This window comes from Hippopotamus amphibius, chromosome 3 (genome assembly GCF_030028045.1).
Source record: "Hippopotamus amphibius kiboko isolate mHipAmp2 chromosome 3, mHipAmp2.hap2, whole genome shotgun sequence".
Lineage (NCBI taxonomy): Eukaryota > Metazoa > Chordata > Mammalia > Artiodactyla > Hippopotamidae > Hippopotamus > Hippopotamus amphibius.
The window spans coordinates 99,169,758-99,230,705 of NC_080188.1; the positions used below are offsets into that span (position 1 = coordinate 99,169,758).

Consider the following 60,948-nt stretch of genomic DNA (forward strand, 5'->3'; position numbering starts at 1 on the left):
GAGGATGGGACTGGGCTCCGTGCTGGCCCCAAGCCAGGGGTAGTCACCAGCCGGAGAGGAAAGCAAACACCCCTTTGTCTGCAGCCCTGGCTTCTGCTCAAGGGGCTCGGGGTACAAAAGCCAGGTGGGCTGAGGAGCGTGTAGTCTAGACAGCCCCCACCCATGGGGGAGGGCAGAGACACAGAGGCTGTGGGAGCCTGGAACCCGCTGAGGGGCCAGAGGAGGGACAGCCGAGGCTGTGGTTGGCCCTGCTACCCTCCTCCTGCCCCTGCCTGGCCCCTCCTTCCCTCATGGTCACCTCCTCCAGGAAGCCAGCAGGACATAGCCTCCCTCCTGTCTCCCCCCACCCTCACAAGCCTCAGCTCTCCTCCAGTGGGTAGATGGGGAAGCTGCCTGAGGGGCTTGAGCTAAGGGCCTGTGGGGTGACGTGGCCACCCCAGCCGCCTGGCTGCTGTTTGCTGTGGTCCAGTGTTGCCTGGCTTCTGCCACAGGCAATTCAGACCCTCTGGTCGTGGGAACCAGTGGGCATCACAGCTTCTCGCCTCTCCTTGCTTGCCCTCACTTCCTCTCCGCAACCCAGTCCGTCAGCAACTTGTCACCAGCCTCCTGTCCTCACCGCGTTGGCATCTTCTTGGCCCTGCATAAGGGACACCTTCCATGCTTTCCTCCCCTGGGTGTGCACGCACCTGTTGGAAATTCTCTGCGGCCCTCCAGGTCCAGTCCACCTTGTCCACAGAGCATCGTTTCCCTTGCATCTCAACCGTGCTGGCTGCGTATCTCCAGACATTCTGGAGACCCTTGTCCTAATAACCCACATTCTTATTCCATCAGGTCCCACCTCAGCCCCATTAAGATTTAACCCTTCGAGGGCCATTTCCTCCCTGGTACCCCAGCTTTCTCATTCATGCACAGATCTCCACTTATTCAGGATTACTTTACCGCTCTTGGGAATAAAGATAAGGAAAAAGGAATATCTTTAGCAATGTTCTTGGACCAGGGCTTTGCCCTCTGCCACAGTGTGTGGCAATGGTCCACCAGCCTGGGTCCTGCAGTGAGGATGTCACACATGAGGCCCCAGCTAGCCCACAGCAGATGTGCCACATAGGCCCCGAGTAAAGCTTGGCTAGTTTAATCCTCAGACTTTTTTTTTTTTTAAATAGCATATGCTTTCCTTTTTTTATATACATATATATAAATGTATTTATTTATTTATTTATTTATTGGCTGCATTGGGTCTTCATTGCTGCACATGGGCTTTCTCTAGTCGCAGAGAGACGGGGCTAACTTCGTTTCAGTGCACTGGCTTCTCATTGTGGTGGCTTCTCTTGTTGCAGAGCATGGGCTCTAGGTGCACGGGCTTCAGTAGTTGTGACTCACAGGCTTTAGAGAGCAGACTCAGTTGTTGTGGTGCACGGGCTTCATTGCTCTGCAGCATGTGGGATCTTCCCAGACCAGGGATTGAACCCGTGTCCCCTACATTGGCAGCTGGATCTTAACCACTGTGCCACCAGGGAAGCCCCAAGCCTCAGACTTTTAACTAACCAACTGATATACTGACCAGCTGGTGAGCCCAGGGACCAGTAGAGCCTGTGGTCCCCCAACAGGAAAGTACCAGAGGCCTGGAGAAGCCACTTCACAGCAAACAAACAACAAACCGATGAAACAAACTGAAATGGGGCCCTTGGAAAGAGTCATTAGCTAATATGAAAGAAACATTTCTGCTGAGAGGCAGGGGGGACACATAGTTTTGCAAAAAAAAATATCCTGGCAGGGAAATAAAGTATCTTTTAGAAAGTATCTATTAATTCAAGAAACTATTGACTCTGAAACAAGAAGTGAAAGGCAGAGGATAAGAGACGGCTAGAAGACTCCTCCTCAAGATCAAGAGATCCACCAATGATTTAACTCCCTGCTGACCTAGAACAGAACCCTCCCCTGAGGACGAGAATAGAACCTAGAGTCTCAGCCGTGTATCTCAGACAAGATCCTGTGTGCAATAAAAACCACTGGGCATGACAACGTGACCTTCACCAGGAGGAAGAAGGTAGCCAAAAAATTGCACTTGCAGAGACCCACGTGATGGGACTAGCACAGAACCATTTTAAAGTAACCGTTAAAGATATCTATCTATCTTCTTTGGAAAATGTTTATTCAGGGATTTCCCTGGTGGTCCAGTGGTTAAGAATGCATCTTCCAACGCAGGGGATGCAGGTTCGATCCCTGCTCAGGGAGCTAAGATCCCACATGCCTTGCAGACAAAAAAACCAAACATAAAACAGAAGCTATATTGTAACAAATTCAATAAAGACTTTTAAATTGCTCCACATCAAAAAAATCTTTAAAAAAAATAAACTAACCATTATAAATATGCTAAACAACTTAAGGGAGAAAAGGATATAATGGAAAAAAATGTGGGGAAACTTTACATTGCGGAACAAAGAGAAAACAGTTGTTTTAAAAAGCTTCAGGGACTTGTGAGATAATATAAAACATCAAGTTGTCTGAGAAGGAGAAGAAGGGGAAAAAACTGAAGAAAAAAAATGGCTCAATGTTTTCAACTTTGACTGAAAAAGTCAACCCTTCATTCCAAGAAACAGAGCCCAAGAAGAAGAAATAGAAGGAAAATCACACCTATGCACATGATAGTCAAACTGCTAAAAGGAAAAGATAAAAGAAAATCTGTAAAGCAGCCAGGAAAAAAAGATGTATAACATACAGAAGAGACTAATAATAATAATAATAAATAGTAGATATAAATCCATTCATATAAAAATTACATTGAATGTAAGTAGGCTAAACCCTCCAATAAAGGGCATATATTTTCAGACTGGATACAAAAAAGCACAATCAACGTGTATGCTGCTTAAAAGAGACACACTGTAAATATAAAGACCAAGATAGGTTAGAAGTGGAAGGGTATAAAAATACATGCCATGCAATCAGTCGTCTTAATGAAGCTAGTGTGGCCATAATAACATCAGAGAAAGTAAACTTCAGGAGGGATTATTAGCAGTGCTAGAAAGGGATATTTTATAATGACAAAAGGGTCAATTCACAGGAAAGCACAACAATTCTAAATATGTATGTACCTAATAATGAAGCTTCAAAATACACAAAGTAAAAATTCAGAAAACTGAAGAGAGAAACAGACACATCTACAAAATGTGGAGATTTTAATACCTTTTCCTCAGTGACTGATAAAGTAAACAAAATCTCACTAAGAGTACAGAAGATCTGAAAAACACAATCAACAGACTTGAGCTAACAGGCACTTTAAACACTGACCAGTAACTCCAGAATACGCATTCTTTACAAGTCCACATGGACTGTTCACCATGAGAACGACAGGCTATAACGCAAGTCTCAACAAACTTCTGAGGATTGAAATCATCAAAGGCAGTTCTCTCACTAAAATATAAATTAACTAAAAACCAATAACAGAAAGTTAGCAAGAACACCCTTAAATATTTGAAAATCAAGCAGCAGAGTGAGTTCTACATAACCTGCAGATGGAAGATGGCATAATAAGAATGATAGCTAATTTCTCCTTAGAAATAATGGTGGCCAGAAGACAATAGAAAGGCATCTTCCTAGTGCAACTGTCAACCAACATTGAAGCTTAGATCTACAGGAAGGAATGCAGAGTACTAGGAATAGTAAATAGGAGGGTAAACGTAAATGAAAGAAATTTTAATTTTTTTACTTTCTTTAAAGAACTATTAACTACTTAAAGCAAAAGATTGATTGAGAGTTTATGACACATGTGGTAGTAAAATATATAACACCAACAACACCATTCATGGAGGATAAATGAAATTAGACTGTTCTAAAGTGCTTACATTTCACACTGAGATGTATGATTAATTCAAAATAGACTCCAGTAAGTTAAGGCTGCATACTATAACGTTTAGAGAAGCCACTAAAAATATAAAGATACAGAGATAAAAAGCCAATAGACGGGGACTTCCCTGGTGGCACAGTGGTTAAGACTCCTTGCTCCCAATGCAGACGGCCTGGGTTGGATCCCTGGTCAGGGAACTAGATCCCACATGCATGCCACAACTAAGGAGCTGGCAGGCTGCAAATAAGAAGCCTGCCTACTGCAACCAAGACCTGGCACAACTAACTAATTAACTAAATTAATAAATATTTAAAAAACCAATAGAGGTGTTAAAATTCAATATTGAAGAATACTTAACCAACTATACTAAGTGTTGGCAAGAATGTGGAGCAGCTACAGATGAGATGTCAAATGGAACCATCTCTCTGGAAAACTGCCTGGCAGTGTCTTATAAAATAAAACATACACTTAACATGTGACCCAGCAATTCTACTAGTCATTTAGTCAAAAGAAATTTAAAAATATGTCTACAAAAAGACTTGCACAAAAATGTTAATGGCTGCATTATCAATAATTATAAAAGTTTGGAAATGACTAAAATATTCATCAAGAGATGGGTGTGGGACTTCCCTGGTGGAGCAGTAGATAAGACTATGTGCTCCCAATGCAGGGGGCCCAGGTTCGACCCCCGGTCAGGGAACTAGATCCCACATGCATGCCACAACTAAGAGTCTGCATACCACAAGTAAGGAACCTGTGTGCCACAACTAAGGGGCCTGCCTGCTGCAACTAAGACCTGATGCAACCAAATAAATAAATAAATAAATATTTAAATAAAAGAGGTGGGTGAAATAAACAAATTGTAATTTATCTGCACAACGTGATACCACGCAAGACTGGAAAGAAACAAACTATGGGTACACACCACAGCACAGGTAAATCTCAGAAACATCCAGACACAAGAAGTTAATTCTTATGATTGCATTTGTATGACATTTCAGAATAGACATGAATAAGGTGCAGTGACAAAACCCAGACCAGTGGTTGCCTGGTCATGAATAAGAGTGGGGTTCATTGGAAAGGAGCACAAGTAACCTTTTTGAGGTGATGGAAATGCTGTATCTTGATCATGGTTGTGGTTCCATGAGGGTAAACATTTGCTAAAACTCAATGACTATTAACTTAAGATGAATTAATCTCATGGTGTGTGAATTATATCTCAATAAAGTTTACTTTAAAAGAAAAGAAAAAATGATTAACTGAAAAGAAACCAGGAAAGAGGAACAAAGAACAGGTGGGTAAAACACAAAACAAATGGCAAGATGATAGACTTAAACCCAGCCATGTCAGTCACATAACAGGATTGAAGATACGGCAAAAAAAAATTGTTCCTGAGTTGAAGCAAGACATCAGTTTTGCTCATTTATTTAGCTATTTGAGAACCTCTCCTTTTCATTGAACAAAGGTCACAAAAACAGACAAAATCCTTGCTCTCATTGGAATTAAAGTTTAGTGAGATAATCATGTCTGGTTCTATAATCTCATTAATTGGTATATAATAGTAAAAGGAACATAATTGTGTGGGAACATTCATCCTGGGGAGGTGAGCCTGCCTGGAGCAGAGAACGACCAGAGATGGTGCCCCTAAACTGGCGGTGGAGGTCAGTGGGGAACAGATGGGGGTCCCGAAACAGGTGTCAGACCCAAGCGTTCAGATGCATGTGCAGCCTGGAGTGGGAGGCCATGGGCCCTCTGGACACTGTTAAGTCTAAGGATTAGAAAGAATGCTTCCCAAGTACTTTTCCCAGAAACTAAAAGGACTCAAAGACATACTTCAAGATCATACAATTGGGACTTCCTAGGTAGCGCAATGCTTAGGAGTCAGTCTGCCAGTGCAGGGGACATGGGTTCAATCCCTGCCCCAGGAGGATACCACATGCTGAGGGGCAGCTAAACCTGTGTGCCACAACTACTGAGCCCATGCACCACAACTACTGAAGCCTATGCACTTAGAGCCTGTGCTTCGCAACAAGAGAAGCCACCACAATGAGGAATCCATGCAACATAATGAAGAGTAGCCCCCACTCACTGCAACTAGAGAAAGCCCATATGCAGCAACAAAGACCCAATACAGCCAATAAATAAATAAATAAATAAATAAATAAAAATCATACAATCAAGATACAGTCTCAGTAGGATGCTCAAGAATGGGGAAGTTGGGAATTCCTAGGTGGTGCAGTGGTTAAGAATCCGCTTGCCAATGCAGGGGACAATCCCTGCTCCAGGAAGATCCCACATGCTGTGAAGCAACTAAGTCTGTGGATCACAACTGCACTCTAGAGCCTGCAAGCCACAACTATTGAAGCCCACGCACCTAGAGCCCCTGCTCTGCAATGAGAGAAGCCACGGCAATGAGGAGCCCGTGCACCACAACAAAGAGTATCCCCCTCTCGCCTCAACTAGAGAAAGCCCGTGTGCAGCAATGAAGACCCAACATAGCCAATAAATAAATAAATTAATTAATTAAAAAAAAGAAAAGAATGGGGAAGTCATGACCTAAGAAGCAATAGCTCTGAGTGTGAAGATCATAAATAACTCCTGCAGGACAGACACGAGGTGAAATTGTTATTACAATCCAGAGTGAACATTCCAGAACAAGGCCTGGAAGAGTGGAAGGTGGTGGTTTTTCTGCCATCCACAGTGGTGAGTCAATACTGCTGATAGGAAAAGATAGTCTCTATGGTAATGTAAAATCACAGAGTGAACATCCACAGGGTGAGAAAGGCAAAGTAAACATGAGCCAGATGGTAAAAGAAGTGTAGGCCAAAGAAAGAGGCAGGGATGAATGCAACAGGGCGACTGGAGGGCCTGCTGTCCCCTGTGAGGATAAAGGTGCATCTAATGTCCCCTGAACACAAAGCTGGAGGTCAGGCTAAAAAGGAAGAAAAATACAGGCTGACCACGTGTTTATAAGAAACATACCTAAAAATCATGCCACAGAAGAGTTAGAGGAGAAAGGCAACACGAAACTGACAGAGGCAGGCAGATACAGAGCAGTGGCTACGGTATCAACAAGCCAAAAAGTGGGAAGCCAATAGCACAAAGGGGGTCATCTAGTTCAGCTGAATATCCTAAGTGCTGTTTATAGAACAGACGTAGGAAGACTCTGAGAGGCAGAGAGAAGTGGGCAGGCTGGCAGGGAACTGGGGACCCAAGGCTCAGCCTTGTGGTGAACCCCCTTACGCACCCTGGACATGGCATGAGAAGTGGGTGATGTGGGAACAAAACCCTGACAAGCACATGCCTTCTCGAGTGAAAATGGTCAAGAAAGGGGCACCCTCGAAAAGCGGAAAACTTTCAGATATCCTAATAACTGCCCTACAGCAGCCACACAAACAGGCATTGTGCCCTAGCGCCCAGCAAAGGCCAAGGGGGCAGCCCCCATCCTTGGCAGGCTGCAATGAGGCACTCAAGGTCTTCTGCATGATGGGTGTCAGGGAGGCAGGGCAGGGAGCTGGGATTTCCCCTTTGCTGGTGCTGCAGACCCACCTTCCCTTTGGAGCCAGTGGAGACCACACAATGGGAGGCCAATGAGGCATTCCTCCCTATCCCCATGGTGGGGGTGGGGGGTATAGTCAGAGAAGGTCTGGTAGAGAGTCAGGACTTTTTCCACAGCACAGTAGTAATGAGCTCACCCTCCTCCAGCATGCCAGTGGAGGTTGTGTGGGGAGTAGTGATGAAAAACCTCTGCCCCCCCAGCCAGGGAGGCCTTGTGTGGAGCCAGAACTCCCACCCCACCCAGCAGTAATGAGCAGGCCTCTTGGGTGTCAATGGAGTGCTGGACCTCCATCTGTTCCCTTCCCTTTGTAAGTCTGTGCTAGAGAAAGCCAACCGAACAGGGTTAGATAAGGCCCAGAATCTCACGACAATACCCAAAACATCCAGATTTCAATAAAAAATTCTTCATCATGACAAGAACCAGGAAGATCTTGACCTGAATGAAAAAGAACAGTCAACAGAGGCCAACACCGATGACACAGAGGTTAGGTTATCCAGCAAAGATTTTGAAGCAGCTGCCAAAAATTCTTGAATTATAAACACATTGAAACAAGTAAAAAACATAAAGTCCCAGCAAAGAAATAGAAAATACAAAGGAGAACCAAAGGAAACGTTGGAACTGAAAATTACAATAAATGAAATAAAAACCAAACCAACAAACAAAAGCCTCTCAATGGATGTGCTCACCAGCAAAGTGGAGGGAAAGAATCACTGTGCTTGGTGGTAGATCAATGGAAATTATTTGATAAACAAAAAGAAAATGAATGGGAAAAAAATGAACAGAGACTCAGAGAGTTATTTTGTTACAACTCCGTGGGGTTATAAGAAAAAAATCTAACATCTGTGCCACTGGGGACCTGGAAAAATTAGTCAAAGAAATAATGTTTTAAAACATCCCAAATTTGGCAAAAGACAGACAGATTCAAAAAGCTGAGTGAATCCCAAACAGGTGGAAGACATACCAACACATATCATAGTCAAACTTTCAAAACCTAAAGGCAAAAAACCTAAAAAATGAAAGCAATGACAGAGATGACACTTTACCTTTACAGGAAAACTAATTTGAATGACAGCAGATTACTCATTAGTAACCATGAAGGCCCCCAAAGTGTGACATCTTCCAAGTGTTGAAAGTAAAGAACTGCCAGCCCAGAATGCTTTACCCAGTGGAAATATTCTCCAGAAAGGAAGCGGAAGACAAGTAATTTTCAGATGAAGGAAAAGTTAGAGAATTTGTCACCATAAGATGTACTCTAAAAGCTGCCAAATATGTAAACTGAAAACTGATATAACTGAAAGGAGAAATATACAAATTTACAATTACAGCTGGAGATGTCAACACCCATTTCTGAACAATTGATAGAAAAACTAGACAAAAAATCAACAAGGATGTGGAAGAACTTAATACTATCAAACAACAGGATCTAATTAAAATTTACAGAACACTCCACCCAACAGTAGCAGAATACACACGCTTGTCAAGTGCCCACAGAACACATGCCAAGATAGACCATATCCTTGGACATAAAACAAATGCCAACAGATTTAACGTTACTGAAACTGTGCAGTTTGTTCTCTGACAACAATAGAATCAAATTAGAAACCAGTATCAGAAATTTAACAAGATCTCCAAACACTCAGAAATACGTTTCTAAATAATCCATGGGCCAGTGAGGAGGTCTTGAGGGAAACACAAAGACACACTGAACTGAACTGAAGTGAAAACTCAACCTATCAAAAATTGAAGGACAAAGCTAAAGCAGTGCTGGGGAAATTTTAAGTCAGTAAGTGCATATACTAGGAGAGAGGAAAACTCTCAGATCAACACACTAAGCTCCCCCCTCAAGAACCTAGGAAAAGAAGAGGAAAATGCACTCAAAGCAGAAGGAGGGAAAAAGTAAAGACAACAGCAGAAACCAAAGGAATTGAAATGAGGTAAATGGGACAGAAATGAATGAATTTTAATTCAGTTGAATGAAAGAAATGAAAGGAAGAAAAATATCAATAGAATGGACAAAACTCTGGAAAGGCTGGAAAGAAAAAAGAGAGTAGGCCCAAGTTACCAATATCAGGAATGGAACAGGGGATATCACTACAGACCCCACAGTCATCCAAAGGATGGTGAGGAACTACTAGGAGCAACTCTGCACACAGAAACCTGACAATGTGGTGGAAATAAACCAATTCCTCAAAAAGCACAAACCACCACAACTAACTCCAGGTAGATCATTTGTGTAGCCTTATGACTATTAAGGAAATTAGATTCACATTTTTAAACTCCAAAAAGAGAATCCAGGCTCAGATGGTTTCAGTGAAGACTTCTATCACACGTTTAAAGAAGAATTAACACCAAGTCTGCACAATTCCTTCCAGGAAGGAGAAGAGGAGGGGACATGTCCCAATTCATTTTATGAAGCTGGTATTACCCAGATACCACAATCACAGAGACAGGACAAAAAAAATTAAAAGCCAAATCCAAAAACTACAGATCAACATCTCTTGTAAATATAGACACAAAAATGTTTAACAAAGTAACAGCACACAGAGTTCATCAGTACCTAAAGAGAATTATACATTATCGTCAAGTGAGGTCTATTTCAGGGATGAAGGGCTGGTTCAATATTAAAAAACTAATTAAATCAACTATAGTAAGAGGCCAAAGATGAAAAAAATCACACAAGCATATCAATTACTGCAGAAAAAGCACTTGACAAAGTTCAGCCTCCATTCATGATAAAATCTCTCAGAGAAATAGGAGTAGGGGGAGCGTCTTCAGCTGAATGAAGACCATGTGCAAAAACCCTACTGCTAACTTTGAACTTTGTGGGGAGAGGTGTGTGCTAGGACCTAGGCAAGGATGCCCACTCTCACCACTCTTACTCAACAGGCCTGGAATTTCTCATCAGTGCAGCACTGCAAGAAAAGGAAGTAAAGAGCATCCTGTTTGGAAGAAATGAAACTGTCACTATTTGCAAATGACACAATTGTCTACACAGAAAATTCAAAATAATCTATTAAGAAATCCAAGGACTAATAAGCCAATTTTGCAAGTTTCAAGGATACAAGATAAACATACATCCATGTGTTGTATTTCTATATCCGAGCAATGACCATGTGGTCACTGACCACTGTATTAAGAATACAATACTGTTTGCGATTGCTCAAATAAATTGAAAAACTTAGCTGTAGATCTAACAAGGTGTATATAGGCCTTGTGTGCTGAAAACTACAAAACACTAATGAAAGGGATCAGAGAGGATCTGAGCAGATGGAAATGTTACCAAACTCAGGTTTGGCTGCTTGCTGGCTGAAGAATCCAAAAGAGACAAACGTTGGGTAAAAGGAAAGATCACTTTATTGAGGAAGCCAGCAATCCTGGGGAGAAGGTGGACTCATGTCCCAAAGAACCAAATCCTCAGCTGCTGATTGGGGGCAAGAGCTTTTAAAGGGAGTTTCAGGGATGTGTAGGTGGAGGGAGGGGGCTACATGCAGACACAGGAGAGTCAGCTCTGACAGTCACTTTGAAACTCATCTGCAGTGGTCTGATCAGCATCATCTTGATTGTTTTAAGTACAGTTAATCTTTAACTTCAGGGTAGGTTTGTTCCCATTTCCTTGAGGCCAGTTCTTGGAATTGTGCAAGATGGAGCACTTATGCCATGGCTGCAGCCTGGTCATCGTGCAGTCAGCTTTTCCATGTGGTGCCAGTTTCAGTATCTGCAAGACAGCCCACAGGACGTGGCTCAGCATATTACCTATAGCCCTGGAGGAGGAACTAAAGGTCCTTGACTTTGTTTAATGGCTAAACTATTACTAATTTGTCTTGCTTGACTGTTTTCCTTTGTTTTTGCATTTTCTCACTTCTCTGATTAAGTTTATTTTTGAAACTTGGGAAGGCCTAGAAGGCTAGTTTTTCTATACACAAGAGGCAGATGGAGGATGGGGGTTCTGTCCCGGGAAGGCCCCCACAGGGTCCTGCTCGCTTAAAGACATATCATGTTCATGCCCTGGGGGGACTTGACATAGTAAAAAAGTCAATTCTCCTCAAATTAACATACAAGTGCAATACAATTCCTATCAAAATCCCAGCAAGAATTTTTGTAGATATAGACAAGATTACTCTAAAATTCATATGGCAAGGTGAAAGAACTAGAGCTGCCAAAGCAATTGTGAAAAAGAAGAAATTGGGAGGAATCAGTGTACCTGATTCCAAGACTTCTTATGTAGCTGGATAACCAAAACTATGTGGTAGACACAGATCAGTGGGACAGAAAAGAGACCCCAGACCCACGCAAGTATGCCCACCAGTGCTAAAGCAATCCAGTGGATGAAGTGTTGTCTTTTCTACAAGTTCCTGGAGCCATTGGACATCCATAGATGGAAGGAAAGAAAAAGAAAAGAATGTGGACCTAACTCACACCTTATGCAAAAATTAGGTTAAGATGGATCACACACTTAAAGGTAAAATGTAAAACTCTAAAACGTTTAGGAAAAATAGGGGGAAATCTGCAGGAGTTAGGATTAGGCAAAGAATTCTTAGTCTTGACACTAAAACACGATCCACAGATGGAAAGGAAAGGTAACTTGGATTTCGATTTTTTTTTTTAAATTCACTATGTGATGGAAGCTATTTTTTTAAACTTAATCAATTTAGTTTTTTGGCTGCATCGGGTCTTAGCTGCTGCACGCGGGCTCTTTGTTGCAGCACATGGTCTTCTCTCTAGCCGTGGCCCATGTGCTCAGTAGTTGTGGCTGTGGGCTTAGTTGCCCACAGCATATGGGATCTTAGTTCCCCCACCAGGGATTGAACCTGTGCCCCCTGCATTGTAAGGAGGATTCCTTTTTTTTTTTTTTTTTAAGATGGTAGAAAAAAGATTTATTTGGATGGTATCTAAGGTTCTTCAAATATTTAGGGTTTTTGTTGTTGTTAAAGTTTTTTTTTTATTATTATTTTTTTGGGGGACACCAAGTTCAATCATCTGTTTTTATACACATATCCCCGTATTCCCTCCCTTCGCAAGGAGGATTCTTAACCACTGGACCACCAGGGAAGTCCCTGGACTTCATTGAAATTAAAAACTTCTGCTCTGTGAAAAACCCTGCTGGGAGATAAAAAGAGAAGTTACTGACTGGGAGAACATATTTGCAAACAACATACTCACCAAAGGATTAGTATCTAGAATATATAACAAACTCTCAAAACTCAACATGAAAAACCAAACAGTCCAATTAGAAAATGGGAAAAAGACATGAAGAGTCACTTCTCTGAAGAGAACGTAGAGAAGGCGAATAAGCACCAGAAGATATACAGCCCGGAGGGAAGTGGAAGTTAAAACCACAATGAGATATCGTGACATACTTGCCAGGATGGTGAAGAAAACCACAGCAGCAGATGTTGGGAGGATGTGGAGAAAGTGGCTCACTCATTCGTTGCTGATGGGAATACGAAATAATACAATCACTCTGGATAACAGTGTGTTGAGTTCTTAACACTCAACCTGCAACTATTGTATAACGCCGCAATCGCACACAGGCATTTATTTTTCCCGGAGAAATGAGAACTGGTGTTCACACCAAAGCCCACGTGCACATCTTCACAGCACATCTTCACAGTAACAGCAAGAACCTGAACACAACCCAGTCCTTCAACAGGTGAGTGGATGAGCAAGCTGCAGTCTGCCCACACCCAGGAGTCTCACTCAGCAGTAAAAAGCAGTGAACACCATGCAATCTGAGTGAATCTCCAGAGAATTATGCTGAGTGAAAAAAGCCAGTCCCCAGGGTTACATACGATCCCTGAAACAACAAAATTACAGATCTAGAGGACAGATTTGCTGCTGTCGGGGTTACACAGGTGGCAGGAGTGAGAGCAAAGGCAGCAGGCAGGACGCCGGTGGGGCTGAAAGAGCTGTGTCTCAGCTCTATCGATGTCAGCATCCTGGCTGATGTCCCGCTGTCGTTTCGTAAGATGCTACCCTTGGCGAAGGCTGGGTAAAGGGTACCTGGAATGTTTCTGGAGGAATTCTTAGAGCTTCATGAGAATCTACAGCTATCTCAGAGTAAAAAGCTTCATTGAAAAAAGTCCCATAGAACCAAAATCATGTTAAACCGTTTTTTTAGCAAACGGTGCTGAGGTCGTTGAACATCCACACGCCAAAAGAAAAGGAAAGAAAGTAAAGAAACCCAATCCATACGTCACCCTTCACACATGAATTAACTCCAAATGGACAAGGGTTTAAATGCAGGACCTAAAACTATAAGACTTCCAGAAAAAAACAAGAGAAAATCTTGGTAACATTGGTGCAGGCAAAATTTCTTAGCTATTACATCAAAAGAAAGACCCCTAAGAGAAGGAATTGATAAATTGGGTCTCATCACAATGAAAAACTTCTGCTCTTTGAAAAACCCTCTGAAAAGAGTGAGAAAATCAGCCAGGGGCTGGGAGAAAATGTTGACAAATGACACGCCTGATAAAGGACTCGTATTCAGGATACACAGGGGTTTTTCAAAACTCAACAAAAAGAAAGCAAACACTTCAATTTAGAAACTGGCAAAAGTGTTGGGGGTTCCCCTCAGCAAAGAAGACAGGTGGATGAAAGGCAAATAAGGACATAAAAACATCGTCAACATGAAAAGGCACTAGAGAAATTCAAATTAAAGCTACAAGGAGACGCACTACGCATCTGTCAGGATGGAGAGGGTGCAGCGCGGCCAGGTGGATTCAGGATGGCATGGCCCTGTTGGAAGATGGGCCAGTGGTTTATTGTAAGTTAGATGTACTTCTAGCATGGGATCGAGCCACCCTCGCCTGGGTCGTGGTGGTCACACACAACGGCACGCGTCTCATCACAGCTCCCAGAACTCTGCACTAACACGAGAGAGCTTTACTGTGCACAAATCACACCTCAATAAAAAAATGAAAAATATACAGAAAGTCGATGTCAAAAAGAGCACAGAGGAACTGAGAAGAGGCGGTTGTCGTCTCCCACCCCGTGACAGACGCAAGATGGACAGGTAGACAGACACGGAGGCAAGATTTGGATTTTGTGATTTATAAGATTTATTTATTCACACTGTTCAAACTTTATTCCTAATTCAAGTGATATTCATTCTTTTTTAGAGTCTGGAGGGTGGTTACAGAAATTAACCTTATATTAGACCCCACGGGAAACTGCAGCCCATTCCATGCACAATAAATGATACTTCTCTATGAAATGTTAGCCACCATCCTGCAAAAATACAACTGAGGATTGAAAAAAATTCAAACGGAGCAAAACAGTGAAATTGGCGAGTGAATGGTGTGGTTAGCCCTCAGCCCCTCTCTCCTTCTCCTCTCCTCCCCCTCCTCCCTCTCTCCCCTCCTCCGCCCTTCCCTCCCCCCACTGCCCTCCGCCTTCAATCGACAGGGCAGAACGGGGAGCCCGGGAAAAGGCCAACACATGCGGCCACTGGGTTTATGACAAACACGCCATGAACAGCAGTGCTCAGGCCCTTGGACGTCGGATGGAAAAGCGTGAACCTGACCCAGCCACACCATGCACTGGATCATGGTCCTAAATGTGGAATGGGAAACAAGAGAACTTTCGGGAGAAAACACGGGAGCATGTCTTCAGGACTGTGAGTTAGATGAAGATGACTTAGAATACAAACACATCAACTATGAAAGATAAAAGATAATTGGATTCCGTCAAAATTAAGAACTCCATCAAAAGACAGTTAAAAAAGTTACTCGCAGTACAAACTTCTGACAAAGAATTTGTATTGTGTATATATAAAGTACTCTCACAAATCAATAAGAAAATATAAACAACCCAACTTAAAAAAACGGGCATTTGCAATGTCGCAGGTTACTTGTTGAATTTACTGTGCGTGGGCGTGGGGCTGTCTCCATTGTTGACTATTGTAGACGGTGGTGCCTTGAAATGTTTGTGATTGTAAATTTCCTAAATCTCTTCTTTTACGTTTCTTCCACTGCTTTTATGCTTCACAAGTTTTTCTCTATTTAGGAATTATAAACAGATTCACCTATATTTTTCTAGTTACCAAAATAATTTTGTCTTAAATATTCAAATATTAAATACACATGATGGGGACTTCCCTGGTGGTCCAATGGTTAAAACTCCACACTCCCAGTGCAGGGGGCCTGGGTTCAATCCCTGGTCAGGGAACTAGATCCTGCATGCTGCAGCTAAGACCCTGCACAGCCAAAAAAAAAAAAAAAAAGGAAAAGGAAAAAAACACGTGATGGGATTAGTTCGGTGAGTAACGTCTTATGGGTACAACTATTTTTTTCATCCAAATAGTTAAATAATTGAACCATTAAATGATTAATCAATTTTTGAACATTTCATCTTTCTGCAAATGTTGTGATCTGATAAATTATTAATAGATGCAAGTGTTTGCATGTGATTGCTCTATTTTGGTATTCACAATGATTTTAAACCAAAGACTTAACGTTTAAACAAAAGACTAAAAAATTCTTTAAAAAAATAAGTGGGCATGGAAGCAACCTAAATGCCCATCAACAAATGAATGGATAAAGAAGATGTGGCATATATATACAATGGAATATTACTCAGCTATAAAAAGGGATGAGATGGAGCTATATGTAATGAGGTGGATAGAACTACAGTCTGTCATACAGAGTGAAGTATGTCAGAAAGAGAAAGACAAATATTGTATGCTAACTCACATATACGGAATCTAAAAATGGTACTGATGAACTCAGTGACAAGAACAAGGATGCAGATACAGAGAATGGACTGGAGAACTCGAGGTTTGGGAGGGGGCGGGGGGTGAAGGGGAAGCTGAGACGAAGCGAGAGAGTAGCACAGACATATATATACTACCAACTGTAAAATAGATAGTCAGTGGGAAGTTGTTGTATAACAAAGGGAGTCCAACTCGAGGATGGAAGATGCCTTAGAGGACTGGGACGGGGAGGGTGGGGGGAGTCAAGGAAGGGAGGGAATATGGGGATATGTGTATAAAAACAGATGATTGAACTTGGTGTACCCCCCAAAAAATAAAAAAAAAAACCTGGAAAAAATTAAAAAAAAATAAATGGGCAAAGTCTTGGTGCTCTGCAGCAGAAGGGCTCTGCGTGTCATAGAACACGCAGAGAGGTGCTCAGCCTGGTGGCCCTGGACCCCAGCTTGCTCCCAGCAGAACAGCCCACGTTGGGGGCACTGATGGGAACACCCCCTGGAACGGGCTCTGTGGGTCAGCTGGCCGGACCCAGCCAGCCATGACCAGTGATCGCTTGAGATCAGTCCTGGCTCGGCAGTGTGCGGTGCAGAGGACTCTTCCTGTCCCCCTGCCACCCCCAAGACCCCCAGCCCCTGCCTGCTCCCGCCCTATGGCGTTCCGAGTGGTCAGTGAGAGTCCAACTGGCAAGGCAAAGGTGACCAACAGTCCCGGTCCCCGGGGACTGAAGGGTTTCTTGGGATGTGGGATTTTCAGCTTTAAAACCAGGTTGGTCCGGGCAGACTGGGACTGTTGGTCTTCCAACAGTAGAGCATCAGTCCTGGGGGAGAGGATACTGGGGTCTGGCCCAGGCTGCCTGCAGCCCAGGAATGTCCACTGGATCCAGTTTACAGCTGGGACATCTCATTCCCTGAGGGGGCCCTACTGCTCCTTCATCGGAGGTCACTTGTCATCCCACAGGAAAGCCAGGGACGGGGCTGAGGGGCTGTGGTTGGAGAGAGGGGTCCTGGACAGAGGGAAGTGGGACATAGAAGAGGAGAGGGGTCTGAGCGGAGAGTGAGGTCGGCCAGCGGGGAGTGGACTGGGGATGACTTCCTAAAGGACTGCAGCCCATGGGTGAGGGGGCAGAGGCTGTAAGCTCAGCTCGGGGGTGTGGGGTCCCCGGTGCTTGCCACACCCCTGGCCATGGGAGCTGGGCTCTGAGCCTGGCCTGAGCCCCTGGCCCAGCCCTTGGGGGTTCCGGCATCTGTGCGGCCTCAGCCTCCAGCCCAGGGCTCCCGGACTGCGGTATCCGGCCTTGGGAGTGGAGCCCGGATGTGACAGGGGGCCTGTGTTGCCTTCTGGGCTCCTGAGGGCTCTCCAGGGTTGGTCCGGGGAGGATGTCAAGGGTCCTTCTGCACACCCCAACTCAGCGGAGCAGGTGAGGGGAGAGTGGCAGCCTGGGCTGCAGGGACCATGCACTGAGCAGCTGTGCTCGCTGCCTTCCCCGCCCTCTGTGTGTGCCTGTGTGCATGTCTACTTGCACACGTGTTCCTGCCTGTTTCTTTGGTGGGGGGGTGGGGGGGCGGTGACTGCTTTCATAGCTACTGCCACAGTATTCCAGTTCCAGCTACGATGTTTTAGCTCTATTCTTTGGGTACTTGTTTTCAGAAAGAACACCCACCCACGGCCCCACCGCCCATGGCCCCACCGCCCACAGCCAAGCAGTCACTGCAGTGATTTCCTTTGGCATCTTTCTGGTCTTATCTTTACAAATCTGGGGTCGTATTGGCGTGAGTGTGATGGTCTGGTGAGCATTTCTCTCCAGATCACTGCCTGGCAGCCTGAGTCCCTGGGGGTCACCTCCCTGGTCCCTCTGGGTGGATGTAGGGCTGTTCCTGCCCCGCTCTGGGCTGAGCGTGCTGGGGCCTTGGTCCCTCTGCCCTTTGCAGGGGCCTGGCCCAGGGAGGTGGGGCAGTGGAGTCCAGGGTCTGTCAGCACTGGAGGCTCGGGGACCCCGCAGCCGGGCCTGGGGGCAGTGATTCACAGTAGGTGTGCCCAGGTCACCTCTGGCTATTTGCTGACACATTCCTCAGAGATTGCAGGTGTGTGTGAGTGGACGCTCCTGGTTTGTGTTTGCTAAGTGGGAGCTCCAGACGGGGTGGTTCCCCAGCATTTCTGGGTTTCCAGGCCCCGAAGTGGGTGCCAGGCACGTGAGCTCTTCGAGGTGGAATCCCGCCAGCCCTGGGAAGGCTCAGCTCCACCAGCATCTCAAGGGTGCTGGCCCAGCCCCCCAGTGGGTCGCCTTCCCTCTAAACGATGACTTTAATGAATGTCCCTAGAGATGTGGCCAATCTCTTCGTACTTTATGAGTCAGGAAAAAGCGGTGGGAAGAGGTCCCTCGGAGGGAGGCGGGGCAGGGCCGCCACCAACAGCGGCTCAGAAGAGTGTGCTGTGAAAAGCCTGCTTTTTAAGATCTGCAAAGCAGACACCAGATTATTTGCAGGTATTTTCTCAGGGTGAGATTGGCAACTTTTGCTTCATTTTTGTTTCTCATTAAGAAAATTGTGGGGCTTCCTAGGTGGCGCAGTGGTTAAGAGTCCGCCTGCCAATGCAGGGGACACGGGTTCGATCCCTGCTCCAGGAAGATCCCACATGCCACGGAGCAACTAAGCCTGTGCGCCACAACTATTGAGCCTGTGCTTTAGAGCCCATGAGTCACAACTATTGAGCCCATGTGCTGCAACTACTGAAGCCCAAGCGCCTAGAGCCTGTGCTCCTCAACAAGAGAAGCCATGGCAGTGAGAAGCCCGTGCACCACAACGAAGAGTAGCCCCTACTCACCGCAACTAAAAGAAAGCCTGTGCACAGCAAAAAAGACCCAACACAGCCAATAAAATAAGTAAATAAATAAATAAATTTATAAAAAAAAAGAAAATTGTGGTAAAATACATGTTACAAAATTTACCATTCTAACCATGTCTTAAGTGCACAGTTCAGAGGCAGTAAAGACCTTCACGTCATTATGCAAACTTCACCGCCACCCACCTGCAGAATTTCCATCTTCCCAGACAGACACTCTGTCCCCATTAAACACTCACTCCCCACCCCCCACCCCCGGCCCCGGCACCATCTACTTTCTGTCACCGTGGATGTGACGGCTCCAGGGACCTCCTGTGAGTCGAAACATCCAGGATTTGTCCTTCTGTGTCTGGCTTATTTCACCGAGCACCACGTCCCCAGGGTTCACCCTGTGTAGTCTGAGTCAGATTTCCTGCCTTTTTAAGGCTGAATGATATCCTGCTGTGTGGCTGGACCATGTTTTGTGGGTCCCTTCATCCATCGATGGACACTTGGGCTGCCTGTACTCTTGGCTGCTGTGAGTGCAGGTGTGCAAGTGTCTCTTCAAAACCCTGCTTTCAATTCTTTTGGGGATACACCCAGAAGTGGTGTTTAATTTTTAGGAGTATGATTTTACACTGTGAAAAATACCTTTTAAATGTGCTGATGGAAAACCCAGGCTGCAATGAACATTTATTTTTAAGTTTACACTTGAGTGTATATTTTCTTTCCTTTTTTTGCTATATGAATGGAGTACAATTCAAAGTTTTTTTTTTTTTAACATATGGAAGTTACTGATTTTTCTATATTCATTTTGTAACCTACTTTTTCTAAATTCTTGTTGTTTGCAGTTTTTCCATTGGTGTTTTGGGGAAAACAAACAAAGAAAAATAAAATGATATATCATTTGCAAAAAAAAAAAAATGTGCTGATGGTATTAGACACCCCTCCCCCCCACCTCTGGGTGCTGGTGTTCTCTTGTCCTGAGGTCAGGGCCTGCCCTGGACACCCGCTCCGTGTCAGGTCCCTGGGGGGCCACAGTCATGGTCGTCTGGGTGGCATTGCACTCGGGCTCCATCCTCCCCCATCCCTAGAGGCTGACAGGACAGTCATGAGTGACTTTTCCTTGTCGTCATGCAGGCAAGCGGCCCGCGGATGGCGCTGCTTGGGCGAGGGGCTGGCACAGTGCTCACAGGAGGGGGGTGGGTTCTAGCAGTGTGTCACCCTGACCCCTGGGTGCCTAGGCTGCCTGGGAAGCTATGAGGGACACAGACACAGTTGCCTCCAGGGAGAACGTGAACGGACAGTCCCCCCTCCCCGCCCAGGGATGTGGAGGCTGAGGAGGGAGGCATGTGGGGAGGGGGCTGAGGGCCTTTGTGTTTCCTGGGGCAGGAGGTGGTGCGAGAGGGCTCCCAGGAGCCGAGCCGGACCCTGGGAGATGAGGGACCCCAGGGCCAGCACTACCCTGCCCAGGCCTGGGCAGAGAGGGGCTTGGATGCGGGGGGTGGGGGTGCGGCAGGAGGAGCCACTGTCAGCAGCAAGTGGGGGCCTCACTGCCCTTCGGCCAGGGCTGTGGATCTGGGGGGGGCCAGGTCAGATCTTGGGAGGAATTCTGTTTGCCCAGTGATTCAGATAAACAAACACGTGCAGGAAGGCAGCAAATCAGCGCAGCCCCGCCATAAAACTAAATTTACTCTCTGCTCCTTTCTCCCGCCGCTCGGGGGCATCCCCCCACCCCCTGCTCAGGTCCAGGGAGGGTCTCCGCCCCTCGGCCCTAGGGAGGCTGTCCCCACCCATGGGCATCCCCGACGGCTGGCTCTCTCCCCCGCGGCCCCGAAGCCAAGCAGAAGGGACTAGGACGCAGTCCCCCTTATCAGGGAAGTTCCCAGCTTGGAGCAGCTCCACGCCGCCCTGCCCGTTCCGTCAATAGCACGATAATTCCTGTAAGCGATCAGAGATTCCCAGAGCCTCCCTGCCAAGGTGGCACTCACTTCCTCTTTGTGGGTTAGAGAGGTTCTGTCTGTCTTTGTCCTGAAATCATTCTCTGTCACACGGGAGATGCGGTAAACATCCCCCAAACTGCTGGTTTCCTCCTCTGTGACATCAGCTCGTGGCGGCCGTGGGGGAGGGGGTGCACCTTGGCCTCACCGTGGTCCCTGCGTCAGGTGCGACTGCGGGTCACGGATGCTCTTCCACCGTCAGTCAGCAGCTGTGCTGTGACTTTAGGTGCCGCCGGGAGAGGAGGGCGCTGCCCATGTGACTGTCACGGTGCAGGGTAGGCTGGTGACGCCCTGCGGTTCCGGAGGCAAAAAGTCATGACCCCATGCCGGCATGATTCAGGGAGGGAAAGCAGGCGCTTCGTGGGGCTCCTCAGCTCGCCCAGCGTCTCCTGGGGGCGGACGCTGCGAGGGCAGTGGAGGCCCTTCCGGGAGACCAGACCCAGCCCAAAGGATGCTTCCCTCCCTGATGCAGCAATTCGTTTTGTCCTTGGGGCAACCTTCCTATATGAGCATCACTTTCCAGATGAGACACCCAAGGCACAGAGAGGGGGACGTGCCAGCCCGGGGCCGCACAGCTGATGGGGGTCAGGGCCAGGACACCACCTCCTCCCAGAGTCTGGAGCCTCAGCCCTGGGTTCGAAATCCAGTCAGCCCCTCTGAGGTCAGGTGTCTCCCACCTGTGTCACCCAATGAGTGGGGATAACCACAGTTCCTACCGCTCAGGAGTTACACAGTGAAGCCTCCGAGGAATGTGCTCGGCCCCCCAGGGCTCCCCCAGGCGGGCTGCTATTGCGTCGGAGCAGCCGGCCCGTACCCAGGGCGTCCAAGCCTGGGGTTGGCAACGTGTCCAGAAGGGCCTGGAGACAGCCGTCCACTCTGCTATATGGGCAGAAAACAGGAGCCACAGCGGACTGTCTGCTGTAAGGTACGGGCTGGTCCAGGCCTGGCCTTTTCCCCAGGGCAGGGAGTGGAGGGACCTCATATTTGGGGTGCAGGTGTTGACTTCCGGGTTGGAGGTGTGCCCCAGGTGGAAGGGTGGAAGTCAAGTCTCCCCCTACTGCAGCTCCTTGAGAGCACCGGGTTTTGGGGGCGGGAGGTCTGGGTCCCGGCCCACTGGCCACTCAGGCCGGACAGTCTGGGTATCCGGTCAGACCCCGCCGTGCTCACTTTCTCAGCCTGGAGGGGAGGAGGCCAACCCCACAGAGTGCCACATGGGAAGGGCTGCGAAGCTGCCCTCTTTTGCTGCCCCAAAGCTGTACCTGTCCCCCGAGAACAGAGTTCTTGCACTGCAGCCTGCGAGGCCTGGGGGAGGCGAGAGCATTGGGCCTGAAGAAGGCTACAGGCACGGCTCAACCCCCTAGGCTCTGCAGCTACAGCAGAATGACCCCAACGGCCCTGCAGGTCACCTGCATTGGGACCTCAGCTGTGCCCAGAAACTGGAAAGGAAGGGACAGGTGTGGGGAGGGGTCCCAGCCATGGGCAGGCAATGCTGAAGCCAGTGTTTCCTGCCTTGGTCACCTTGGCCGGGAACAGCTGGGCTGGGCTGGGCCAGGCCAGGGTCAGGATCAGGGTCGGGGTCAGGCAGCCGTGCTCCTGGCAGCCCAGGGTCCTGAGGGACCTGGGAGCTGCTTCTCCATCACATCCCACATCTGAGGAGACAGCTGTGAGGAGCACGCTGCCCTCTGGGGTCCCATGCACGACCTGCCCCGAGAGGAAAGTGCTGGACTTACATGACCCACCTGCAGCCGCCCTGCCCTGCCGTGGCGCCTGTTCTTGGCCGGGTCGGGGCTGGCGAGCGTCTCATCCTCACCTGGATCAGTACCTCATGCACACAGGGGCTATCTGCTGCCCGCTTCCTGTCCCGGAGTGAGTCAGCGGCCTGGCCTGCATCCATGCCCACATTCCTCCGCCGTCCTCCCATTGCCACGGCAACACCCGGGAGATCCTGTTGGGGCTGGACCCCAGCCCTCTGTCCAAACAAGCACTGCCTTGCTGGACTCCAGTAAACCCACTAGTTTATCAGGTCCGGGTGAGGGGGCTGGCAGCCCAGGTGCAGGCTGCGAGGCCCCCGGGGACCCGCCACACTGGGCCAGCCACGTCCCTGTGCGCAGCACCCGAGGCCCGTTCACAGCGGAACCTCCGACAGGAGCCCTCTGCCAGCAAGGGTTTTCACGGACCCCTCCTCAGATGGGGAAACTGAGCGGGGCTGGGGCTCACCCAGCTGTGCCCCCACGCCTGCGCTGCCCTCGCTATGTGCCAAGCCCCCGAGAGCAGGAGGGTGGCGTCACGGCGCCTCCAGCCCCCACCCTTTCACGGCCCCCACTGGGCTCGGGGAGATCACAGGGAAGAAGGCCCCCGGTTTTCAAGGCTTGGTCACTGGCCCCACACCTGCTCTGACCCCAGACCCCCTCCCCATGAGTCCCTCTTCTGGGGTTCCCCCTCCCTGGGAAGGGATGCAGACCCCGGGGCAGGGCCTGCCTGGTGGGTGGCTCAGATGCCCGACCAGGGGCGTGGCGTGGACTCGGGCCTGTGCCCCATGCCTGGAGCGTGGACACTGGTTGACCGGTTGCCTCCCAGCCTTCCTGGGGTCGTGAGGAGGGCAGGCCCATGTCACTCACGCTTCCCTTGGCCTGGGTCCGGCCCCCAGCTGCAGACCCTCGAGCCTCCCCACCAAGGTACTGGTTCCCAATGTTCAATATCCTAACCACAAAAGCCACACAGCCCTTTGGAGCCAGAATGGTCTCCTCGGCCTGCTCCTAGGGACCTGCCCTGCTCAGCACCAGGTGGCCTGCTGTCCAGCTTGAGAGCCAGGCAGCCGTGCCTGGGGGGGCAAGGATGTGATTCTCTAGCCTGTGGGGGTGGGGTGGGGGGAGGGTGGGGGTGGGTGGGCTGGGGGTACGGTGGAGGGGGCACTTGCTCCCTCCATCCAACACACATGCCCTCTGCTGTGTGATCACCCACCTACTCTCTCACGCACCATTCCCCTCCCCCATGTGCTTGCTGTGTGTGAGGTCTTTCTACCAGGTACCAGGGCCAGTCCAGGGCATGAGGAGGGGATGGCTCAGGGATGGAAAACAAGGTGACCAGAAGGAGCTTGGAACAGGCCCCAAGAGAACCAGAAGCAAATGCTCAGAGCAGCCCCAGGGTGCCCCCTGACTCCAGACCCCTCCCCAGCACGGTGGGGACCCAGCCCAGCAGCTCCTGCCCACTTTGCTGCCCCTCCGCCCCAGGTAGAGCCTCCCGGCTGGGCCCCCCTGTGGCTGAGGAGCTGCTGGCCTTGGTGGGGGTGCATGGCCCCCGGGACAGAGGTCCATCCCCAGTGCCCGGCATCCTGACAGGCCCAGGGCTTGCACGCCCACGGCTTGGGGCCGGGTGTACATCACACCAGGGCGCTTTCTCAGCCAGAGCCCAGCGGGGTCAAGACCGCCGGGCCAGTTTCTGTGCTGGTTGAGTCGGCATCTCCCCAGCTCAGTGGGCGCAGCCACCCCTGCCCCTCGAGGCCACAGGCCCACGTGTGATGGGAGCTGGCCTGGGTCCCCCACCCGGCGGAGCACAGGCAGGCGCCCAGGCAGCGCTGGTCTGGGGGCTGCACTGCCGGGCAGCGTCCTGTCACTGGGGGTGCCACCCCCTGAACCTCTCTCCTGCGAGGGTGGGGCCGGCCCCAGCAGCCCCAGCAGCAGGGAAGATGCCAGGGGCCTCTCCAGATGCCAGGAACGCAGGGATCTGGCTTCAAGGAAGTGTCCAGGGAAGGTCCTGGGGCAGGGGCGTAGGGAAGCCTGAGGCCGGACTGGGGGACCTCACGAGCCGCGTCCCACCTGGCAGGCACTCCCATCCCTGCCTGTCTTCAGCCTGAAGCCAGTGCCCACTGTTTACCAGGTGAGGGGAACCACAGGCCCTGCCCCGCCCTCCCACGTGAGGCTGGCGGGGCTGGAGCCAGCTCTGGGACTACAAAAGGCTCCTGCAGACGCAGAGCCCTCTTCAGAGGCTGCCCTGGGCCTTCTCCCCCCCACACCATGGGTGTCGGCCGGAGGAAGCTGGCCCCGCTCTGGGCCCTGGCCCTGGCGCTCACTCTGGCCTGTGCCCAGAACACAGGTAAGGCTCGTGCTGGCTTTCCTGGGCTGGCCTGACCGTGGCCCGGAGCCCCTGTGGCCCCCAAATCCTAGGGTGGCCCCGGCCCTGGGCGGGCAGCAGGCAGCTTGGAGGCCTCGTCCTGGGCTCTGGTCAAGCCGAGCGTGTCCGAGAACAGGTCTTCCAGCTTGGCTGCTGCTTCAGCAGATTCCAGCTTGCAGGGTTGGGGAGGGGCTCTTGGGGGCTGGGGGGTCCATGTGGGGGAAGGGGGTGGGAGTGGTCCAGCATCTCTGATCCCCTGGCTGCAGGGTCTCGTCCACACCTGCCTCCCTGCTGCTCACTGCCCTCTGCGCCCTACCAGGCCTGGTCTGGGCAGACTCTTGAACCCCTGGGCCAACCTGGCAGAGCTGCCCACCTGCCCCTGGGACACCCCACCCCCCTGTGCGTCCCTGGGTCACTGGCTCACTTCCCCTGTCTGGACCTCTACGGTGGGCTCAGTCCTGAGTGGAGGGTGTGATGGGAGGCCCCTCCCATCTGCTTCCCAGGGTATGGCTGGCCCCTACAAGAGGGAGAGTGGCTCCCAGGCTCCTGGAATGGCAGGGCAGCCCCCCAGCATCCATTAGCTCGGGGACCACGACAGGTCAGCCAAGGTCCCCGCTGCCCCAGGCGGTTCCCACATCCCGGTCCCCAGCCTCCTGCGGCTGCTGGTCAGTCCCAGAACTGGGAAGCTGCCCCTCCAGCACTCGGGCGAGGCTGCCCCCCGGATGTGCCCTGGACACACTTCGAGGATGTGTCCAGGTTGTCCCAGGGGAGCGGGGCAATGGGGACAGAGCCCTGTGAGGGTAGAAGCTGTGCTCCCGGGATAAGCCCCCGCCTCCAGGAGAGGGTCCGTGCCCCCCACCCCGGGGGAAATGCCGGTTGCCCTCCTGCCACAGCGCTCTGCACAGGGTCACGGCAAGCTGGCGTCTGGCAACGTTTTGCGCCTTTGGAACGGCCTCTGAGGACCCCAGAAATCAGGTTCTTGGGGTGGCCTCCAGATCGAGACATTGCTCGTCCCCCCTGCCTGCCGACCTTCACGGTGCTGCGCCCCCAAATGTGCAGTGGCCCTGAGCACCCCATTTTGGGTGCAGCTCTGTCCCCACTCTCGGTCCCAGATCCCCAGGCGGCTCTGAGATTTCCTCTGGAGCCCTGGCTGCCTTTGGACCAGCGGCAGCAGACCCGCGACTTTACTGCCTCAGTAGGCGGGCTGCTCCCGCGTGGGTGCTGCCTGCCTTCCCCCCACGGCCAAGCAGGGCCCAGCGGCGGGGCCCTGGGGGACACTCAGGCCTGCGTGAACAGTGCACGAAGGAATGGCCACTGGGCAGAGCAGCTCAGGCCCGGGGGCCCCCACACGCTCACAGGGCCACCGGAGGGATGGTCAAGGAAGTGGGGACCCTCGGCTTCCTGGAAGATACCCTCCCGGCTCCCCTGTCCGCACAGAGAACCCCACCATCCGGCCCTTCTCTCCTCCCTCCACGCCTCCCTCTGGGGGACGTGCCTGCCTTCGTCCGGCTCAGGCCCAGCTCCCTCTCCGCTTCCCACAGGCTAGACCCGGGACGGCTCAGCAGAGCTCGGCTATGGGTACCCGGACCTGCCTCCTGCCCCCCAGGGGCCTGGCAGTGAGCGGACCCCCTACCTGTTAGAGCCCCCGCCCTACCCCAGTGGGCAAAGAGCCCTTGAGGGGCCACGCGCCTTGGGTTTTGCAGGCTGGTGTGGCTGAGACAGGGCGACAGGCGGGCTGGGAGCTCACAGGACATCCCCTCTCCCTGGTTGACTCCTGACACGCCAGTGGAGGCGGGGAGGGGGAGGGGCAGCCCCCGCACGGCTGACGCCCCAGAGCAAGGGGAGGCTCGGGGACAGACCCAGCCGCCTCGGTCTGCGGTCTGCGTGTCTCCACACGGGGCTCCCAGGGAGGCCACCTGGGCCTGACGGCAGCAACCGAGGGCTGGTTCGGAGCTGCTGACGTTGGTTCAGGCAGTTTTGAGATTCCGGAGCCTGGAGTCCCCGCGTGCAAACAGCGTTCCGGGCCGCGCGGGGGGAGAGCGGGCGGCTGGCTCCTCTGCTGGTGCCCCTGGAGGCTCCCGCCGCTCACCCTGGCGGGGGTGTCGCGGGCGTGGCGGAGTCCAGGGTCGTCTCGGGGGGCCAGCAGCTGTGGCGTGGCTAGAGCCACTGGGGGGGCCGAGCTGCGTGTGGGTGGTGGGCCGGGGGCTGCGCCTCACCCGCCCCTCTTTCCACAGGCAGCTCCCTCCGTGGGGTGGCCATCCACCCGCCTCCGAGGACCGCCCCCGTGGTGCGAGGTGAGACCCCGAGAGGCCAGGTGGGGGGCTGTGTTGGCTGAGCTCTGCCTCGTCAGACCGCGGGGGCAGGGCAGAGGGGACACAGCTTCCCGGGTGCGCAGGGGCCCAGGTTTCAGGACGTCGGGGGCAGGCAGCAGGGCGCCCCACCCTCGGCGCCCTCAGGAAGGCCCTGCTCCCTGTGGCCCTCAGCCCTGAACGTGGCCCACGCCGGGCGCGTGTGCAGCACCTGGGGTGACTTCCACTACAAGACCTTCGACGGCGACATCTTCCGCTTCTCCGGGCTGTGCAACTACGTCTTCTCCGTGCACTGCGGCGCAGCCTACGAGGACTTCAACGTCCAGCTCCGCCGCGGCCCAGGCCCCAACGCCACCGCACCCAGCAGGGTCACCATGAAGCTGGACGGCATGGTTGTTGAGCTGACCAAGAGCTCCGTCCTGGTCAACTGCCGCCTGTGAGTCTGGGCCCCCAACGGCGAGGATGCTTCTGGGCCGTCGAGGGAGGGATGAGGGGTCGTCCCAAGAGTGCGGCCGGGCACGACACCCTCCACCAGGCTCCCAAGCGCAGCCCCCCCACCCCACCCGGGGGCTCAGGCTCTCACTCCACCCTTGGAAGGTGGCCCTTCCTCGTTCTTCTGAGCCAGAGCTCCAGGCTCTGGTGGGTGCGGTGGCCTTGTCACACAGGTGACCGGAGGGACCCTCCCTGCCTGAGGTCCAGACTTCTGCTGTCTGTCCCCTGTGCCCCAAGGCGCCTCAGCTGGGCCCTCTCTCCTCAGGATTCAGCTGCCCTTCAGCCAGTCCGGGGTCCTCATTGAGCAGAGCAGCGGCTACGTGAAGGTGGCAGCCAGGCTAGGCCTGGTCTTCATGTGGCACGAGGACGACAGCCTCCTGGTGAGGCCGGGGGTGGGGGGGACCCGGCACGCATCTCCAGCCCGACAGCCTCCCGAGGGCGGGAAGGAAGTGCGCGGGCGGAGGAGGGCGGGAAGGCCAGGCCCCCCCGCCCCACAGCCGTGAGGATGGGGGCCTAGATGCTAGTGGGGCCCCCGGATCAACAACCCCGATGGAGACCCTGGTGTGGGGGGTGTTTCGTCCAAGACAGACCCCTGCTCCAGGTCGCGACTGTGTGGAGCCAGTGGGGGGTGGTCCTCTGAGAGGAGCCCCAGCCCCGCCCCCTCGGGGAGCCTCATCTGTCCTCTGGTTCTGGGGCGTCCCTGGCGCAGCTGGCGTCTGAGGTATCTTCTTGCTGCAGCTGGAGCTGGACGCCAAGTACGCCAACCAGACCTGCGGGCTCTGCGGAGACTTCAACGGGGTGCCCGTCTTCAATGAGTTCTTCTCGCACAGTAAGCCTCGGGGCGCCACCCTCCCCCACCCGCTCCGTCCCTGTGCTCCCTGGGAGCTGCCTTCCAGGGTCCTAGGCAGAGGCCCCAGTCCCAACCCATGCACACGCGCAGTGCACGTGTGCACAGACTCTGGTGTGCCGCAGCACACACAGACGCATGGCGGGCGCTCACGTGTGCACGCTCCCCCATCCCACACAGCGCACACTTTCAACGGGGCCCCCTCCACTGCGCCTCCTGTTCTCGGTGCCCGGCGCACACCCGCCCCGGAAATTGAAGGCCTGTCTCCATCCAGACCCTGTCTCTGCTTCTTGGTCCTGGAGGCATTGCCACCAAGCAGTGGCCTTTCATGTGACCCACACCCGCCGCAGCACTGACCCCGGGGTCCCCTCTGCCAGGCCCGTGAAGCCCCACACAGAGCCTAGCCATACGGGGCTGCTGGCCCCGGGCCGGCAGAGTGTCGGTTCACGGGCCTCAGCCCGCGGCTGTGCAGCTCCGAACGCCTGGGGGTTCCTCGTGTCACCTCCAAGCTCCCAGAAAGTCCTGCGTAGCTGCCACTTAACTCGGCAGTGTGGACGGGGGAGGCGGGCATAGCCAGGACACCCAGAGCCAGGGGGTGCTGGGAGCCTGTAAAGAGCCCGGCACTGTGCTTCCGGCAGATGTCAAGCTGACCCCCACCGAGTTTGGGAACCTGCAGAAGATGGACGGTCCCACGGAGCACTGTCAGGACCCTGTCCCTGAGGCCCCCATGGACTGCTTGACCGACTTTGTAAGTCCCGGAGTGAACGGGGTGGGGCTCCTGCTCCCGCAGCCCCGGGGCTGAGCTGAGGAGGGGCTGTGACAGGGCTGGTCCAGAGCCGGGACTGAGCCAGGGCTCCGGCTTCGCCGCAGGGTGTCTGCGAGAAGCTCCTGGGCAGCGAGCTGTTCTCGGGCTGCGCTGACCTGGTGGACGCCAGCAGCTACCTGGAGCCCTGTCGGCACGACCTCTGCCACTGCGACCAGGCCAACCTCACCAGCTGCCTCTGCCACACCCTCGCCGAGTACTCCCGCCAGTGCACACACGCCGGGGGGCTGCCCCTGGACTGGCGGGGCCCCGAGCTCTGCCGTGAGTGCCCCACGGGGCCCCGGCCCTGCCGCACCGCCCTGCCTGGGGCCGGAGGCAGGGGCACGATGTGACGCGGGCCCCGTCCTCCTCCCTACAGCCCAGACGTGCCCCCTCAACATGCAGTACCGGGAGTGCGGCTCACCCTGTGCAGACACCTGCTCCAACCCGGAGCGCTCCCAGCTGTGCGAGGACCACTGCGTCGCCGGCTGCTTCTGCCCCAAGGGTGAGGGAGCGCCACCCACGCTGGCCCCCTAGAGGCACACAGATGTGTTGTGGGGAGTGCTCAGGAAGGAAGGCCCCTCTGACCCAGTGCGGGGCGTCCCTGGGCCCCGGGTCTGAGGACCCCTCTAGGGCAGGGCCACCGCGGGCAGAGGGCCAGTCCACTCCACACACTCCCGTGGTCGACACAGTCTGGCACCGGCCACACGGCCTGCCTGCCTCTGCAGGGACGGTGTTGGATGACATCGGCCACACTGGCTGCGTCTCGGTGCCCCAGTGCTCCTGTGTGTACAACGGGGCCACCTACACTCCCGGGACTGGCTACTCCACAGACTGTACCAACTGGTAGGACCCGGGCCCGGCCCTTCCCACCCCCTGGACACGCCCTGGGACCGCCCCTGCTCCCTGGCCCCCGTGGATGTGCCCAGGCCGACCCCTCTGGGGGCCGTGGCCTGGGTGCCGCGTGGTGGCTCTCCGGGCAGGCGCCATTGGGCTCCAGTCTATGTGGTGATGCAGGCGGGCCTGGGCGAGACCCCTGTCTACCTGCCATCTGTGGGGGGAGCGGCTCCCAGGGGCCAGCAGACACATGGTGACTCCCTGCTCTCAGCACCTGCTCGGGAGGCCTCTGGAGCTGCCAGGAGGTGCCGTGCCCAGGCACCTGCTCGGTGCTGGGCGGCGCCCACTTCTCCACGTTCGACGAGAAGCAGTACATGGTGCATGGGGACTGCAGCTACGTGCTGGCCAAGGTACCAGCCCCAGGGTCCTCTGCGGACAGCGGCCTCCAGGCCGTGGGTCCACGTGCCCTTCCCTAGTCTGGGCTGCGTGTCGGTGCTATGTTTGGGGCCACCTTCGGGTCCCCGAGGCCGAGTTCTCCAGGAAAGCGCCCCAGCTCTGGCGGGCGGGGGCAAGGGGAGGAGGAGGCAGGCGGGGGGCCTCTGAGCTCTGTGTGGGGCCCTGTGTTTCCAGCCCTGTAACAGCAGTGCCTTCACCGTGCTGGCCGAGCTGCGCAGGTGCGGACTGACCGACAGCGAGACCTGCCTGAAGAGCCTGACGCTGAGCCTGGACGGGGGGCAGACGGTCAGTGCAGACCCTGGGGCCCGGGGCTGGGGGAGCAGACGGTGAGTGCAGACTCCGGGGCTGGGGGTGTCCTTCACGGCAAGTGACCTCTGCCCGAGCCCTTGACCCCACGTGGGCAGCAGGTGGCCCGGGCATGGCCTGAGGACCTTCCCACTGACTTCCTGCCTCCAGCTCTTGTGGGTCTTCTCAGTGATGGTCCCCAAAGGGAGCAGCTCAGGGACAGGCACGTGGCCTCCACACCTGCCCCACGAGGCCAGGAAACTTCTCTGCTGAAGTCAACTTTTTATTTTAGTAAATCTCGTTGGTTTTCATGTTGCCAAAAAAAGTGCAGTTCTTGAGGAAAGCTTAGCCGAGCAGGCTGAGCCTGGGGGCGGGGGCCCCAGGTCATCAGCCCTCCCCTGCCCTGGGGGGGGCCGTCATGAACCCCACCATGTACTTCTCCAGGTCGTCGTGGTCAGGGCCAGCGGGGAGGTGTTTGTGAACCAGATCTACACCCAGCTGCCCCTCTCGGCAGGTGAGGGCGCCTGCCCTGCCCCCCCCCCCCCAACGGCCCCGCCCCTCACGCCCACTGAGACCTGGTCCCCTGTGTCCGCAGCCAACGTCACGCTCTTCAGACCCTCCACCTTTTTCATCATCGCCCAGACGCAGCTGGGCCTGCAGCTGGACATCCAGCTCATGCCCATCATGCAGGTGTTTCTGAGGCTGGCACCCCAGCTCCGGGGGCGGACCTGCGGTAAGAGGGTCTCCTCCCGTCACCCAAGCCCACCCTCCATGGCCCGTCGCACAGGGGCCTCACCACCCCCCTCCACCCCCTGCCCCCAGGCCTGTGCGGGAACTTCAACCAGAACCAGGCCGACGACTTCCGGACCATCAGCGGTGTGGTGGAGGGCACGGCCGCCGCCTTCGCCAACACCTGGAAGACCCAGGCCGCCTGCCCCAACGTCAAGAACAGCTTCGAGGACCCCTGCTCCCTCAGCGTGGAGAACGGTACGTGTGTCCGCAGCCCCCTGGGCCAGAGGTCTGGCCATGAGCTCCGCCGTCCTCCCGGCCTGGAGGGGGGTCAGGTGGTAGGTAAACAGGCAGACAACCCGCATCATCCTTCCGGCCGTGCTGCGTCCCGGAGGAGAGGCTCAGGGCGCGGGGTGTGGGGAGTGGAGTTCCGCCCCCCTTGCCTCCCACCCGCAACCAGGCTGGGGGGCTCGGGAAGGAGCTGGGCTGCTCACACCCGGCACGGCTTTAGACGGAGCGTCAGGAATTCAGGGTAAAAGGAAAGCCGCTCACCTCGATGCAGCTCCCGCCTGACGTGACCGTCCAGCCCCGCTGACCCATCCCCTCCTCTGTCCACAGAGAAGTACGCTCAGCACTGGTGCTCGCGGCTGACCGACGCCCACGGCTCCTTCTCCCAGTGCCATGCCGCCGTGAACCCCAGCACCTACTACTCGGTAGTGCCACCCACCCGCCTCTGCCCTGGGGCCACGTGGCCACCCTCAGGGTCCCAAAGGCCGTGGTGGCAGCCTCTGGGCCCCCCCGGTCTCTCCGGCTCCGGCTTCTGCCCCCACTCACTCACTCACGCATCCACTGAGCGGTCCTAGTCTGTCCTGTGCTCCTGCCCAGGCCCAGGGCCCACACCCAGACAGCGAGTAGCCCACTGGCCCCAGGGTGCACAGGAGAAACTGACGTCTGAGGCTGACCACACGGGGCTGAACGGCTGTGTGACAGAGACGAGGGGCCCTGGTCCCTCCCGCACTGCCCGCCTTGGCCTGGGGGCACGGCGGCAAGATGTTCTGTGCACATTCTGCTGAGGGAGTGGGAGCCCCTGTGCAGCTCGGGGAGGGGTGCTGGCGAGGCAGGGGCTCCGGCAGCCGTGCGGGGGGTGCGCGCCACGTGTGGGCTGGGCTCCCTGACGGCCTGATGCCCCCCCCCGCCAGAACTGCCTGTTCGACACGTGCAACTGCGAGAAGAGCGAGGACTGCATGTGTGCAGCCCTGTCCTCCTATGTGCGCGCCTGCGCCGCCAGGGGTGTGCTGCTCAGCGGCTGGCGGGACGGCGTGTGCGGTGAGTGTCCCTCCGCTGGGCTCAGAGGCCGGAGTGCCCAGGCCAGCGCCGCCGGGACCCCATCAAGGACGCCGGGGCTGGCAGGAACCGGGGAGCCAGGGGGTCCGGGGGATGACTGCCGGCTCTGTCCTGAGTGCCGCCCCGCCCCCGGCATCCTGCAGCCAAGCCCATGGCCACCTGCCCCAAGTCGCTGACCTACCGCTACAACATCAGCACCTGCCAGCCCACCTGCCGGGCCCGGAGTGACGAGGACGTCACCTGCAGCATCAGCTTTGTCCCCGTGGACGGCTGCACCTGCCCCGACGGCACCTTCCTGGACGACACGGGCAAGTGTGTGTCAGCCGCCAGCTGCCCCTGCTACCACAGGGGCTCCGTGGTCCCCAATGGGGAGTCACTGCACGAGAGTGGGACCATCTGGTAAGAGCCCATGCTGAGCGGGCGGGGTGGGTGAGGCTGGGGGACGCCCTGACCGCTCTCTCCTCGCAGCACCTGCACTCAGGGCACGCTGACCTGCATCGGAGGCTACACCCCTGCTCCAGGTGAGCCAGGGGGCGGGGGGGACGGAGGGCCCCTGGTTACGTCCGCATGAAGCGGTGTAAGCACACGGGTAGATGCCCACGAGTCAGCGAGGCTGGCAGGGGTCGGCTGGGCGGGTACACGGCCCCCCACGCACACGTGCACCCTGGGCGGTCGGTCCCTGCCATCAGGAAACACGTCCCTCTGGCGGGCCCGGCGGGTGGCATCAGGGTCCCCTGAACGGTCCCCTCCCTCCCCAGTCTGTGCCCCACCCATGATCTACGTTGAGTGCCGCAACGCCACGCCCGGGGCCGCCGGGGCCGGCTGTCAGAAGAGCTGCCACACCCTGGACATGGACTGTGTAAGTATCCCCAGAGACCCCAGTGACCCCAGACCTGCTTGGCCCTCATGGGCACCTGCCTGTGGGTGGCTGGTCCGCTGTCCCTGGGGCCCCACTGTAGGCCCCGGGGGTCCACTAAGCTGTGTCTGCTCTCCCCACAGTACAGCTCCCAGTGCATGCCCGGCTGTGTGTGTCCCAATGGGCTGGTGGCCAGTGGTGACGGTGGCTGCATCCCTGTGTCCGACTGCCCCTGTGTGCACAATGAGGCCAGCTACCAGCCGGGCCAGACCATCCGGGTGGGCTGCAACACCTGGTACGGGGAGAGGGTGCTTGGGGCCCCATCTGGGGGAGGGGCCCCATCTGGGGGAGGGCCCCCTGCCGTGGGAGGCGCAGCCCCCCCCACACTGGGCAGGCAGCTGGGCCTCTGGGAGGGAGGCTGGGCCTGATGCGTGCCGCTCCCCACAGCACCTGTCAGAGCAGGGTGTGGCAGTGCACGGACCAGCCCTGCCTGGCCACCTGCGCGGTGTACGGCGACGGCCACTACCTCACCTTCGACGGGCAGCGCTACAGCTTCAGCGGGGACTGTGAGTACACGCTGCTTCAGGTACGCGGCTGCCGAGCTCCCCCGCCGCCCGCAGGCCTGCTGCTCTGCCCCGGGGTGCACACTCAGCCCCAGCCTGGCCTCCCTGTCTCCTCCTCCAGGAGCACTGCGGCGGGAATGGCAGCTCCCAGGACGGCTTCCGTGTCGTCACCCAGAACGTTCCCTGCGGCACCACAGGGACCACCTGCTCCAAGGCCATCAAGATCTTCCTGGGGGTGAGCGGGGCAGGGGCGGGCGGAGAGCCCCCAGGAAGGCCGCGCTCCCACGGCCGGGCCAGGCCGGGGCCACGGGGCCGTGGACCTGCTCGGGAGGGGGCCGGGATCCTCACCCAGACCCTCACTGGCCTGCCCCACACAGAGCTACGCGCTGAAGCTGAGTGACGGGAACGTGGAGGTAATCGAGAAGGAGCAGGGGCAGCTGCCGCCCTACTCCATCCGCCAGATGGGCATCTACCTGGTGGTGGACACGGATGCCGGCCTGGTGCTGCTGTGGGACAAGGGTACCAGCATCTTCCTCAGACTCAGCCCCGCGTTCAAGGTGAGACCCTGCCCAGGACGGACGCTGCCCTCACCCGCGACCAGGGCCCGGCTGGAAACAGGGGTGTGGGTGGGGGAGATGGAGAGACAGAGAGAGACTGAGAGACACATAGACAGAGAGATACAGAGAGACAGAGTGAGAGACACAGAGAGACAGGGAGGTAAAGAGACAGAGACAGAGAAAGACTGAGAGAGACACAGAGAGAGACAGAGACATAAAGAGAGACACAGAGACAGAGAGACAGAGTGAGAGACACAGAGAGATAGACAGAGAGACAGAGACACAGAGAGACAAAGAGAGAGACAGAGAGATAGACACAGAGAGAGACAGAGAGGTAAAGAGACAGACAGAGACAGAAAGAGTGAGAGACAAAGAGACAGAGAGAGAGACAGAGAAATAGAAAGACACAGAGACAGACAAAGAGACACAGAGAGAGAGAGAGACAGAGTCAGCGAGGAGGAGACAATCGGCGACCCCCGGCCGTGTCCGGGCCCTGTAGCTGCTGGAAGGAATGGCCCTGCACTGGGGACCCCTCTCTCGTTGTCAGGACACTAAGTCCATCAAGGTGCCCCAGGGCTGCGCTCCGTCTGGAGGCTCGAGGGGAGGGTCCTTCCTGCCTTCTCCAGCTTCTGAGGCCCCGGCGCCCCATCACCCCCACCTCTGCCTCCGACGTCCCTTTACTCTCTCTACTCCGCGTGTCCCTCGTCCTGTACCGACACCAGCCACAGGCTCAGCCATCCCGGCCCAGGGCGCCCTCATCCTAATGCGAGCATATCCGCAGAGACCCTCCTTCCACTCTGGGCCGCGCGCGTGGTCCTGGGTCAGGACTTGAGCCTGCCTTTGGGGGACACCCCGTAGCCACACGGCGGCTTCTCCTGTGCGCCGCACCCCCCCCCCCCCCCGGAGACTTCAGAGCCTGGTGGGGTTGCCCGGGGCAGGGGTGGGGGTGCGGGTGGGGTCGCGGGGCCCCTCCTGTGTGTGCCCTGAGCCTGTGCCGCCTCTGCGCCCGCAGGGGAGGGTCTGCGGGCTGTGCGGGAACTTCGACGACAACGGCCTCAACGACTTCACCACACGGAGCCAGTCGGTGGTGGGCGACGTGCTGGAGTTCGGCAACAGCTGGAAGTTCTCCCCGTCCTGCCCGGACGCCCAGGCCCCCAAGGACCCCTGCACCGCCAACCCGTACCGCAAGTCCTGGGCCCAGAAGCAGTGCAGCCTCATCCACGGCGCCGCCTTCGGTGCCTGCCACACCCACGTACGGGGGCCACTCCTCCGGGCGCTGGGGTGGGGGGGGGAAGGGATAGAAATGGTGGCAGTGGTGGCCCCTTGCCACCCTCTAGGGCCAGCTGTGGCCACGAGGACCCGTCTGGCCGGCCTTGGGGGACCACAAGCTCCAGGGAGACCGGCCCAGGCCGACACCAAGCCGCACTGATCCCCCGGAGCCCAGGGGACGGCGGGGCCTGGCGTCTGAAGCCACGCTCTCCCGCAGGTGGAGCCGGCCAGGTACTACGAGGCCTGCGTGAGCGACGCGTGCGCCTGCGACGCGGGGGGCGACTGTGAGTGTTTCTGCACGGCCGTGGCCGCCTACGCCCAGGCCTGCCACGAAGTGGGCGTGTGCGTGTCCTGGCGGACCCCGGACGTCTGCCGTGAGTGCGCACGATGTGTCCATCAGGGCGGGGCGGGGACACGGTGGGGGGTGACAAGAGCAGTGTTGAAGGTGGTGGGGGGAGGAAGGGCCTGAAGGAGGTCAGCAGAGCCGCCCCCCCACGGAGCCTGCCTTCGGGGGTGGGTGTCCCTGACAAGCCAACCAGACCCCCTCCCCCCCCCTCGCTCACGGGTATCCTAGGCCCACGCCCTCTGAGGCCACACCTGGGAGGCACAGAGGAGGGACATGTCTTTAGAACAGCTTGCAGGACTTGGTCAAGGATGGGGGTACGGGGGAGCGCCCCGGGCTGTCCTTCCAAGGGCGGCACTCCACGCGGGGCCCCCTGGGCTGAGCGCCTGGCCCTGAGCCCGCTCCCTTGCCTGCAGCCCTGTTCTGCGACTACTACAACCCCCAGGGCCAGTGCGAGTGGCACTACCAGCCCTGTGGGGCCCCCTGCCTGAGGACCTGCCGGAACCCCCGCGGCCAGTGCCTGCACGATGTCCGCGGTCTGGAAGGTGGGCTGCTGCCCTGCTGGTCTGGGAGGGGCTGTGCTGGGGACCCGGTGGTCGGGGCCGAGGTCTGTCCTGGGGATCCTGGGACCCTTGGCCAGGCTGGACCCCTCCTGACCCCTCGACGTGCCTTTGTGGCCGTAGCCTCTAGCTCCCTGCGGCACGGCGGGGTCCAGGGCTGGGCACTGAGCTGAGGCGGCCGGCGGTTGGTCTGGCTGGGACTCAGGCCTCTCTGGCCCGCAGGCTGCTACCCCACGTGCCCATCAGAGGCCCCTATCTTCGACGAGGACCAGATGCAATGTGTGGCCTCATGCCCAACCCCCACCCCACCGCCACCCTGTCGCGTCCAGGGCAAGTCCTACCGGCCAGGCTCTGCGGTGCCCTCGGACAAGAACTGCCTCTCCTGGTGAGTCGCTTGGCTGGAGCCACGAGGACCCTGGAGCACGTGGGGCATCTGCCTGGCCGCCACCATCAGGGAAAAGCCCCATGTGGCCATCCCCCAGCAGGGCCTCCCTCCTCCAGGGGCAGAGGATCCCCCTGCCTGGGTTTTCTGTGGGGTCCAACGGGGACCTTCCTTTATGTAGGATGAGGGTGGGGGGTCTGGAGGTGAAGGGAGGGGGCAGAGGGGAAGCTGAGCTGTGACGCCACCCAAGGACCCCTGGGAAGACACTTTGGAGAGGACATGGCCTTCAGAGGGTCCACAGGGCTCATGGGCCGTGCTCGAACTGCCTCCTTCGGTCATTGACTGGAAGGTCTCCCCTAGAAGGTGTGACCTCTGGGGCTGAGGCGTGGCCCCCAGGGACCCCCGTGGGGCTTCCCCTGCCTGCCCGCCCCTGGCACAGGCTGGAGGATGCCCTACACCCTGAGACTTACCTTCCTTCCATCGCCAGCATTTGCACCGAGAGCGGCGTGCAGTGCACCTACGATGCTGAGGGTGAGCGGTGGGCAGCCCGCCTTGCGCCCGGGGTCTCGGGTGTCCGCCTGTGCCCCGGTCTCCTAACCACCTGGCCCCTCTGCTACCCACAGCCTGTGTCTGCATCTACGATGGGAGGCGCTTCCGTCCCGGGGAGGTCATCTACCACACGACAGATGGCACAGGAGGCTGCATCTCCGCCCGCTGTGGCACCAACGGCACCATTGAGAGGAGGGTTGATGCCTGCAGCCACACCCCCTCCACCCCCCAAACCACCTTCTCCTTCTCTACCCCCCCGCTCGGTAAGGCAGGCACGCTGGGTGCCGACGGGCAGGGCTGCCCCTCACCCCGGCCCTAAGAGTCAGGAAGGAGCCGGGACGGGACAGAGGGCTCTTCCCTGTGCCAGTCAACCTGCAGCCAGGAAGGGCCAGCCTCCTCGAGGCTCCCTGGCAGGACCCACGTCCCCAGTTGTGCTCTCAGGGCTGAGAGCAAAGGTGTCCAGGCTGGTTCCCAGGAAGAGGACCATGGGAAGTGCAGCTGGGGAAGCCCTGCCCAGATCCACTGCTGTCCCATTGCCTTGTGCCACACCATGGCCACTCACCTGAGTCCTCACCTCTTCTAAGGGTGCCTTAGGGCCTTATTAGAGTCTCCCCAGAGGGTGAAGAGCCCCTGTACCTCTGGCTTCCTATTCCGGGCAGCAGGCTTCTCTTACACAAGCTCAATTCACCTCTTGACTCAGCTGTGGTGAGCGCTACACTTGCCAGCTGTGGGCACATCCTAGACGCTTGGTGCCCTCTCTCCCAAGTTTCCATCGTGAGCGGAGACAGACAGGCAGACAGATGTGGTGAAATCCCTAGGCAGCCGACATTGACGGAGGGGCAGGCCTGGAGGGGGTGTCCTCAAGGAATGCGGGGAGCCCTGGCCCCGATGCTTGCCCTTTCTCTCCTGCCCTCAGTCGTGAGCTCGACGCTTCCTCCCGGCACGCACCCCAGCCCTTCTGAAAGATCAGCACACACTCCGAGCACAGCCCTGGCCACCACCCCGGGCACATCCCCCGGACCGACGCCTCCCACAGCCTCTGTCTCGCCCTCAACTCCGGTCCCCTGTGGGGAGGAGTGCCAGTGGTCGCTGTGGCTGGACGTCAGCCGTCCGGGACAGGGCAGAGACAGCGGTGACTTCGACACGTTGGAGAACCTCCGTGCCCACGGGTACCAGATTTGCCAAGTGCCGAGGGCTGTAGAGTGCCGAGCTGAGCGTGCCCCCGACGTGCCGCTCGCAGTCTTGGGGCCGCACGTGGAGTGCAGCCCAACGGTGGGGCTGATCTGTTACAACAGGAACCAGACCTCTGGGCACTGTGACAACTACCAGATCAGGGTCCTGTGCTGCTCCCCCCGGGCCTGCGTCTCTAGCACCCCTCCTACAACCTTCAGCACAACTGAAACAGAGCCCATGACAGGAACCCGCGGGGGTACATCTGTGCTGACAGGGGGTACAGCTTCCTCAGCCCCTGTCACCACATCTGGCCCATACACAGTCTCTACTACTAGCAAAATACCTGTCCCAGGTACCTCTACACCTGTCCCAGGTACTACTATACCTGCCCCAGGTACCACTCCTTCTTCCCCAGGCACCTCGACACCTGCCCAAGTTACCTCTACACATGTCCCAGGTACCTCCCCTTCTGCCCCAGGCACCTCGACATCTGTCCCAGGTACATCTACACCTGTCCCAGGTACCTCTATATCTGCCTGGGGTACCACTCCTTCTGCCCCGGGCACCTCTACACCTGCCCCAGGCACCTCTACACCTGCCCAAGGTACCTCTACATCTGCCCCAGGTACCTCTACACCTGTCCCAGGTACCTCCACTTTTGCCCCAGATACCACTCCTTCTGCCCCAGGCATCTCTACACCTGCCCAAGGCACATCTACATCTGTCCCAGGTACCTCTACACCTGTCCCAGGTACCACTATATCTGCCTCAGGTACCACTCCTTCTGCCCCAGGCACCTCTACACCTGCCCAAGGTACCTCTACATCTGTCCCAGGTAACTCTACATCTGTCCCAGGTACCTCTACATCTGCCCCAGGTAGCTTGACAACTGAGAAAACAACCCACTCAACTCCCAGCCAAGCGCCAGTTTCAACCACAGTTTCAACCACAACCTCTGTGTGGACCACAACCCTGGTGCCCACGGAGGTAACCTCATCTGAGCCTATCCCAGTCACCTGTTTACAAGAATCATGCACCTGGACTAAGTGGATTGATGGCAGCTACCCCGGGTCAGGAAGAAACAGTGGAGATTTTGACACTTTTCAGAATCTGAGATCCAAAGGATATAAATTCTGTGCAAACCCCAAGAATGTGGAGTGCCGGGCTGAGTGGTTCCCCAACACCCCACTGCAGGCTCTGGGGCAAGACTTGATCTGTGACAAAAATGTGGGGCTGATTTGCTGGAACAAGAATCAGCAGCCCCCCATCTGCTACAACTATGAAATCAGGATCCTGTGCTGTGAGATGAAGGACCATTGCGGAACAAGGACCACCTCCTCTGCCACACCTGGGACAACTCACAAAACCGCAGGCAAAAAGAGCACAACCCCAGCTCCTACAACCAGTACATCCTCAGCTCCTACAACCAGCACAATCTCTCCTCCTACAACCAGAACAACCCCAGTTTCTACAACCAGCACAACTTCAGCTCCGACAACAAGTACATCCTCAGCTCCTACAATCAGCATATCCTCAGCTCCTACAACCAGCACAACCTCTCCTTCTACAACCAGCACATCCTCAGCTCCTACAACAAGCACATCCTCAGCTCCTACAATCAGCAAATCCTCAGCTTCTACAACAAGCACAACCTCAGCTCCTACATTCAGCATATCCTCAGCTCCTAAAACCAGCAGCACAACCCCAGCTCCTACAACCAGCAGCACAACCTCTGCTCCTACAACCAGTATATCCTCAGCTCCTACAACCAGCACAACCTCTCCTTCTACAACCAGCACAACCTCAGTTCATACAACCACTACATCCACTGCTCCTAGAACTGGCACAATGACAGTTCCTACAACCAACACAACCCCAGCTCCTACAACCAGCACATCCTCAGCTCCTATAACCAACACAACCTCTGCTCCTACAACCAGTGCAAATTCATCCCCTAAAACTGGCACATCCTCAGCTCCTACAACCAACACAACCTCAGCTCCTACAGCCAGCGCAACCTCAGCTCCTACAACCGGCACATCCTCAGCTCCTACAACCAACAAAAGCTCAGCTCCTACAACCAACAAAAGCTCAGCTCCTACAACCAGTGCAACCTCATCTGCTAAAACTGGCACATCCTCAGCTCCTACAACAAGCACAACCCCAGTTCGTACAACCTGTACAACCCCAGCTCCTACAACCAGCACAACCTCAGCTTCTACAACCAGCACATCCTCAGCTCCTACAACCAGCACATCCCCAGCTCCTACAACCAACAAAAGCTCAGCTCCTACAACCAGTGCAACCTCAGCTCCTACAACTAGCACATCCTCAGCTCCTACAACCAGCACAAACCCCGTTCCTACAATCAGCACAACCCCAGCTCCTACAACCAGCAGCACAACCTCTGCACCTACAACCAGAACATCCTCCACTCCTACGACCAGCACAACCCCAATTCCTACCAGCAGAACATCCTCAGCTCCTACAACAAGCACATCCCCAGCTCCTACAACCAACAAAAGCTCAGCTCCTACAAGCAACAAAAGCTCAGCTCCTACAACCAGTGCAACCTCATCTCCTAAAACTGGCACATCCTCAGCTCCTACAACAAGCACAACCCCAGTTCGTACAACCTGTACAACCCCAGCTCCTACAACCAGCACAAAATCAGCTCCTACAACCAGCACATCCTCAGCTCCTAAAACAAGCACAACCCCAGTTCGTACAACCTGTACAACCCCAGTTCCTACAACCAGCACAACCTCAGGTCCTACAACCAGCACATCCTCAGCTCCTACAACCAGCACATCCCCAGCTCCTACAACCAACAAAAGCTCAGCTCCTACAACCAGTGCAACCTCAGCTCCTACAACTAGCACATCCTCAGCTCCTACAACAAGCACAACCCCAGTTCGTACAACCTGTACAACCCCAGCTCCTACAACCAGCACAACCTCAGCTTCTACAACCAGCACATCCTCCACTCCTACAACCAACACAACCTCAGCTCCTACAACCGGCACAACCCCAGCTCCAACAGCCAGCACATCCTCAGCTCCTACAACCAGCACATCCCCAGCTCCTAAAACAAGCACAACCCCAGTTCGTACAACCTGTACAACCCCCGCTCCTGCAACCAGCACAACCTCAGCTTCTACAACCAGCACATCCTCAGCTCCTACAACCAGCACATCCCCAGCTCCTACAACCAACAAAAGCTCAGCTCCTACAACCAGTGCAACCTCAGCTCCTACAACTAGCACATCCTCAGCTCCTACAACAAGCACAACCCCAGTTCGTACAACCTGTACAACCCCAGCTCCTACAAGCAGCACAACCTCAGCTTCTACAACCAGCACATCCTCAGCTCCTACAACCAGTGCAACCTCAGCTCCTACAACTGGCACATCCTCCACTCCTACCACTGGCACAACCCCTACTCCCATGACCAGCACAACCTCAGTTCCTAGAAGCAGGACATCCTCAGCTCCTACAACCAGCACAACCTCTCCTTCTACAACCAGAACAACCCCACTTCCTACAACCAGCACATCCTCCACTCCTACAACCAACACAACCTCAGCTCCTACAACCGGCACAACCCCAGCTCCAACAGCCAGCACATCCTCAGCTCCTACAACCAACAAAAGCTCAGCTCCTACAACCAACAAAAGCTCAGCTCCTACAACCAGTGCAACCTCATCTCCTAAAACTGGCACATCCTCAGCTCCTACAACAAGCACAACCCCAGTTCGTACAACCTGTACAACCCCCGCTCCTACAACCAGCACAACCTCAGCTTCTACAACCAGCACATCCCCAGCTCCTACAACCAGCACATCCCCAGCTCCTACAACCAACAAAAGCTCAGCTCCTACAACCAGTGCAACCTCAGCTCCTACAACTAGCACATCCTCAGCTCCTACAACCAGCACAAACCCCGTTTCTACAATCAGCACAACCCCAGCTCCTACAACCAGCAGCACAACCTCTCCTCCTACAACCAAAACATCCTCCACTCCTATGACCAGCACAACCCCAGTTCCTACAAGCAGAACATCCTCAGCTCCTACAACCAGCACATCCCCAGCTCCTACAACCAACAAAAGCTCAGCTCCTACAACCAGTGCAACCTCAGCTCCTACAACTAGCACATCCTCAGCTCCTACAACAAGCACAACCCCAGTTCGTACAACCTGTACAACCCCAGCTCCTACAAGCAGCACAACCTCAGCTTCTACAACCAGCACATCCTCAGCTCCTACAACCAGTGCAACCTCAGCTCCTACAACTGGCACATCCTCCATTCCTACCACTGGCACAACCCCCACTCCCATGACCAGCACAACCCCAGTTCCTAGAAGCAGAACATCCTCAGCTCCTACAACCAGCACAACCTCTCCTTCTACAACCAGAACAACCCCACTTCCAACAACCAGCACATCCTCCACTCCTACAACCAACACAACCTCAGCTCCTACAACCGGCACAACCCCAGCTCCAACAGCCAGCACTTCCTCAGCTCCTACAACCAACAAAAGCTCAGCTCCTACAACCAGTGCAACCTCATCTCCTAAAACTGGCACATCCTCAGCTCCTACAACAAGCACAACCCCAGTTCGTACAACCTGTACAACCCCCGCTCCTACAACCAGCACAACCTCAGCTTCTACAACCAGCACATCCCCAGCTCCTACAACCAGCACATCCCCAGCTCCTACAACCAACAAAAGCTCAGCTCCTACAACCAGTGCAACCTCAGCTCCTACAACTAGCACATCCTCAGCTCCTACAACCAGCACAAACCCCGTTTCTACAATCAGCACAACCCCAGCTCCTACAACCAGCAGCACAACCTCTGCTCCTACAACCAGAACATCCTCCACTCCTACGACCAGCACAACCCCAGTTGCTACAAGCAGAACATCCTCAGCTCCTACAACAAGCACATCCCCAGCTCCTACAACCAACAAAAGCTCAGCTCCTACAACCAGTGCAACCTCAGCTCCTACAACTAGCACATCCTCAGCTCCTACAACAAGCACAACCCCAGTTCGTACAACCTGTACAACCCCAGCTCCTACAACCAGCACAACCTCAGCTTCTACAACCAGCACATCCTCAGCTCCTACAACCAGTGCAACCTCAGCTCCTACAACTGGCACATCCTCCACTCCTACCACTGGCACAACCCCTACTCCCATGACCAGCACAACCCCAGTTCCTAGAAGCAGGACATCCTCAGCTCCTACAACCAGCACAACCTCTCCTTCTACAACCAGAACAACCCCACTTCCTACAACCAGCACATCCTCCACTCCTACAACCAACACAACCTCAGCTCCTACAACCGGCACAACCCCAGCTCCAACAGCCAGCACATCCTCAGCTCCTACAACCAACAAAAGCTCAGCTCCTACAACCAACAAAAGCTCAGCTCCTACAACCAGTGCAACCTCATCTCCTAAAACTGGCACATCCTCAGCTCCTACAACAAGCACAACCCCAGTTCGTACAACCTGTACAACCCCCGCTCCTACAACCAGCACAACCTCAGCTTCTACAACCAGCACATCCCCAGCTCCTACAACCAGCACATCCCCAGCTCCTACAACCAACAAAAGCTCAGCTCCTACAACCAGTGCAACCTCAGCTCCTACAACTAGCACATCCTCAGCTCCTACAACCAGCACAAACCCCGTGTCTACAATCAGCACAACCCCAGCTCCTACAACCAGCAGCACAACCTCTGCACCTACAACGAGAACATCCTCCACTCCTACGACCAGCACAACCCCAGTTCCTACAAGCAGAACATCCTCAGCTCCTACAACCAGCACATCCCCAGCTCCTACAACCAAGAAAAGCTCAGCTCCTACAGCCAGTGCAACCTCAGCTCCTACAACTAGCACATCCTCAGCTCCTACAGCAAGCACAACCCCAGTTCGTACAACCTGTACAACCCCAGCTCCTACAACCAGCACAACCTCAGCTTCTACAACCAGCACATCCTCAGCTCCTACAACCAGTGCAACCTCAGCTCCTACAACTGGCACATCCTCCACTCCTACCACTGGCACAACCCCCACTCCCATGACCAGCACAACCCCAGTTCCTAGAAGCAGAACATCCTCAGCTCCTACAACCAGCACAACCTCTCCTTCTACAACCAGAACAACCCCACTTCCAACAACTAGCACATCCTCCACTCCTACAACCAACACAACCTCAGCTCCTACAACCGGCACAACCCCAGCTCCAACAGCCAGCACTTCCTCAGCTCCTACAACCAACAAAAGCTCAGCTCCTACAACCAGTGCAACCTCATCTCCTAAAACTGGCACATCCTCAGCTCCTACAACAAGCACAACCCCAGTTCGTACAACCTGTACAACCCCCGCTCCTACAACCAGCACAACCTCAGCTTCTACAACCAGCACATCCCCAGCTCCTACAACCAGCACATCCCCAGCTCCTACAACCAACAAAAGCTCAGCTCCTACAACCAGTGCAACCTCAGCTCCTACAACTAGCACATCCTCAGCTCCTACAACCAGCACAAACCCCGTTTCTACAATCAGCACAACCCCAGCTCCTACAACCAGCAGCACAACCTCTGCTCCTACAACCAGAACATCCTCCACTCCTACGACCAGCACAACCCCAGTTCCTACAAGCAGAACATCCTCAGCTCCTACAACTAGCACATCCCCAGCTCCTACAACCAAAAAAAGCTCAGCTCCTACAACCAGTGCAACCTCAGCTCCTACAACTAGCACATCCTCAGCTCCTACAACAAGCACAACCCCAGTTCGTACAACCTGTACAACCCCAGCTCCTACAACCAGCACAACCTCAGCTTCTACAACCAGCACATCCTCAGCTCCTACAACCAGTGCAACCTCAGCTCCTACAACTGGCACATCCTCCACTCCTACCACTGGCACAACCCCTACTCCCATGACCAGCACAACCCCAGTTCCTAGAAGCAGGACATCCTCAGCTCCTACAACCAGCACAACCTCTCCTTCTACAACCAGAACAACCCCACTTCCTACAACCAGCACATCCTCCACTCCTACAACCAACACAACCTCAGCTCCTACAACCGGCACAACCCCAGCTCCAACAGCCAGCACATCCTCAGCTCCTACAACCAGCACATCCCCAGCTCCTACAACCAACAAAAGCTCAGCTCCTACAACCAGTGCAACCTCATCTCCTAAAACTGGCACATCCTCAGCTCCTACAACAAGCACAACCCCAGTTCGTACAACCTGTACAACCCCCGCTCCTACAACCAGCACAACCTCAGCTTCTACAACCAGCACATCCCCAGCTCCTACAACCAGCACATCCCCAGCTCCTACAACCAACAAAAGCTCAGCTCCTACAACCAGTGCAACCTCAGCTCCTACAACTAGCACAACCCCAGCTCCTACAACCAGCAGCACAACCTCTGCACCTACAACCAGAACATCCTCCACTCCTATGACCAGCACAACCCCAGTTCCTACAAGCAGAACATCCTCAGCTCCTACAACCAACAAAAGCTCAGCTCCTACAACCAACAAAAGCTCAGCTCCTACAACCAGTGCAACCTCAGCTCCTACAACTAGCACATCCTCAGCTCCTACAACAAGCACAACCCCAGTTCGTACAACCTGTACAACCCCAGCTCCTACAACCAGCACAACCTCAGCTTCTACAACCAGCACATCCTCAGCTCCTACAACCAGTGCAACCTCAGCTCCTACAACTGGCACATCCTCCACTCCTACCACTAGCACAACCCCCACTCCCATGACCAGCACAACCCCAGTTCCTAGAAGCAGAACATCCTCAGCTCCTACAACCAGCACAACCTCTCCTTCTACAACCAGAACAACCCCACTTCCTACAACCAGCACATCCTCCACTCCTACAACCAACACAACCTCAGGTCCTACAACCGGCACAACCCCAGCTCCAACAGCCAGCACTTCCTCAGCTCCTACAACCAACAAAAGCTCAGCTCCTACAACCAACAAAAGCTCAGCTCCTACAACCAGTGCAACCTCATCTCCTAAAACTGGCACATCCTCAGCTCCTACAACAAGCACAACCCCAGTTCGTACAACCTGTACAACCCCAGCTCCTACAACCAGCACAACCTCAGCTCCTACAACCAGTGCAACCTCAGCTCCTACAACTGGCACATCCTCCACTCCTACCACTGGCACAACCCCCACTCCCATGACCAGCACAACCCCAGTTCCTAGAAGCAGAACATCCTCAGCTCCTACAACCAGCACTACCTCTCCTTCTACAACCAGAACAACCCCACTTCCTACAACCAGCACATCCTCCACTCCTACAACCAACACAACCTCAGCTCCTACAACTGGCACAACCCCAGCTCCAACAGCCAGCACATCCTCAGCTCCTACAACCAACAAAAGCTCAGCTCCTACAACCAACAAAAGCTCAGCTCCTACAACCAGTGCAACCTCATCTCCTAAAACTGGCACATCCTCAGCTCCTACAACAAGCACAACCCCAGTTCGTACAACCTGTACAACCCCCGCTCCTGCAACCAGCACAACCTCAGCTTCTACAACCAGCACATCCTCAGCTCCTACAACCAGCACATCCCCAGCTCCTACAACCAACAAAAGCTCGGCTCCTACAACCAGTGCAACCTCAGCTCCTACAACTAGCACATCCTCAGCTCCTACAACAAGCACAACCCCAGTTCGTACAACCTGTACAACCCCAGCTCCTACAAGCAGCACAACCTCAGCTTCTACAACCAGCACATCCTCAGCTCCTACAACCAGTGCAACCTCAGCTCCTACAACTGGCACATCCTCCACTCCTACCACTGGCACAACCCCTACTCCCATGACCAGCACAACACCAGTTCCTAGAAGCAGGACATCCTCAGCTCCTACAACCAGCACAACCTCTCCTTCTACAACCAGAACAACCCCACTTCCTACAACCAGCACATCCTCCACTCCTACAACCAACACAACCTCAGCTCCTACAACCGGCACAACCCCAGCTCCAACAGCCAGCACATCCTCAGCTCCTACAACCAACAAAAGCTCAGCTCCTACAACCAACAAAAGCTCAGCTCCTACAACCAGTGCAACCTCATCTCCTAAAACTGGCACATCCTCAGCTCCTACAACAAGCACAACCCCAGTTCGTACAACCTGTACAACCCCCGCTCCTACAACCAGCACAACCTCAGCTTCTACAACCAGCACATCCCCAGCTCCTACAACCAGCACATCCCCAGCTCCTACAACCAACAAAAGCTCAGCTCCTACAACCAGTGCAACCTCAGCTCCTACAACTAGCACATCCTCAGCTCCTACAACCAGCACAAACCCCGTTTCTACAATCAGCACAACCCCAGCTCCTACAACCAGCAGCACAACCTCTGCTCCTACAACCAGAACATCCTCCACTCCTACGACCAGCACAACCCCAGTTCCTACAAGCAGAACATCCTCAGCTCCTACAACCAGCACATCCCCAGCTCCTACAACCAACAAAAGCTCAGCTCCTACAACCAGTGCAACCTCAGCTCCTACAACTAGCACATCCTCAGCTCCTACAACAAGCACAACCCCAGTTCGTACAACCTGTACAACCCCAGCTCCTACAACCAGCACAACCTCAGCTTCTACAACCAGCACATCCTCAGCTCCTACAACCAGCACATCCCCAGCTCCTACAACCAACAAAAACTCAGCTCCTACAACCAGCACATCCTCAGCTCCTACAACCAGCACATCCCCAGCTCCTACAACCAACAAAAGCTCAGCTCCTACAACCAGCACAACCTCAGCTTCTACAACCAGCACATCCTCAGCTCCTACAACCAGTGCAACCTCAGCTCCTACAACTGGCGCATCCTCCACTCCTACCACTGGCACAACCCCTACTCCCATGACCAGCACAACCCCAGTTCCTAGAAGCAGGACATCCTCAGCTCCTACAACCAGCACAACCTCTCCTTCTACAACCAGAACAACCCCACTTCCTACAACCAGCACATCCTCCACTCCTACAACCAACACAACCTCAGCTCCTACAACCGGCACAACCCCAGCTCCAACAGCCAGCACATCCTCAGCTCCTACAACCAGCACATCCCCAGCTCCTACAACCAACAAAAGCTCAGCTCCTACAACCAGTGCAACCTCATCTCCTAAAACTGGCACATCCTCAGCTCCTACAACAAGCACAACCCCAGTTCGTACAACCTGTACAACCCCCGCTCCTACAACCAGCACAACCTCAGCTTCTACAACCAGCACATCCTCAGCTCCTACAACCAGCACATCCCCAGCTCCTACAACCAACAAAAGCTCAGCTCCTACAACCAGTGCAACCTCAGCTCCTACAACTAGCACATCCTCAGCTCCTACAACAAGCACAACCCCAGTTCGTACAACCTGTACAACCCCAGCTCCTACAAGCAGCACAACCTCAGCTTCTACAACCAGCACATCCTCAGCTCCTACAACCAGTGCAACCTCAGCTCCTACAACTGGCACATCCTCCACTCCTACCACTGGCACAACCCCCACTCCCATGACCAGCACAACCCCAGTTCCTAGAAGCAGAACATCCTCAGCTCCTACAACCAGCACAACCTCTCCTTCTACAACCAGAACAACCCCACTTCCAACAACCAGCACATCCTCCACTCCTACAACCAACACAACCTCAGCTCCTACAACCGGCACAACCCCAGCTCCAACAGCCAGCACTTCCTCAGCTCCTACAACCAACAAAAGCTCAGCTCCTACAACCAGTGCAACCTCATCTCCTAAAACTGGCACATCCTCAGCTCCTACAACAAGCACAACCCCAGTTCGTACAACCTGTACAACCCCAGTTCCTACAACCAGCACAACCTCAGCTTCTACAACCAGCACATCCTCAGCTCCTACAACCAGCACATCCCCAGCTCCTACAACCAACAAAAGCTCAGCTCCTACAACCAGCACAGCCTCAGCTTCTACAACCAGCACATCCCCAGCTCCTACAATCAACAAAAGCTCAGCTCCTACAACCAGTGCAACCTCATCTCCTAAAACTGGCACATCCTCAGCTCCTACAACAAGCACAACCCCAGTTCGTACAACCTGTACAACCCCCACTCCTGCAACCAGCACAACCTCAGCTTCTACAACCAGCACATCCTCAGCTCCTACAACCAGCACATCCCCAGCTCCTACAACCAACAAAAGCTCAGCTCCTACAACCAGTGCAACCTCAGCTCCTACAACTAGCACATCCTCAGCTCCTACAACCAGCACATCCCCAGCTCCTACAACCAACAAAAGCTCAGCTCCTACAACCAGCACAACCTCAGCATCTACAACCAGCACATCCTCAGCTCCTACAACCAGCACATCTCCAGCTCCTACAACCAACAAAAGCTCAGCTCCTACAACCAGTGCAACCTCAGCTCCTACAACTAGCACATCCTCAGCTCCTACAACTAGCACAACCCCAGTTCGTACAACCTGTACAACCCCAGCTCCTACAACCAGCACAACCTCAGCTTCTACAACCAGCACCTCCTCAGCTCCTACAACCAGTGCAACCTCAGCTCCTACAACTGGCACATCCTCCACTCCTACCACTGGCACAACCCCCACTCCCATGACCAGCACAACCCCAGTTCCTAGAAGCGGAACATCCTCAGCTCCTACAACCAGCACAACCTCTCCTTCTACAACCAGAACAACCCCACTTCCTACAACCAGCACATCCTCCACTCCTACAACCAACACAACCTCAGCTCCTACAACCGGCACAACCCCAGCTCCAACAGCCAGCACATCCTCAGCTCCTACAACCAACAAAAGCTCAGCTCCTACAACCAACAAAAGCTCAGCTCCTACAACCAGTGCAACCTCATCTCCTAAAACTGGCACATCCTCAGCTCCTACAACAAGCACAACCCCAGTTCGTACAACCTGTACAACCCCTGCTCCTACAACCAGCACAAGCACAGCTTCTACAACCAGCACATCCTCAGCTCCTACAACTAGCACATCTCCAGCTCCTACAACCAACAAAAGCTCAGCTCCTACAACCAGTGCAACCTCAGCTCCTACAACTAGCACATCCTCAGCTCCTACAACCAGCACAAACCCCGTTTCTACAACCAGCACAACCCCAGCTCCTACAACCAGCAGCACAACCTCTGCACCTACAACCAGAACATCCTCCACTCCTACGACCAGCACAACCCCAGTTCCTACAAGCAGAACATCCTCAGCTCCTACAACCAGCACATCCCCAGCTCCTACAACCAACAAAAGCTCAGCTCCTACAAGCAACAAAAGCTCAGCTCCTACAACCAGTGCAACCTCATCTCCTAAAACTGGCACATCCTCAGCTCCTACAACAAGCACAACCCAAGTTCGTACAACCTGTACAACCCCAGCTCCTACAACCAGCACAACCTCAGCTCCTACAACCAGCACATCCTCAGCTCCTACAACAAGCACAACCCCAGTTCGTACAACCTGTACAACCCCAGCTCCTACAACCAGCACAACCTCAGCTTCTACAACCAGCACATCCTCAGCTCCTACAACCAGTGCAACCTCAGCTCCTACAACTGGCACATCCTCCACTCCTACCAATGGCACAACCCCTATTCCCATGACCAGCACAACCCCAGTTCCTAGAAGCAGGACATCCTCAGCTCCTACAACCAGCACAACCTCTCCTTCTACAACCAGAACAACCCCACTTCCTACAACCAGCACATCCTCCACTCCTACAACCAACACAACCTCAGCTCCTACAACCGGCACAACCCCAGCTCCAACAGCCAGCACATCCTCAGCTCCTACAACCAACAAAAGCTCAGCTCCTACAACCAACAAAAGCTCAGCTCCTACAACCAGTGCAACCTCATCTCCTAAAACTGGCACATCCTCAGCTCCTACAACAAGCACAACCCCAGTTCGTACAACCTGTACAACCCCCGCTCCTACAACCAGCACAACCTCAGCTTCTACAACCAGCACATCCTCAGCTCCTACAACCAGCACATCCCCAGCTCCTACAACCAACAAAAGCTCAGCTCCTACAACCAGTGCAACCTCAGCTCCTACAACTAGCACATCCTCAGCTCCTACAACCAGCACAAACCCCGTTTCTACAACCAGCACAACCCCAGCTCCTACAACCAGCAGCACAACCTCTGCACCTACAACCAGAACATCCTCCACTCCTACGACCAGCACAACCCCAGTTCCTACAAGCAGAACATCCTCAGCTCCTACAACCAGCACATCCTCAGCTCCTACGACCAACAAAAGCTCAGCTCCTACAACCAGCGCAACCTCAGCTCCTACAACCAGCACATCCTCAACTCCTACAACTGTCACCTGTGTTACTGCCTTCGTGACTTCAAGTCCCAAATCCTCACTCCCTCCGGAGTCCACTGTTTCCTTGGTGACCTCGACCAGCTCAGCAGTGCCCCCCACCCCCACGTGCTACTGCAGTGTGGCCCACAGGCTCTACCGTGCAGGTACGTGCACTCAACTTGGGTGTGTGTTGGGTTCTGACCCTGGTCACTGGTGTCCTGTTCCCAGAGCTACAGTGGAGGGGAGAGGCAGTAGTGTCTTGACTTTGCAACTGGCTAGGTCTTGTGTACAGCAAGGCAGTAAGCTGTCTCTGAGGATATGCCTTTACATCTGGGAAGGAAGGCCACCTGCCAGGCCAGCCCCCAGGTGGACCAGCAGCATGTTTAGAGCCCCTCCCGGAGTCACCTCCTGACTCTGCTAGTGCCTCCTGTTCCTTTTCTCCCAGGATCTATCATTTACCAGGAGACCGACCTCTCCGGCCACTGCTATTACTCCATTTGCAACCTGGACTGCCACGTGGTCAGGCGGAGCGACCACACTTGTCCCACCAGCACGCCGCCTCCTGCCCCGACCCCCTCCCCACCCGTGTCCTCCCCTTCTACCTCCGCATCTGTCACTCAGCAAGGATGCCCAAATGCAGTCCCCCCACGAACGGTAACCTCACCTTTCCTGCCCTTCTCAGGGGCCCAGGGGGGCCAGGGCGGGGCCCTCAGCATCATTCCCTACAGGCTGTGGCCTCAGGTGTGTGTGCAGGTTGGTCACCCCTGGGCTGATGTGGGCTGACCGTGGCGAATGGCCATGTCCGGTCCCCCAGAATTTTGGGAAGGGGGTGCCAGGAGCCTGGGCCCGAGGTTGGGGCTCTATTGCCTATAATGGGGGCAGGGTAGGCGGCCGAAGCCCTGGACCGTCTCACAGCCAAGGGGTGGAGACAGTGGGTGGGGAACAGGGCGGAGCGGGCAGAGGGGGAAGGGGTGACTTTCAACCCCTGGGACCCCCCAGCCAGCTGGTGCTCAGGGGCGGGATGGGGGAGGAGAGGCCTGGCGTGAGTGCTGGTCCCAATCCCGGTGACTCTTCTCTCCGGGGAGACCCAGGTGAGCTCTGAGCCCTGAGTGGTGGGCACCAGGTGGGGGTGAGGCCCTGCAGCTGTCTTTGCTTCCACAGAAAGGCGAAACCTGGGCCATGCCCAACTGCTCTGAGGCCACCTGCGAGGGCAACGGGGTCATCACTGTGAAACCACGCCACTGTCCGAAGGTGAAGGAGCCGACCTGCACCAACGGCTACCCCGCTGTGAAGGTGGCCGACCAGGAAGGCTGCTGCTCAAACTACGAGTGCCAGTGTGAGCGGGTGCTGGGGCCGGGTGGGGCCAGAGGGACAGCGGCGGAGAAGGCGGGATGGAATCCGGTTGGACCCAGGAAGGACTTCCCAAGATGAGGGCAGCAGCGACCCAGCCTCCCCCCACCCCTGGGGTGCCGGGCAGAAGCCCGCCGGAGCCCAGGGCCCCTGGGGGCTGCATAGGCATGAGGAAGGGGAGGGAGTCTGGGCCCACCTCTCGGCCACTCCGGGCACCTACTGGACAGGGTTCTGGGCGGTGCCGGCGCCTGGGTCCTGGCGGCAGAGTGGTCCCCTGTTGCCCTGGGTGTGGGGCACGCGTGAGCCTGGGGGAGCCCCGGGGCAGCGGGGGGGGGGCCGCCATGCGGCCACGTGAGGCGGCCTCTCCACCCGCAGGCGTGTGCAGCGGCTGGGGCGACCCGCACTACATCACGTTCGACGGCACATACTACCCGTTCTTGGACAACTGCACATACGTGCTGGTGCAGCAGATCGTGCCTGTGTTCGGGCACTTCCGGGTGCTGGTGGACAATTACTTCTGCGACTCCGAGGACGGGCTGTCCTGCCCACAGTCCATCATCGTCGAGTACCAGCAGGACCGCGTTGTGCTGACCCGCAAGCCCGTCCGAGGGGTGATGACCAACGAGGTGGGGACGCCGCCTGGGCAGCCCCCTCGTGTGCCGGGCGGGCGCGGGCGCCGGGCGCTGGCTGATCGCCCCCCTCCCCACCGGTTCTCTTCCCCTCCCTGCGTCACCGTCTAGATCCTCTTCAACGGCGAGGTGGTCCAACCCGGATTCCAGGAGGACGGCATCGTGGTTTCCCAGCTGGGCATCAGGATGTACGTGACCGTCCCCGCCCTGGGCGTCCAGATCATGTTCAGCGGCCTCATATTCTCCGTGAGGGTGCCTTTCAGCACGTTCGCCAACAACACAGAGGGGCAGTGCGGTGAGTGCCCCGCCCGGCCCCGCCCTCGCCCCGCCCCGCCCCCGCCCTCCGGACCGACTCCGGGCCCTTTCCCAGCTCCTTAAACGTGGCTGAGCGAGTCCCGCGTGAGAACGGTCGGCCTGGGGTGTGTCCCTCCGGGAACCGAGTTCCTGCCTGGGGGTGAGGCCGCCCGCATGGCACTGGGCCTGCGGGCGGTTCTACTTTCCGGCTGCACCAAGAATGTGCGGCCACTCATCCCAGGGGCCCGGCCCGTGGCCCACACCTGAGGCCCACACCTGTCCTCCTCCAATGGGCACTGCCCCAGGTTCTGGCCTCTTGGAGGCAATAGGAAGCACAGGGAAGTCAGGGGGCAGGTCCCACAGCAACCTGTTGAGTGCTGCCCGGAGATGCTGAGGCCCGACCCACAGCTCAGGGACGCTGAGCCCCACGGGAGGGTGCAGGTGGCTCCGCTGTCCTCAGCTGCCTGACTGTCGTCTCCACGCCCCAGGCACCTGCACCAATGACCAGAAGGATGAGTGCCGCCTACCTGGGGGGGCGGTGGTGTCCTCCTGCTCTGATATGGCTGGCCACTGGAACGTGACATACCCGGGTCAGCCATCCTGCCACAGGCCTCCCCTGACGCCCACCACAGTTGAGCCCCGGACCCTGCCCACCTCGTCCCCACCTTCGCCAGTCTGCCAGCTAATCCTGAGCGAGTGAGATTCCCAGGCAGGGCTCAGGGCGGGGGGAGTCGAGTAGCCCTGCTGACCCCATGCTTCTGGGGTGACGGGCAGAAGTGGGCCTGCAGGGGGGCCCTGAAGGAGAAGGGGTCACAGCTGCTGGAATGCCTGGCACGGTGCCCCGTGGGGCTGGCAGTGGGTCAGCCTCGGGGGCTCTGCGGCAGCTCATGGTGGGTCTGGGTGTAAGTCCTCAGCCAGCGGCAGCACCCAGGTGTGCAGGGCACGGGGGCCCAGCAGAGAATTTGCAGAAAGAAAGCTGTGTTGCAGCTGGGCACCCTCCCTGCCGCACACAGATCGTCCCAGAGGCCGGGGTCCCTTGGGTTCGCCCAGCGACGCCCCACTTTGGGGCCCTTTGGTAGGGAAAGCCTGCAGCCTGGCAGCCACTCCTTGGAGCTGCTCCACGACCCGTGTGTCCCCGCACTGCAGGGTCTTCGAGCCATGCCACGCGGTGATCCCCCCGCAGCCTTACTATCAAGGTTGTCTCTTTGACCACTGCCACATGCCTGGCACGGACGTGCTGTGCTCCAGCCTGGAGCTGTACGCCGTCCTCTGTGCGTCCCACGGCGTGTGCATCCACTGGCGGGACCAGACCAACCATACGTGCTGTGAGTGCCCCCCTGCCACGAAGCACCCCGTCCCGCTGGGCGATGGCATCCGTGGGTGGGCTTGGGTGGACAGGGGGGCTTCCAGGAGGAGGAGGGTTGTGCCCAGGATGGAGTGCATTTGTTTTCTGGAGGGACAAGAAGGGGCAAATGGGTCAGAGCGCCTGAGCCCAGGGCGGTACAGGGCACACAGCTGGTGCCGGGACCAAGAGCTCGGCCACCCCAGCCACGGGGCCCAGGCCAGGGCTCCTGCTCAGGCCCTCTGGCCTCAGGTGTGGCCTCACCCTCCGCACAGCCTTCACCTGCCCCGCGGACAAGGAGTACCGGTCCTGCGGCCCGTCCAGCCCTTCCTACTGTTACATGAACGACAGCACCAGTGCCCTGTAAGCCCCTGCCCTCTCCCCCCGGGAACACCCGCCCACGTCCCCAGGCCTCCTCTGCCTGCCCTGGAGGCCACAGCCCGCTCACCATCTGCTCCCGCAGGGCCCTCTGGGAGGCCGGGCCCATCACGGAAGGCTGTTTCTGCCCCGAAGGCACGGTGCTCTTCAGCTCGAGCTCGGAGGTCTGCGTGCCCGCCAACTGCAGCAGTAGGTCCCGGGGCTGGGCTGGGGCTTCCTTCCACGCACGGCCCCCTTGGGGTCTGCCCTTCCCAGCCAGACCTGGGCTTTCCACCACAGCCTGGGTCCCCCCAGCCCCCGGCCCTGGCTCTGCCCGTGACGGACTGGGGACCGTGCCGGCCCAGCGGTGAACTCCTCTCTCCCTCCAGGTTGCCTGGGGCCCCACGGGGAGCCTGTGGAGGTGAGTGTGGCACCCTCTGGGGGCTGAGAGGACAGGCAAGCAGGGGGCCAGGGTTTCCCCAGCAAGACTGCATGCCAGGCTTCCACGCACAGCTCTGGAGGAGGGTGGGTGCTGGCCCCAAGGCTGGCCTCGCCCCACCCTCCCCGGAGACCCCCTCCCACCCTGCTCCCACAGAGCGAAGGTGTGGGCGGCGGGGAGGGAGGCCGGTCACCCACGTGACCCCCTCCCTCCCTCCTCCTGGCCCCCACGGGCCTGCCAGAGCCCCCTCACCAGCCCTCAGCCACACCCACCCCCTTGAAGACCCCCAGCAGGCCCTCAGCCATGGGCTCTGGCTGCCTCTGCCTCTGCCGCGGACAGGCGGGTGACTGACAGCCCGGCTCCCTTGTCCCACCCCCGACAGCCCGGCCGCACCATCAGCGTGGACTGTCAGGAGTGCACCTGCGAGGGTAGCAGCCAGGCCATGAGCTGCCAGGCTCGGCCCTGCCCCCCGCCCCCCGCCTGCCACGCGCCCGGCTTCGTGCCTGTGCCCGCGGCTCTGCAGACCGGCCAGTGCTGTCCCCAGTACAGCTGCGGTGAGCCCCAGGCCGGGTGGGACTCAGGGCTGGCCAGCTTTGCCCCGAAGGGTCCCAAGGTGCTGGCACCTGGGGGCACACACTGGGAGGGTGGGGGGCACACCTGCCCCCACGTGGCCTCAGCGGCTGACCCCCAGCAGGAAGGCTCAGGAGTGGAGGCACCAAGGAGCTCAGGGCCGACCTGGTCCCCGAGACGGTGGGCACCCCCTGGAGAGCCTACCACCTGCTCACTGGGTGGTCAGCACTCCTAGAGACCCTGGGGTGGGGGATGGCACTCAGGCTGGGGTGGAGGGCAGGGCCCTGACAACCCTTCTGCCCCCTGCAGTCTGCAACACCAAGCACTGCCCCACGCCCGTGGACTGTCCGGAAGGCTCCCACTCCACCCTGACCTACGAGGAGGGGGCTTGCTGCCCCACGCAGAACTGCAGTGAGTGTCCGGGCTGCGCGGGGCCGGGCTGGGGAGGAGCCGCGGTGGTGGGCGCGGGCTGCGGCTGCAGGGCGGCTGGGGACCCAGGGGAGGGCGGGGGCTCTGCAGGTGCGCTCTCTCCCCTGCGCAGACTGGACCCTCTGCAGCGTCAACGGCACCTTGTACCAGGTAAGCACGGCCGCAGCTCAGGACCCGTGGTTCGCAGGGCCCCCCCGCCCTGTCCTGCCGGCTGCGCCCCGGGGCTGCGTCCCTGAGGGCCCGGGGGCCTTTGGAGCAGCAGTGGGCTCTCCTGAGACCACCACCCCCGTCCTGAACTTGACGAGGCCCCCAGCCTCGCTCTACCCCGGCCGCGTCCCCCGGAGCGTGTGACCTCCTTGGAGACGCAGCCTTGGGGCTCTGTGCCCAAGACTGGGACCCCCACCAGGGGGCACTCCGGAGGGTCCCTCAGGGGGAAGAGCGGGCCTGGCAGGACCAGGCCTGGCGGGGGCATCTGGGAGGGCGGGGCCCCAGGCCTGGCCAGCTGACACGGTCACCCTGACGGCCTCAGCCCGGCGCCATCGTCTCCTCAAACCTGTGCGAAAAGTGTTGGTGCGATTTGCCCGGCGGCCGCCAGTCGGACACGTTCACGATCAGCTGTGAGACCCAGACGTGCGGCACCCGCTGCCCCGTGGTGAGTGCCCCCCCGCCCCCGCCCCCCAGCCCGCCAGCGCCCAGCCAGGGCTCAGGCCACTCCCTGCCTCCCTCAGGGCTTCGTGTACCAGCCGCGGAGCGGGCAGTGCTGCGGACAGTGCGTGCAGGTGGCCTGTGTCATGACCACCAGCGACAGCCCTGCCCAGCTCTTCTACGTGAGTCGTGGCCAGAGGGCCTTGGGGTGGGCTCTGGGCGGGGCTGCCACGGGCTCCGGGGGGCCAGCCCCGGCCCTGCACGGGGCGCTGGGCATGCCCAACGACAGCAGGAGCGCTGGGTGGCGGCGTCCTGATGCACCGGGGCCCCTGGGGAGCTGTCCGTGCGAGGCAGGCACGCCGCGGAGGCAGCGGGAGCCCCCGGAGGCCCATGGGCTGCGAGCTGACAGAGGGACAGACACAGCCCCTCCCCTGCCGGAGGGGGGCCCTGGGGGTGGCCCCTCACCTGCCTGCCGGCCCCCCTGCAGCCCGGCGAGTCCTGGTCAGACCCCGGGAACCACTGTGTGACACACGCGTGTGAGAAGCACCAGGACGGGCTCGTGGTGGTGACCACGAAGAAGGCGTGTGCCCCGCTCAGCTGCTCTGTGGTGAGTCCCGGGAGCCCGCCCGCCTGCCCTGCCCGGGGCATCGACAGCAGCCATGGGAGGATCCAGCCCTGGACAGGACGGCCACGGTCGGCCTGGGGCAGTGGGGCAGGGGCACCGCCCTCCTGCGTCCCCGCCACGCAAATGGCATCTTTGTCCGCACAGGACGAGGCTCGGCTGAGCGAGGACGGCTGCTGCCTCTCCTGCCCCCAGAACCGTGAGTGGGAGTGTCTGCGGCGGGAGGGGGACGCGGGGGGTGTGGCACCCAGCCGGGGCTGACCTCTCCCCCCCACCCCCGTGTCCCTCCCCAGGTTCGACCTGTGCCGTGTACCACAAGCTCCAGGTCCTCCAGCAGCGGGGCTGCAGCTCCACGGGGCCCGTGCGCCTCAGCTACTGCCAGGGCGACTGCGGGGACACCACCTCCATGTACGTGAGCCCCTGCACAGGGGGCAGACCCGCACCCCACCTCCCACAGAGGGCTCCTGCAGGGCCGGCATCCGGACGTGGCTGCGCCTGCCCAGAGCTCGGGGCAGGCAGACGAGGCCCGGGATGGGGTAGGGACAGGACGGGGGGGCCGGGGGCCAGGGATGGCGGCTCGTGGCCTGTCCGGAATGACGCTCTTCTACTTACTGAGACCTCGAACTCGGGGTGCCTGTTGGTGACTTGCTGGTCAACTGGTTGGTGAGAGTCTGCCAGGCCCCGCCCTAGCCCTCGGGGGCTTGGAAAAGCCACAGGGGCAACTCGGCTGCTGTCACCGGCACGCGGGAGCCACTGTTAAATGCCGCCTGTGTGCCTCTATCCCAGGCGGCCGTCACGGTGCCATCTGGCCGTGGGGCCTCTTCGGGGCCTGTGGGAGGCGGGAGGTAGGGGGGTGGCGCGTGGCGGTGGCGCTAAGTGGGCCCTGCCCACAGGTACTCTCTGGAGGCCAACACCATGGAGCACAAGTGCAGGTGCTGCCAGGAGCTGCGGGTTTCTCTGAGGAACGTGACCCTGCACTGCGAGGACGGCTCCAGCCGGGCCTTCAGCTACACAGAGGTGGACGAGTGTGGCTGTGTGGGCCTGCAGTGCGACTCCCACAGCGGCCTCGGCCACTCAGAGCAGGCGGAGCCGGAGCAGAGCCAGGGGACGGGGCCCAGGCGCCGGAGAAGAGGGGCCCCGGGGCCCCGGCCTCTGCAGTAGATAGGCCCGGTGGCCACCCCCCTGGACAGGCCCACAAGAAAGTTTTTATTCGCTGACATCTCGGCCTCCAAGGCCCGTGGAAGCTGAGCCCCGGTCCAGGTGACCCAAACCTAGGACGCACTGTCCACCCCCTCGTCCCTCTCAGGGTCTGGCGGCCCCGGGTGTGCGGTGGCTGCCTGCTCAGGGCCAGCCCAGGTGAGCAGGGCGGGGGGGGGGGGTGCCCTGGCTGTGGTGCAGCCGCAGGAGCCAAGCCTCAGCACCGCGTAAGCACCTGACCCACACGGTCCCGCAGACGAGGTGACTGACAACTCCGCCGGCCACCGGGA

At 56.7% G+C, this 60,948-nt stretch overlaps 1 protein-coding gene across 1 annotated transcript; it reads left to right on the forward strand.

Moving 5' to 3' along the window:
• Positions 1–24,937: 24,937 nt before the first annotated feature.
• MUC5AC (mucin 5AC, oligomeric mucus/gel-forming) lies at positions 24,938–60,622 on the forward strand. Its single transcript, XM_057726989.1, is given in 55 exon segments — positions 24,938–25,016; positions 26,576–26,650; positions 27,269–27,328; positions 27,518–27,779; positions 28,101–28,215; positions 28,574–28,664; positions 29,321–29,430; positions 29,553–29,766; positions 29,864–29,989; positions 30,213–30,330; positions 30,593–30,731; positions 30,952–31,062; positions 31,507–31,576; positions 31,658–31,795; positions 31,885–32,049; positions 32,410–32,504; positions 32,991–33,117; positions 33,279–33,534; positions 33,604–33,656; positions 33,894–33,994; positions 34,135–34,286; positions 34,439–34,577; positions 34,676–34,789; positions 34,932–35,111; positions 36,124–36,363; positions 36,598–36,754; positions 37,140–37,268; positions 37,506–37,668; positions 38,153–38,196; positions 38,289–38,477; positions 39,131–39,651; positions 39,723–39,781; positions 39,866–40,033; positions 40,076–40,222; positions 40,305–40,705; positions 44,420–44,555; positions 52,905–52,948; positions 53,230–53,438; positions 53,946–54,120; positions 54,510–54,760; positions 54,875–55,058; positions 55,546–55,753; positions 56,204–56,382; positions 56,675–56,762; positions 56,863–56,966; positions 57,146–57,177; positions 57,578–57,749; positions 58,075–58,176; positions 58,307–58,344; positions 58,724–58,846; positions 58,923–59,021; positions 59,327–59,446; positions 59,609–59,654; positions 59,728–59,869; positions 60,355–60,622. Coding segments are annotated over 55 exon segments (8,028 nt in total).
• Positions 60,623–60,948: the final 326 nt, after the last annotated feature.